This window comes from Triticum urartu, chromosome 6A (genome assembly GCF_056163025.1).
Source record: "Triticum urartu cultivar PI428250 chromosome 6A, HENAU_Tu73, whole genome shotgun sequence".
Taxonomy (NCBI): domain Eukaryota; kingdom Viridiplantae; phylum Streptophyta; class Magnoliopsida; order Poales; family Poaceae; genus Triticum; species Triticum urartu.
The window spans coordinates 591,257,558-591,308,075 of NC_141878.1; the positions used below are offsets into that span (position 1 = coordinate 591,257,558).

Sequence of the window (50,518 nt, forward strand, 5' to 3'; positions counted from 1 at the left end):
AAGTTAATCCTAACACTCTCCACACCGTCTGTACTTTTCTCTGCTTTGACTGTCCAAGTCGTTATAAGCTTTTGTGCCATAACACCAGTATTAGAACAGTCAGCATGAAAAGACCAAGACATGGACTAGCATTTCTTCTACACCATACAATGGGAGTGGTCGGTAACTGGTCGTGGCTAGTGTGACAAATCCTGATAATTTTTTTCCTAATACTATCCTTTTGATTTGTTTTACAGATTACGGAGCACTGAGAGCCACGATCTCACCAAATCATTTATTGCCAAAGAGAAGGCTGGGAAGGTCCCAACCCCGAGAATTACACACGGCCAAAAAACAAAACAAAACAAGAGCGACAGGTTTGCTCTTGACGTCCTGGTGAGCACAAAATAGATCAACTGTATGGGTGGCCTGAAACTAAATATTAGAATGAATACTCTATATCATCAGGTAGTACGTATTATGTTTCTTTTGTCCGAGAGATAGTAGGACATGGGAGCTAGCAGATCCAGTGTTCCTCCAAAGGAGTTCCCACCGGTTGCCTCCAATACCGATAAAGGCTTTTGCCCCGCTTATTTCCAACAGAAAGACACTGTTTCATCATGGTACCCTGCCTTCCAGATTATTATCAGACAGATACAGATTGGTGAGGCATTGCAAGCCACCCAGCTCTTATGGGATGAAGCCTGACAAATTGTTTGCCTGAAGGTCTAGGTGTTGTAACAGTCCAAGATTACCAAAAGAACTTGGAACTTGACCAACGAAATTGTTTAACGACATGCTCAACCAATCTAGCCCTGAAATATTGCCCAGTGACGCTGGGAGATGACCTTCAAAATTGTTATCCTCCAATGAGAGATATCGAAGATTCAGGAAGGCATCACCAAAGTAAGATGGCAGGGTTTTTCCAAGCATATTGGAACTTAAGTACAAAACTTGGAGAGAAGACTGATTGTATTTGTACAAGGTTTCTGGGATTCCACCTGATAGCCTATTTTCAGCAAGGTTTAATTCAGAAAGATTTGGGAGTTTTCCCAAATCATCAGGAATGGTTCCGGTGAGCTTATTATCATCAAGCAAGATGTATTCAAGCTGACTGCTGTTTTTTAGGCTTGGTGGGATTTCTCCAGTGAGATTATTTCCTCCAAGATTTAACCACACTAGATTAGATAGGCGGCCTATACCGCTGGGAACTTCTCCTATTAGTAAGTTGCTAGACAGGAATAGCCCGTATAGATTGGAGCAGTTTGTAAGAGTATCCGGGATGATCCCTCGCAGTGAGTTGCCTGACAAGTCAAGGTACTCCAATCTTTGGAGACGGTTGAAAGGAGGTATCTCGCCGGTGAAGCCATTACTGGACAGGTCCAGTCTCCTAAGGAATGTTAGATTCCCGAGGGATGGTGAAATCGTGCCTGACAACGATAGGAAGTGAAGGTTCAGCTCCATGACTCGCCCCGGGTGCTTCGGGCCGCTGCAGACGACGCCCTTCCATGTGCAAAGGGGGACACGGGCGCAGACGACGCCCTTCCATGTGCAAAGGGGGACACGGGCATGCCAAGATCTCAAGGCTTGCCTCGAGTTGTTGGTCATGGCCCGCTTGAAATCCAACAGCGAGATCATGTCTGTGCTATTGTCATGGACTGTCATCGTCGAGGAGCAGCGGACACTGCCGACTCCACAACAAATGAGCAGCAACGACAGTAACTTCAGGATGGTGGTGAGTCTCGCGGGTCGACTGGTACACGTAAGGCCTCCCGTACCTGCAAGTGTGAAGAATTAATAAAACATTAGAACCCATGCAAAGAAAGAGTTTGCTGGTAGCCGCTACGGCAATCATAGCACAGACCACAGAGGTTTGATTTTGTGAAATGCTTGATCGCAAACAGAAAACCGACGGGCAAGACGAAAGATGGATGTTTGGACACCTTTGGTTGGCCGGATCGGACGAAAGGCAGCCTTTCTTGCATGGCTTTGCTGCCGGGTGGTGAGATGAGGTGCGTGTGCCACTGGCAGCTATGAGTTGGAACGCTGGACAGGATGCTCAGCTGGTTTAAAAGGACTCTTCCAGGCTTGATTAGCCTTATTATGTGAAGCCTGGTCACCACCGGAGGGAAGACCTCAAGTCGTCCGTCAACCTCAAGACCTCAAGTCCACCACCGGTCAACTAAATACGTAGAAACTAGTTGGCGCTCGCGACGCGAGCCAGCCAGTCTCCGCACGGAGCGCTCCAAGGCGGGGCACGACTCGTGGGAGGGAGAGGGGCTCACCACGTGAGGTGAATGGAGGAGGAAAATCTGCTGCATGCGCATGTTGTGGTTGCCTCTGCGCGGGGTTTTTCCAGCTTTTTTTTTCTTTCCAACTTTTTTCGGTGTATTATTTTCAGTTATTTTTTCAAAAGTGCTCCCGAGCTCAAATGCTCAGTAAAATTAAAGCAAATATTTTTTAAAAAAAAACTGATTTTTTTGTGGTAAACTTTGGCAAGTGTTTCGTACGCTTGCACAATTTCAGCATGAAACGACATTCGTGAAAGGCATGAAAAGAAAACAAAATCAGCACTCAAAATATTTTTAAAAGTAGCATTTTTTGGAACATTGATTTTTTTTGCCACGATTTCCACAAATGTCATTTCGTGCTGAAATTTTGCAAGCATACAAAATATTTGTCAAAGTTTGCCCCAAAAAATTCAGATTTTTTGATTTTTTTTGTACTATTTTTCTGATTTTACTATTCATAAGGGAGCATTTGAGCTCAGGTGTAGATACTCCATGTTTATAGAAGACAAAATTGTAAGTGCAAGAAGACTAGCACCCGTTGTGCGAACAACGAGCATAGCACGGACATCACACCCAGACCCAGGCAAGTCCAAAGACAACCACCAATGACGAGACAAAACTACAAAGCAAAAGCAGTTGTCCTAACAACTAACAACACCGTGCCTCGACCAACGCTAGGCACCTCCATAGACCGCCATCTCCCACTGAACTTTGCTTGTCGACGCACCATCCACCCTGACTGCATAAGAGGAGGTGGCAAGTGAATGGCATGACTTGATCAGATCTGAGGAAGACACCATATTGGACACACCAGCGACGGCCGTACATAGCGCTACCGAGGATCAAAATAGGACCACAACAAAGACCAGAGGAGAGCAACCAAGAACCAAGCCGTGTCTCCAAACACGATGCTCCCAACAGAGGAGTGACATCAAGGACATCGCCATCGTGCCAATCCTACACCGAATCAAGGCTTTAGCTCGGAGACAACAACCAACTCCACACGAGCGAGGGAAATGTCAAACACACCTCGGCAACGCCTCCAAGGAGGAGGACGACACCCACGGGCGCCATCGCCGTCAGCCTAGCGAAAGCCGTGAAGACAACATCCCAGTAATCATGAAGGATCAAAAGCATGACTACACCTTCGTGATCTACAATCTACTAGTAATTCTTGATTTTTCAAGTAATATTTTGGTAGGACAAGTTCCAGAGGAGATAACTCTACTCATTGGACTTACTAGCCTGAACTTGTCAAATAATCAGTTCATAGGAACAATCCCAAACGAAGTTGGTGATTTAAAGCGGTTGGAGTCACTTGACCTATCCTACAATGAGTTTTCTGGTGCAATATCATCAAGTTTGTCAGCTTTAATTTATTTGAGCCACTTGAACTTGTCATACAACAATCTGTCTGATGCAATACCATGCGGACAACAGCTTCAAACTCTTACAACAAGATGTATATCTACATCGGTAACCCTGGTCTTTGTGGAGATCTTATCGGCAGGAACTGCTCAACACGTAATGCAGTGAAAAGTGGCCTCGAAGATATAGACCATATGTCATCGGTTTATCTTGCCATGAGCATGGGATTTGTGGTGGGTCTTTGGATAGTTTTCTACACGATGTCGACAAAGAGAGCCTGGAGGGCTGCCGTCTTCCAGTTTGTTGATATGATGTATGACATGGTTTATGTGCAAGTGACTGTAAGGTGGGCTCATGTGATGGAGATAACTCAAGACCGTGCACCATGAAGTGCCCAACTCCTGTGAAAGCGAGTTTGTATCTATATGCTATTTGTATGTTTGCACCATGCTCTATTTGTAGCTCTAAAGGGGCCTTGGCTGGACGTCTGCACTGTATTGTATTGATATTTGTGTATGTTTGTACTATAGCAAATGAACTCTATGTATAAGTTTTGCTGGATTATTTAAGCTGAAGAAAAATGCGCAACCCTGTAACGTCGCTCTGCCTTCTTGGTGTTGTTCAGTTTGCTCTGTACCATCTATTCCCAGAGAGTAATAATTCATCAGCATAGCAAAATAAAATGGTCCCTGTTGGCTAATATGCGAACAAACCTTTTTGTAAGATATATATCAAGAGGTAAGACCTGTTAAAACTTAAAAGGCTGTGTTCACCATCAGTGTGTGTAGGCTTGTTCATGTTAATTTGAAGGTGCCATTTGAGCTAACATTCCTTTGGTTGGGAAAACTGTACCGACTCGACCTTGCTCACCGAGGTGGGTTTGCGAGTGAAGGGGGAGATGCTCAAGGCTTACCAGTTCAAGTCCTCGGGGCAGGTGAACATGGAACCCTTCGTGTGTGCCTGTGCCTGCGTTACATGATCTCCAAGAAGCAGAGGTGAAATTAAGAAGAAAAGAAGTGTTTGTTTTATGTCTGGAGTCCGTTTCATGTCAGAACAAATGGTGACTTTTGCGCCCCGGAAATGAAGGCAATAAGGAATAGCAAGTGTATGTAACCAACGCCTGTAATCTTCAGCTGTTAAACATGTTTCAAGGGGAAATCTTCAGCTATTGATATTAAAAACAATACTCAAACTTTGTTTTTCCAGGGGAAAACCGAATGAGAAACAGCAGACATTTGTGGTCTTCAATCTCCTCAAAAAATGCACGAGTTTGCAAAAGAAAATCAACAAAAAAACATATATAATGTACACTTCTGCTTCGGTACACCCCCCCTAAACACAAGGACGGCTCAGATTAGCCCATACCTCTTCATAAGTAAGGGCATGATAGTCATAATTTATAAACTCTTCACATATATGCTGTTTTTTTTTGACAAACACTTTTACGCTGTACATGAACGGACGTGCACACCCTGCCGGGCTGGCCCATTCAGCCTTATTTTTTTTTATGAAACCGCAAAAAATCGTGCGTCCTGCGGGATTCAAACCTAGGTCCTCCAGGAATTAGCACACCCGCACTAACCAACTCGGCAACAGGACGTCACGTGTTGTGTATATTTTTTAATACTTAAAATAGGACACTGGAAAAGCGGAACATTTTCTGTTTGGTATTTTCTTTTTGTTTTTTGTTTCTTAAGTTTTTATTATTAGTGATTTTTTTTCGAAAATGACGACAAAATTTCAAATTCTTGAATTTTTCTTCCAAATCAGTGAACTTTTTCCCCCCAAATTGATCAGTTCTCTTCTCAAATTCGTGAACTATTTCGCAAATTGGCGATTTGTTTTTGAAAATTGTTGAACTTTTTTATAAAATTGACGAACTTTGTTTCTAAATCAATGTTTTTTTTCCAAATTTGCGATTTTTTCCCAAATCAATGAACTTTCCTTCAAAATTGATAAACTTATTTTGATTTTTTGATAAACTTTTTTCAAAATCAATAAAAGAAAAGAAAAACAAAATAATATAAAAACCCATGTAAAAATCGAAGAAAAAACGAGCCCGGTTGAAAAGGAAAACCAGAGTCTTTTTTTAGTGTTATATTTGATGCACTACAAAAGATGGAAAAAGAAAAAGTTATACCATGATCAACAAAGGTGTTCGAGTAGGCGAGATGGCTCCATATAAGAGCACGTCGTTTCCCGACATGCTTGAAATGGCCCATATTTTTTTGATGCCTTGTATGACAAATTCAAGGCACCATGCCAAGTTGTTTTGCTTTTCCGCAAGTTTTGCATTTTTCAGAGTTTTCTCGGTCAAAAACGCCCGATAAATGGGCGGACGTGTCACAACTTGCATACTGTGTCAGAAATCGTTCAAACCTGGCATGTATGACTACCATGGTCATGCCCACTAGGTTGAAAAGGTTAGGGTCATTTTAAGAATGTCCAAAAGTAGACGATGTTTAATGGAGGATGTTCGGGTTGGCTAGAAGACTCTACCTGAGGGTACATTGTTTCTCAACATCCTTCAAATGGCCTAATTTTTCCCACCTCCTTCTATGATTAAATCAAGGCACCATGTCAAGCTGTTTAAGTTTTCGATAATTCTTGCATTTTTTAGAGTTTTCTCGGTGAAAACTGGCTTATAAATGGCCGGACGTGACACAACATGCATATATTGTGGGAAATTCATTCAAACCTGACATGGATGCCTACCATGGGCATAGCGCTCTCTGTTCCACAAGCAACCAAGCAAAGCAGATATAATGCAAGGGTCTCTGTTTCAGCGAAGCAGATACAAGGATCAACAGGTTGCTTGAGATTAAGTCATTCTGGTGACATTGACATGGCACATGAACATAAATCAAGAACCACCTAGCGAACCAACACCAGCTCCTCAGGCTCAGTCCCAAACCAGCTCAGCAGAGAGATGCTCTGCTTTCACTAGTCATCTAGAAAGGGGATTCTGGACACCAACAGATATTACGTTAGCAGACACCTAGACATTTCAAAACATTTTTTTTGGTAACAAGAGACAAGCTTCAATGGTTACCTGCTGATCTCCACCCCAAATACAATTTGTCTCTATTAACAAATTCACATCGATCCAGCCTAGAAATTCAATCCAAATGTAGCTACATATTACTGGTACAGAAGAATATACATTCGCAAACACGTACGGAATATGTAATGAAGAATAAATGCTTTGAAGTGGTGCAAAATTTGATGTTGCGGTCTGGTTCTTGCCATACCATGCATGTGAGAAAAACAAAATCCATCCCATGGAAGTAACTGCCGGCCATATCAAGCGACTACACAAGCAATATCAAGCAAGCAAATCATTCCTTATCTCCGAAAAGACACTAACCATGTTTGGAGACCTTTGTCCTCGGCTGTTTCCTGGAGCACCAAACCTCTTGAGCACAAGGGGTGCTTTGCTTTGGGTCCTGTGTGGCATCACTTCTTTTCCCCTTCAGCTTGTGCTAGTCCCTAATCTCCTGCCTCCTTCTATAACCCCGTTACCTTCAGTATCCATGGGTCATATTATGGCAGATTATTTTGTACCATCCAATAGTCAACACTAACATCTGTAATCTTCAGCCATTAAATATCAAAAGATAGCATTTAAACTTCGTTTCCAGGGGGAAATCGGATGAACTGCAGCAGACATTTTGGTCTTCAGTCTCGCGCAGACTCGCACTGTTAGAACATCCAAGAAAGCAAGAGCCTGCAGAAGAAAACGAGCTGAAAAATGTGAGGGCAGCTTCCTATGGTAGTAAACAATGTTGAAAGTAGGCGCTTCCTGTTTCACAAGCAAACAAGCAAAAGTAGACATATCATATAAGGGTCTCTGTTCCAGCAAAGCACCTCCGAAGATCCGCAGAGTGCGCGAGGTTCGGCCAGTCTGGTGACATTGACATGGCACATGGACAGAAATCAAGAACCACCGGGTGCTCCCAAAGTGTATAGGTTGAACAAACATCAACGACTCGGATCAGCTCCTCAGGCATCAGTTCTAAATCAGCTTAGCAGAGAGATGCTCTGCTTTCACTCAGCATCTAGAAATGGGGATTCTGAATCGAAAAATTCAGGTTGTTTACTGAATAAGGTTGTTTACTGCACCAGTGCCACAAATTCATCTTGTTTGTGGAGACACAGCACTGACCAGGAGTGTCTTTCCAGACTTGTTGATGCCGAGATCCCATGACTCTGTAGCACGGCCGATGTTGCTCACAGTATCTACATGAGAAAATAACCATCGCTTAACCGCAAATTGACATATTGTGAAACAGGTGCATTATATGATACAGTAAAATTATGTTAGATATTTTAGTCTTCTTTCCCGCTTCATTTGTGCTAGTTCCTAATCTCATGTTTCCTTCTATAACCTTGTTACCTTGCTCTTCCTTCTCAAGCCTAGCCTAGCAGTCTGATCTAGGGACAACTACAAAAGCAACCACACCATGGGCTCACAGTGGGTACTCAAATCAAATCGAAAGCTATTTCTATTTTTTTTATCAAGATCGATTAACCGAATCTAATACATTTCTGTACTGCTCTTTTTTATTTATCAAGATCGATTAACTGAATCCACTAACAACAATGAGGTTGATCATTCAGGTCAAATATTCAAATAGCGTAGGGGATTTCTGTGTGCAATCTCTACAATCAAATCTGAAAGCAAAATGGTGCTATAGCACTAGCCGCAGGTGCATTTCTTGGATCTGTGAAAGGCCCGCAGAATGTACATTAGATACACAAGCAGCATCTCTGTAGTACTATTACAGCACAAATGATACCATATGAGAGAATCCGTACAGATTATATGGTGTCCATTGCCACCCTGCTATCTTCAACTAGGAAAGACAGTACAAAACCATTCTCAACTGTTTGGGCCTCGCACGTTTCCTTTTCCTGAAGATATCAAATACTACAAGAGACACATTCCGGTCAGTGTCTGTCTTTGCTCCCTCTGAAGAATTAGCTATTGAATTCATACACTCCCCCTCTAGGACGCAGAATCGTTTTATTTAATACTGCATTGGCAGGGTCTTGAATTCAAGACCTATTGGCTCTGATACCACATTGAATTCATGCTCCAGCCAACTCATTCAAAAGTCCGAATTGATGGAGGGAGGCCGGCAATATATTTCAACATTAGCAAGCCGCGTATTAAGGAGATGATATGAATCCATTGTCGGAAGTGATCGATCATATATTTCCATAGTTTTAAATAGCCGGCTATAGCTCCGCTATAGCTTTTTCAGCAGGGCGCCGCTAAATGGTCGCCTTCACAAATAGCCCGCCATTGCCCGCTATAGCTGATTTGGAGGCCTGCCGCTATTTTCCATAGCTCGCTATTTAAAACATTGATATTTCTGAGGAAAACCAACAATGATATGGTAAGGAAAGAAGTCTAGCTATCAACCGAGGCAACAGAAGATATCAAGCGCTAAACTAGTCATCTGTTCTTCCATCTCTCACGCGCTCAATCATGATCCCACCCACATCTAACTTTGCTCCTCCGATCCCCGGACGGAGGACGTCCCAAACCCAATCCACAAAAGGCCTTTCGCGTGCGCTAGGGGCGCGATCGTACACCACAGAAACCCTAGTAGTTTTGAGTTCTTGGAATAGCGAGGATGGAGAAGATGGCGGGGATGCTGGAGAACTTGAGGTTGTCGGAGGAAGAGAGTAAAGGGATGAAGATAAGGAGGGTTGAGAAGGGAAAGGGGAAGCAGACGGAGATCTGTGCGATTGGGAAGGTCATGGCGGAGAGGCTGGCGTACCCTGATGCGATCTGTAATTCTTTGGGAAGGATATGGAGCCCCATACATGGAGTAGATTGCAAGGACCTGGGTGAGAATAGATTCATGTTTTTCTTCAAGCAGGAGAGGGAGAAGAGGAAAGCTCTGGAGGATGGCCCCTGGATGTTCGACAACGCCTTGGTGGTGATGGAGGAGTTTATCCCAAGGAAGAGGATTGACGATTATGGGTTTAAGGAAATCCCGATCTGGATTAGAGTGTACGGATTGCCCCTGGGTTACATGGATGAGGGGACCAGAGAGATGATCGGGGACATGGTGGGGGAGTTTGTGGAAGTGGACACCGGGGCGGATGGCAGAACGATCGGAAAATATTTGCGGGTGAAGGCGAGACTCTAAATTGAAAAACCTTTGATGCGTGGGTTCAAGTTGGAAACTGAACAGGCAAAAGGGGCAGGCAAGGAGGAGGTAAACAGTAAGGGTGTGCAGATAGAAACCAATCAAAGCACGGAGAAGGAGGGGAAGGAGGAGGAACAGTGGTGTCGGTTTGAGTACGAATATCTGCCTGACTTCTGCTATATATGTGGAAGGCTAGGCCATGTCGATCGTGAATGCTTGATCAAACTGAAGAAGGGAGAGAGGGCCCAATTTGGTCGATGGTTGAAGGCAGACATGGGAACGAAGAGGAGTGGGGGACAGGAGAGAGCATGGAGGAGCTCGTCTCGTGGTAATAGCGGTAGCAGGGCCTACGGCTTTGGGAGGCAATCCGATCGATCGGGTAGTGACAGCCTGTCCTGGAGGAAAGATGGGAGCAGGTCAGGAGGAGGAGGGGTAGCAGTGGAGAAGGGACCATAAGTGACCAGCCCAAGCAAAGTGCAGAAGGAGAAGGGCAAGGAGGGGAACCCTAGGAGGATAGCATTCACTGAAAAACCTGTTGAGGCGGGTAGGGTTGAGGATGAACCAAATACACTGGTGATTAAGGAGAAAGGGGAGGCCGAAGCTGATGGAGGAGGCATGGAGGTAGAAGGGGAGGCATCATTGGAGGGAGGGGTAAACATTGGTAGCGGGAAGAAGGATGCCGGAGGGGTAGAAGTGAAGGGCGGCAAGGGAGGCAAAGGAAGGGAACCAGGAACGTTCAAGAGGAAAGCAAGAGTCAGGAAGGAGGGGGGACGGGCTACGCCTCATGTAGCAGTTGGGGGTAGCAGGAAGAGAGGTCATGCGGAGGAGGGGGGAGGAGGAGGTGGATGAGGCGGGGAGGGAGACGAAGAAGGATAGGAGGATGGAGGCACATATGGATGAGGGGAACTAGACCGTGGTCATCAGTAATACATCGGCCGGGCTGCAAGAGCAGCCCCGCCGGGAACCATGAAAATAATAAGTTGGAACTGTCGGGGACTTGGGAACGGCCCGGCAGTTCGTGCACTCCTAGACCTTGGGAGAATGGAGGATCCCGACATTTTGTTTTTGGCTGAAACTAGACTGACGGCGGATAAGATGGACTGGTTAAGGTGGAAGCTCGGGCTCGCGAGCATGGTGGCTTGGAATCCGGAGGGGATGATTAGAGGGGTGGCACTGTTTTGGGGGAGAGGGGTGGATGCAAACCTAAGATCAATGGGAAGGAGACATATAGACGCAGATGTGATGTCCGAGAAGGGGGTGTGGAGGCTAACGGGGGTGTATGGAGAATCGCAGTGGGAGAGGAAAGTGGAAACATGGAGGGTTTTGCGTACACTGAAGCAGCAACACCAGGATGGCAGGGCATGGCTATGTATAAGAGACTTCAACGAAATCTTGAGTAACGATGAGAAGGTGGGAGGGGTACCAAGAGGCCAAGCGTATATGGATCGGTTCAGGGAAGCACTTACTTTTTGTGATCTTCAAGATATAGGTTTCGAAGGAGACATGTTTACATGGAGAAACCACAGTGAGGAAAGCAGAACTTACATATGTGAGAGGCTGGAACGGGCGGTAGCAAATGACGAGTGGTGCTCACAATACCCCAATTTCCGAGTTATAAACGGAGATCCACGGCACTCAGACCACAAACCGATTGTGGTTCACACAGAGCAAGGGGACAATGAAGGGAGGGTTCGGGAGACAGGCTTTCGGTTTGAGGCCCAGTGGATGGAAGAGGAGGGCTATGATGAAGTAATAAAGAAGGCCTGGGAGGAGAGCTGGGTGGAAGGAGAAGGGGAGGTGTCTAGGGCGCTGGCAGGAGTGGCGAGGAGGTTGCCGAAGTGGAACAAAGAGGTTGTGGGAGAGCTGGGAGCGAGGTTGAAGAAGGCAAATTGTGAACTTGAGAAGTGGAGACGTAGAGACATCACGGAGAAGGTTAAAGAGGAGGCATGGTGGAGAGGGGAGGTAGCTAGGCTTGAAGAACTAATGCATATCAAGTGGAGGCAAAGATCCCATGTTTGGTGGCTCAAGGAGTGGGGGAGGAATACAAAGTTTCTGCACAAGTGCGCTACAGCAAGGAAGAAGAACAACAAAATAAAGGAGTTGAGAAGAGAAGATGGCTCGCTGGTGAAGGAGGGTCCCAAGATGGCTAATTACGTGTGCTCTTTTTTTAGGATTTATTTACAAATAAGCAAAGTATAAGGTTGGAGGAACTAACACAAAAAGTTCAGGCGCGGGTCACACCGCAAATGAACGAGTTCCTGGAGAGGGAGTTCACACGTGAGAAGGTCAAATCTGCCCTGGATCACATCGGCAACTTGAAGGCACCAGGGCCGGATGGCATGCCATCAGTGGTGTATAAGAAACATTGGTGCATGATGGGTGATAAAATTGCTGACGAGGTGCTGCACGTACTCAATGGTGGACCGATGCCGGAGGGCTGGAATGATACATATGTGGTCTTGATACCGAAGGTGAAAACCCCTAGCAGGATAAAGGATCTTAGGCCCATAAGCTTGTGCAATGTATTGTACAAACTTGTATCCAAGGTGCTGGCCAACAGGCTGAAACTTATCTTGCCCGAAGTGATTTCAGAGAACCAAAGCGCATTTGTCCCCGGACATTTGATCACAGATAATGTCCTTATTGCGTATGAGCTCTCACACATGTTGCTGCATAAGAAGAAGGGAAAGGAGGGCTATGCAGCGATCAAAGCGGATATGAGCAAACCTTATGATAGGGTGGAATGGGCCTTTCTCAAAGTCATGTTGGAGAGGTTGGGGTTCGCTGATACTTGGGTTGGACTACTAATGAAGTGTGTCACTACTGTACGTTATCATATAAAGGTCAATGGTGTGCTTACAGAGCAGTTTATGCCGACCCGGGGCTTAAGGCAAGGGGATCCTCTCTCGCCGTATCTTTTTGTCATTTATGCTGAGGGATTATCAGCACTGCTGCATGCTGCCGAGCGAGAGGGGAGGCTATCGGGTGTCCATGTGTGCCAAGGGTCACCAGCTATCACTCATATCTTCTTTGCGGATGACTCTGTACTAATGATCAAAGCTGATAGGAATGAAGCCAGCGAGCTCAAAAGAATTCTGGATCTCTATGAGGAATGCTCTGGTCAATGCATCAACACAGAGAAGAGTGCCATAATGTTTAGCGCCAACACCCGAGCAGAGCACAAGGAAATTGGGAAGCAAGAAACGGGTATTTCATGTGAGACATGGAACGAACGATACCTTGGGTTGCCGGTGTATGTGGGAAAATCACGCAAACAGGTTTTTGCTTACATCAAAGACGCCATTTGGCGACGTATGCAAGGTTGGAAGGAGAGGCTTCTTGACAAGGTTGGGAAGGAAGTGCTTGTTAAAACAGTAGCGCAAGCCATCCCGACATATGCCATGTCATGCTTCTATCTCACAAAGACTCTTTGCGAGGAGATAAGTTCACTCATTGCAAAATTTGGGTGGAGCCAGCAGGATAATGAGTCCAAGATCCACTGGATTGGGTGGCCAAAACTGACACAGTCTAAGGCGCTTGGAGGTCTAGGGTTTAGAGATATTCATTCCTTCAACATTGCGATGCTGTCGAGGCAGATATGGCGTCTCATCCAAAGGCCAGAGAGCCTATGCGCACAACTGCTTAAGGCTAAGTACTACCCCGACGGCAATATTCTGAACGCAACAGCGAAGGACGGCATCTCGTACACATGGAGGAGCTTACTTCATGGACTGGAGCCGGTGAAACAAGGTTACATTTGGCGCATTGGTGATGGGCAACAAGTTAACATATGGGAGGACCCCTGGCTGCCTCGAGCTTGGTCGCGACGAGTACAAACATGGAGGAACGGGGTCTTGCTGGACAAAGTACATGAGCTCATAAACCCGCTAACTGGGCAATGGGATGAGGACCTGGTGAGGGATATCTTCACCCCTCAAGATGCAAGATTGATCCTTGGGATCCCGCTGAGAGATGGCATGCAAGACTTCATCGCATGGCACTTCGTCGAGAGGGGTGTGCATTCAGTGAAACAGGTGTATAAACTCCATATCAAAATGCATGAGATCACAAATGAGCTGGAGGCAGGCAGGAGCGGAGATGTGCATGGGTCGCTGGATGCTTGCGAGAGCACGTTCTGGAGCCGAATTTGGAAGATGTCGTGCCAAAGCAAGATCAATATGTTGACATGGCGACTAGCACACAACTCACTTGCTCTGTGTACCAACCTTGCGGCGAGGGGGATGGAGATTGAGGATACTAGCTGTCTGCTATGTCACACGAACATCGAGGATGGTGGGCACCTGTTTGTACGATGCAAAGAAGTGAAGAGGGTGTGGCGTGCAATGGTCATGGAAGCTGTGAGAAGCGAGCTAGAAAGATACAATGCAGTTGGAGATGTCCTGGATCACCTATGGACGCTGAAAATGGAGGACAGAGTTCAGATCCTGCATTTCTGGTGGGAGTGGTGGAATGAGCGGAATAGAGCTAGGAAGAATGGGAAGAGAATGCAGCCAGAGGAGCTCGTGCATAGAACCAAACTCGCCACCACGGAATACTGGGATCTTGTGGGCAAGCAGAAACAAAAGAGCACAAAAGGGGCGGCCACATGGCGGCCACCAGAGGACGGGGCCCTTAAGTTCAATATCGATGGAGCGTATATGCCGGGGAGCGCCCACTCTGCCTGGGGGATCATCGCCCGAGACCACACCGGGGATGTGGTAGCATGCATGGCTGGGAAGAGTGAGCATGTCTATGATGCCTTCGCAGCTGAACTGCAAGCAGCCACGGCGGCGGTGGAGCTAGCCACACATCTCGGCGCGATCAGGATTTGCATAGAAACGGACTCACAGCTACTGCAGGGTGCACTCGTGCAGAAGGAGCCAAGCTTCACAGCGTACACATCGATCCTTGAAGATCTAAAGGTCCAAATGAGGCTATGGTTCTCAAAATGTGAAGTTCTTTCTTGTAGAAGAGACACCAACCGCACCGCGCATGAACTAGCTAAGCTTGGCTATGATTGTAATGTTAATGAACCCACTGTGTGGGAGGTTGATGTTCCGGCATCTGTGGCCGGGTCTGTTTTAGGCGATATGCCTAACATGGTTCACTAATAAAGCATTTGCTTTGACCCTAAAAAAAAGAAGATATCAAGCACATTGATGGTACTGTCTAAGATGTTTCTTTAACCAAATAAAATGACTGATATTTTTAAGCATAGAATCAACTAAATCCGCCTAAGTCGGTGATGTGGGACTAAAAAACTGCAGTGCAGGCTTTACCCACAAACGAAGCAGCTCCCAGCTCCAGCGACGACCGCGAGTCCCGCTTCCGCCTGCCGTCGCCAGTCGCCACATTCATCGCCGGCGTGGGGAGCGAGCTGTGCTCATCCTCCTCTTACGGTGGCCACCGGCGGTCGCCATCTCCTCTCGTCTGCTGCTCACTTGACTGACCTCGAGCGAATCGATCCCAAACTCTGCGGTGGCGCGGTGGAGTGCAGGGCGAGACCCATACGGCGGAGCGAGCAGAGTCAGTCGCCGGCGTCCAAGGCAGGTGGGCCCTGTTATACCGGCCCAGCCCATCAGGCCCTCTAAAATGGCGGCCCAGGTTGTGTGGAGGACAGACACGCACACACACGTCTCCGTTCACCTCTCCGCTGCCGTCGAGCTCTGCGGCTGCCAGCCTCGCCGCCGAGAATGGGGAGAGTTGGGGAGACATGCCGGTGGACAACGTTTGATCTGCAGATGCAGGCGAGCGGCCGCGGCAGCGCCGTCCGTGGTGGGGCGGATGGGGAGCAACACGCACCTCTAGGACGATCCCGACGACGCCTCCGCCGCGGCCCTCCTCAACCGCCTGCTTGGTTCGGAAATTGCCTTCCTCCCCTGGATCCGATCCTGGCAGCGCTCGGACTGATTTATGGTCAAGATTTGGCGGCATGGTCGCCCGAGAAGATCTTGTGTCTGTTTTTCATTTCTTCCTGCCTGTGATGGGTTGCTGCCTCATAAAATGCGGCTACAATTACTGCTTCGTCAGTTAAATTCATGTTGTGATCATTGCATAATAGGATCAAATGCAAAGTTATGATGCTTCAATTAAACCATGAATTTTCTGCCAGTGCATATTTGATATGTGAACGAAAACTTCTTGTGCCCGTTGTGGGCAGAGATCATGCTACTGCATAATTTTGAAGAATCTGTGGCTAGATTGAACTATATTTTAACCTCTGATTTTATCCCGTAAAGTGTTTGATGAATTGAGTATGTAGATTATATAGATGATGATGTGGTAGATTTGTAAATAGCAACAGAGCACCCAAAATTTAGATCTATTGACTATAGATAACCATTTTTTCTTATGTATTTGTGTGTGAGCCTTCTTTATATTTTAGAGTGGTCCCATCATGCGAAATACCCAATGGGAGAGCTGGCTAGAGGAGATAGTGACCCCGAGGCAGAGCATCCTCTGTTCCCTCGCATCACGGGGTGCCGGCTTCGATGACTCAGCGTCATCACCTCAAGAACTGACACACGGCGCTTCTGCGGTGGCTGGCGGCTAGGGCAGAGACGCTGTGGAAGAAACAGATGAACGCCGTAGCACAAGCAAGGAACCACCCATGACTTCTATAAATATCTGCGTGCGGTTGCCTGATTTTGTAATACCTGAGAGCTTCCTCACACTACTAGGGAAAACCTATACACAGAATTTTAGCAGCAGCACGGTCTAAAAAACAGGCGCTACTGCTAATTAGTAGTAGCGAGCTTCAGAAAAGAGCGCTACTAATGACTGAGTAGCAGTAGCGCTCTAGGTGAAAAGAGCGCTACTACTATAATTGCCACGGTGTTGCCCCCAGGCTAGATATAGTATTAGCGCGCTTCCCGTGGACGCGCTACTGCTAATGAACTTAGTAGCAGCGGTTTTCCTCAAAACTCGCTACTGCTAAGTATCACCGCAACTAATTAAGTTTAGTCCCATACTGCTAAACAAACAAGGTGTTTACCACCTTAAATATGTTGCTTCTCAACCTATCTCGAGCACTTGGTCTTCATTGAACTATATGTGTATGATTTGTGGTTGCAATATGAATCCTCGCCTGTACCTATACAGGTACAGTGAGGATTCATGTTGACTATTTAGATTATACACAAAAAGATCAATGATGACCAATGTATATTTTTGATGTTTTTACTAAACAAAAGAAATATCTGCTTCCATTAGTAGTAGCGGTTTTCTCTAAAGCGCGCTATAGATAAGTTAGCTATAGCGCGTTTTCCGTACGAGCGCTACTGCTAGTTCGAGTTAACCACCCCCGAATCAAAATTTTGCTAAGTCCTCCTCCCCCCTGGCCTGTTCCCCACTCCTGTCGCCGCCGCCCGAGCCCGAGCACGCCTGCCCTCACCGCCGCCGCCGCCGCCCGCCCTCAACCTCACCGCCGCCGCTCTCGACCACACTGTCGCCGCCCTCGACCTCACCGCCGCCGCCCTCGACCGAGCCCGCCGCCCAGGACCGCCGCCTCCCTATCCCGAGCCCGCCCTCGCTGTCCCTCCGCCGCTGAGCACCTCCCCGCCACCGTCTCTCCCTCTGTAAGCCCCCCACCCCTCCCCCACCCCCTCTCTCTTTGCTTAGTTAGTAGATGATTTTAGTAGTAGTAGATGTTAATTTAGGGTTCATAGATAATGATTTTTGAAAGTAGTGGATATTAATTACTAGTAGTGATGGTAAACTAGTTGTATAATTAGCAGTAGTAGATGTTAATTAGTAGTAGATGTAGTAGTTAGATGTTAATTAGTAGTAGATGTGCTAGTTTCTTTCTATTTATAGTAAGTTTATATTTATTTAGAACGAGTTGAATTAATAGAACTAGTTTAGTTTTAGTTGAACTAGTTAAGTTTTAGTTGAACTAGTATAGTAAGTAAATTAATAACTAGTTGAACTACTTCATTTTTAGAAAGAACTGGTTTCTTTCTATTTATAGTAAGTTTATATTTAGTAAGAACTAGTTGAATTAATAGAACTAGTTTAGTTTTAGTTGAACTAGTTAAGTTTTAGTTGAACTAGTATAGTAAGTAAATTAATAACTAGTTGAACTACTTCATTTTTAGAAAGAACTAGTTTTTTTCTTTTTATACTATGTTTATATTTAGTAAGAACTAGTTGAATTAATATAACTAGTTGAATTAATAGAACAAGTTGAAGATGCCATATTTGTTGTTATTTTTTAGTTTAAGCAATTATTTCATGTTTTGGTTACACCTCCGAGTGGCCTATGTTTTGCCGGAGTGTTGATTAATTTCCGTTCCGGCAAATTTCAGGCGCTCGATATGTCCTTTTTTAGCAAAGGTCATGCCGGATTTTTTCGTGAATTCTAGCATGACTTGTGCTAGAATATGTACAAGTTTAATCTTTGAATTATGAACGTAGGAAATGTCGTACTCGGATGACGACAGTCTCCCGGGGAAGTGCAGCTGGTGCCACGATGATCGAGGTATGTGCGACAGGTTCGTTGAGCTGGATGAAGATCGGCGCTTCAGCATTAAGCTCGAGGAGACCTTCGATGTTGAAACGGTACGCAACAACGACAAGTGTTTTTTTCGTAATTAAGCATGACTTCAACTATTTTAACGTCTAATTTTCATCTTTTACAATTCGACTAGCTTATCCCATGTCATGCAAGACGCTATGTCTTGGAGAGGATGTGTTTTGAAGACCATGAAAATTATGAAACAAAGAAAATACACCTAAGGACCCATCATGATATCGATTTTGAAGTAAATCTGTACAATTCTCAGAGCGTAACCCATTTTGGTTGCCAAAATTGGGAAGCACTTTGCAAAATGTATGGTTTTTATGAGGGTATGATTGTCACCATGGATCTTGGTAATCCTGACGTCGAGTAAGACAATATGGACATTTGGGTCCTTGTTGATACGCTTCCGATTCTACCGTAATGTGAGTTTCTCAAACATAGTTATTAACTAATTTATATTGTTTATTTCAAAATAGTTGACAGCTTATTTCCATTGACAGCTTATTTTGAATCTTCAAAGAATGTGTAGAAAATGGTAGACAAAACCCACTACACTGATGGCTTCGAATTAAATTATAAGGAGAAAAGTCATCTGATTGCTTATTGTACTTTTCTTAAGAATTACAATACCTATTATCGAACTCCTCCAGATTATGGTGAATACGTGCCACTAGTGCACGTGTTGAACCGCGGTAACTTCAATGGAGATACCCTGGTAAGATTTTTTACTATTACGACATCCGTGCATCTTTTGCATACTTCTAAAAACTAGTACATCATTGCTAACTACGAAGTTATTACTATGTTTTTCAACAGAAAATCCCGATGGATTGTGTGCCTCATCTGATGTATCAGAATGGTCGCCTTGCAATTATGAACCTACAGCCAGGTCATTCTAAGGAGCTCACCTGTGCATATCAGATTTCTAAAAGCGGTGAACACATGCTAATCAAAGAATGGAAAAAATGTTTAGACATTCGCAAGGAGGTTCTTAGAAGTAACATTAAGCGAAAGGCAAGAATTGGAGACAGGATAATCTCCATTCTCCATAATGGAGAGTCAGGGGCTATCTTGATTTTTGCTATTTTACCTTAGAGAATATAGTAGGTCCTAAGAGAATGTAGTAGGTCCTATGAGGTACAATATGTTTATTATGTGATACAATGTGTTAGAGTTGAAGATGTGAGGAGTACTTGTGATTACGACTAGTGACCAATGATATGATGATGATAAGTTGTTAATGATATGATGATGATGATGATATTTATTATATTATTGGGTGAAAGAACCGCGGATTAGTTCACACGGTTCTTTCACCCCGTGATGTAATAACTCATTATGATGTAAAAACAATTTTTAAATTCCTGTTATATGAAAACTTATGTAAAGGTGTACGAATACAACATGAAATAAAAAAGAAATAAAATACGAAATAATAGTAGCAGCGCGGGCAGGGAGAAGCGCTACTACTAATTACCAGTAGCGCTCCTCCTCGAACTCGCTACTACTAAGTCGATTTTGCAGTAGCGTGGGTGGAGGCACGCTACTGCTATTCGTTAGCTATAGCGCCTTATCAGTAGCGCATAACCCCGCGCTACTGATAGGTCTAAAACCCGCGCTGCTGCTAGGCTTTTCCCTAGTAGTGTCACCATCTGCCATTCTTGCCTCCTTTGGAAAAATCTCCAGTCAAACAAGCAAGCAAGAGTATCACAATGTGTATTCTCTCTTTTTGTTCCCAGTTTTTTTTCTTCTGCGGAGCAGCTTTATTTTATATACACTAATGCAATACTTTTTGCAGGATATTGAAAATTTACAAAGATGCCAAGCAGATTGCTAAATTTGCTCAAGCAGCCTGGCAGCGGATACAAAGAAGGTGAGTTCACTGTAAGTAATCCTACAGATCTTTTGATTCTCTTTTTTGTTTGTGATCCTGCTATCTGTATAGTAAACTGATTATGATTTTTCTTTGGGCTGAAGGAAACTGTGGAATCCCCAGAACTGAAGAAATGATAGACTAAAACAGCTCAAAAGCTATATACAAACAAAAGAATGCATCAGGGAATAGGATTCTTCTCAATTCCTTTATTTTTCTGAGGGAGTTCACATTCTTTTCTTCTCCCTGGTTCCTTTTCTTTTCCCTTTACAGGGAGAAAGATAGGAGATTCTTTTCTTGACCCTTGCCTGCTGGTAAAGCTAAAGCTAACGTGTGCTGTGCTGTGCGTATTATCACAACTAAGCAAGGTAGATGATCCCTTTCCATCTTGGTGGAGCATGGGTCGATCATACATATGACCATGCATGAGTTGGTAAATGCACCATTTCTGGCACTTGGTTGTGTTCACACCTCCTCCAGTTGGCATACTACAACTTGAGAGAGAAAAGTTTCGGCGAAGGCGAAGAACATGGCGCATGTAGCCGGTTTGCTCGCCTCAGCTGTGGTGTCAGCAGTGGGCAATAAGCTGGGTTCCGCAATTGGGGATGAGGTCACAATGTTGTGGAGCTTCAAGGACGACCTCCAGGACATGAAGGACACATTGGGGTACATGGAGGCGGTGCTCAAGGATGCTGAGAGGCGGTCTGTCACGGAGGAGTTGGTGCGGGTGTGGCTCAACCGGCTCAAGAACGCTGCCTATGACATCTCTTACATGCTCGATGAGTTGCATGCTGACAGTGAACCAGCCTCCAGAAAGGTATACATACACCGTCCATGCCTTATCTTGATCTATTTTTCAGTAATTAATTTTCCTAGCTACTACAGAGTTTGTTGCTTTGGTTAAATATAATTTGATTATTAATTATATTATTGTCCACAAAACCATGCTTGATCAGTGGTCCAGGATTAGTGAAATTACGGTGTTGGGGAGGGCCAGTTAGAGAAATCTGTTGTTCATGTGTTCATTAGGAACAAATCTATGGTATTAGGGAGGAGAGGGGGCACGGCCCCTTCTGCCCCCCTGGCTCCGCCACTGTGCTTGATCATCTGAACGTACTTTCCAATGTAAGCAACTCACTAGTTAATTGCAACGTTTAAAGCTTGAAATTTGTTGGTGCCCTTCTAAAAATTAAAGCCATGGGTGTACAAGAGGCTTTTAGCCTACTTAAATCTGGTGTACAAATCCCGGCCGTGAAACTAGGTATACTAGATGACGCCCCGCGCGTTGCTGCGGGAATACATGCTAAAAATAAAATCATCAATACTATATTTGAACATTTCTTCAAATATATGTTCAAATAGCAAAACATTCTTGAGGAAACATATGTTCGGGGAAAACTTGAAACACAAATATTGATATACCTTAAAATCATGGTAGTAGTAAAAGACTGGTACCACGTGACAACACAAAATGTAAACTGCCATAGATAATTAGATATATGGATAAACATTCGTTCGCCGGAAAAAATGTGGTATCAACAAATGGACATACTGTACATAGATCAAAACGCGACTCCACACAAAATATAAACTACGATTAATTTAACACATCCTAGTAACACAAAGAAGGGTTCAAATGTTAGCAATACAGTAGTCAACATGTTTGGGAAAAACCCCGCAAAAAAAACATGTTTGGGAAAAGTACGGTTTATTTTTCGTATGAGCACACTCGCTAAAATCTTGGAAGGAAATGATTCTCGTCGTCCCTCTTATCACCATGTCACTTAAGTACATATAGAAGCATGCTTCATATTACGAAGAAAGGTGCTAGACGCAAACAAACGTCAGCAAGAAGTGCGTATCTTTCTCAAACTATTAGCAAGAATCGTCTTAGCATAACAACCTTTTTATTCCTGATTCCTATTTTCCCCTGCATTATCAGACAAAAGGGAAGAACAAATATGTGGTAAAGATAAAGACTTTAGTGATCCTACATAAATAAATTTGACAGTAGTAAATGAAACATACAAATGAATTACAAATCAATGTTTTTGATCCTTTATGTAGAATTGTCTCCTCAATCGTCAATTCAGGTTGTACCGGACAAAAGTAAATCTACATAGAAGTACACAGGATGTAAGAATATATATATCATATACTTGTAATAACATGGAGACTTTAAGGAATATGCTACAAAACTATACATGCAAACTGAGCCAGGTTCAAAAAATAGCAAACAGAACATTTGAAGGCCAACAAAAAGGCATGAACGACCAGAACCTGATCCAAAAATACGCCAACAAAAATATTGACGGACAAAAAATAGCGCTGCCAATAATAATACTCAGCAACATCTAAAACTGAAATCAATTATCATCCCAAAAAATTATGTAATAACAATAGCATAATAGGCACAAAAATTTGAAGGTAAATCACATCAATGTTCTAATTAGGGGTAATTGGGTGCAGAGGAGGTGCAACAAATAACTAAGGGTAGCATGCAGGTCGCCATAAGAAAAAGGGGCACCTTCTGGTTGCCTGTGATGGCGGTTCAGATATCGATCTGCACTGGGGTAGCTGCTGCTCGATGCCACGGACGTTCTACAACTATCAAATCTACCACGGACGGATTGATCTGCGTTGATCGTGAATCAGCATACCCTTGCCCAATCCCACCCATGGGCCATGGCTCCCTGCTAACGTAACCAAATCAAATCAGTATACCTCAACTTCTACCAAATCGAACTACACGAATATGACTGGAATCAAAAATGGAAAATCTGAAGGTAGAAGGATGAGTAGCAGAGGCGTGGGGATCGTTGGTTGAAATACCTGGACGGCGTCTCCACCCACCTGTTTCAAGCCAGCACATGACTGTTATAAACCTGATCAGACTGGATACAAATACAACTGGAACCAACCTCCACCAGTTCCCAACCAACGCTGGAGATAGCTTCGCCGGAATAGAGAGAGGAGACGTAAGCCGCTGTCGACGATGCTACAGGGCACCATCGCAGTCTACACCGGGAACGGAACTACAACTGGCAGATGCGCCGAAGACCGACGGTCGTAACAGAGGACCAGACAACACGGCGAGATCGCTTCTTTCCTACTCGCAGAAAAAAAGATCGCTTCTTTCCTATGTAATGCCGCCCAACTGTATCGTTGCTCAGGGAAAGATTGGTTCTTTATTTATTCACAGGGAGAGAGAGAGAGACAGTTGGGCTTTTTAATGAGACGATTAGGCTTCTTTGTTCTGTTTGGGAATCGCAAGACCAGTGGGCTTCTGTGCGTCATTTAGTATACGTAAACAGAGGGACGACACCACACGTCTTAACGTTGACGGAACTGGTTAAAAAGGTTGCCTAAAAAAACTGGTTAAAAGGAAGGATAATTGATGATGTGGCAGGTGATGAGGTGGATAGCTTGCATGTCAAGAGAAATATGATAGTGGGGATGAACTATTTAGGTATTTAGATAAGAATAAAAAATTGTACTGCAAGGGAAGCTATGTTTTACATTCGTCCAAAAGTTTTACATTAAATTCTAACTGTGCAGGGATTTATATATCTACCATGCAGCATGTAGTTACCGGGTAGAGGGATCGAAAATACTACATCTTATTAAAGCCGGGTGTAATTGCTCCCAGGTTTTATATTATATCATAATCACTTGTTGAAATTCCTTATAGATGATTGGGAAGCTAGACTGTTTTGCTATTGCACCCAAGATTACCATGGCTTATAAGATGAAGAAGATGAGAGGTCAGCTGAGGAAGATCAAAGAGGATCACGAGAGTTTCAAATTCATACATGATAACTCCAGTCTAATTAGTGTGCACCAGTTTCTTGATCCACGGGAAACAACATCAGATGTGATTGAATCACTCATCATAGGGAGAGACAAAGACATGATGAATGTTCTTTCTTTGTTATCCACAAGCAGCAACAAAGAAGATATCACAATTCTTCCTATCTGTGGGCTTGGAGGCTTAGGAAAGACAACATTGGCACAACTGGTCTTCAATGATGCTCAGTTCAAAGAGTATGATCATCGGGTATGGGTCTATGTATCCCAGGTGTTTGACATGAAAAAAATAGGGAACTCCATAATTTCTCAAGTTGAAAAAGGAAGCCAGAATCAAGATACAAGGCAGTTGATAAACCAACATCTTAAACATCTACTTCAAGATAAGAAGACTCTAATTGTTTTGGATGACCTATGGGAGACAGATAACTTCCAACTGGATCAACTCAAGCTTATGTTGAATGTAAGCTCCAAGATGAAAGTCTTGGTCACAACACGCAGCATAGATATTGCAAGAAAAATCTGTACTGTTGAACCATACAAGCTAGATCCCTTGGACAACGACATGTGCTGGAGAATAATCAAGCAAAACAGTGACTTTGAATCTAGAGCTGATAAAGAGAAAGTTGAACCAGTTGGACAGGTGATTGCGAGGAAATGTGGAGGTTTGCCATTAGCAGCTCAAGCACTTGGATTCTTGCTATCTGGAATGGATCTTAGTGACTGGAAAGCAATGTGCAATAGTGATATTTGGGATGAACCATTTTCTGATAGTACAGTGTTACCATCCTTGAAGTTAAGTTACAATACTTTGACGCCATATTTGAGGTTATGCTTTGCATATTGTGGCATCTTTCCTAAAGGTCACAATATAAGTAAAGATGATCTTATCCAGCAATGGATTGCTCTGGGTTTCATCGATCCATCTAATAATTTTTCGGCCATACAACTTGGCGAGAAGTATGTTAGGCAATTCCTTGGGATGTCTTTCCTTCAGCATTCAAAATTGACCAAGGTGAGTTACTATGGCATACTACCTGTGCAGTATAGAATAAAGAATATTCTTTTTTATTCAATTATCAAATGGCATGCAACAGTTACAGTGCAAAAGCATACATGTTATATATGTTGACAGTTTGGTACATTAATCCATGTATATGTTTTGCCCTTAGCGGCAAATAAAGCACTCAGGATATTGGTGCACCAGTGTGGTGGGTATATGGACCTGCCTCAAGAAAAAAGAAAAGTGAATCCTCCATCCATCCTGATGTAGTTTACCCTTGTCAAAAAACAGCCATTTGGATCACTACACATACAGTTAATGCATAATATTGTATTTTGTTTGGCTTATCAAATCCAGTCTATTTTTGGCTCGACAATAATTTCCCCTAAAACAATGCAACACGTACATGATGGAATTACTTAATTAAGAGTCTTGAATATGTGTCGGTAAAGTGCACTGGTGCACCTTAGGACGTCCTTGGCTTAGAGAGTGGTAACGTAAATGGTAAGGGAATCATGCTGGCATTAGAGGTGTAACAGACAATTGCCTGTTTAGTTTGGTTCATGCGAGTAAGGGTAACAAGTAACATTACGGTGTTTGATTTTTGGCACAGGCATAGTGTTATGTGAATTCTTAACAAAGTTTTTGAGAAATTATATACACACTAGCAGACTGCCCATGCGTTGCCACGGGCCAACACATGGATTTACTGAAAACGCTCTCACCCGCTTATTATACATAATAAAGCAACAATCAACATGCACGCAACTGCAGACAACAACCTAATTTACTAAAATGCCCCCTTCCTTTAATTTCACATATGCAATACATGGCAGCATGCCTCCTCAAGTAGCTCTCGCCGGGTCTAGATTGCCTATGTTTCTTTACTAACTTATTTGTAAGAGAATTGTTCCATCCAAATGTAGGATGTACTCACTCTCTAAAGAAATATAAGATTTTTTATTGATAATATAATACAATATTAAAGTGGCCTCATACATTCTATGAATTTACATGTGTATCCTTTCTTCTACCTATTATTGAACATCCGACACAACAAGTCCTCATAAAGAAAGTTATAGTGATAATTATTCTGAATAGAGGGAGTATCTACAAAACATAATGCCTTTTTATGTAAGGCGTCTACTGTTGGGGAACGTAGTAATTTCAAAAAATTTCCTACGCACACGCAAGATCATGGTGATGCATAGCAACGAGAGGGGAGAGTGTTGTCTACATACCCTCGTAGACCGAAGCGGAAGCGTTGACGCAACGTAGATGAAGTAGTCGTACGTCTTCCCGGTCCAACCGATCCAAGCACCGTTACTCCGGCACCTCCGAGTTCTTGGCACACGTTCAGCTCGATGACGCTCCCCGGGCTCCGATCCAGCAAAGCTTCGGGGAGGAGTTCCGTCAGCACGACGGCGTGGTGACGATCTTGATGTTCAACCGTCGCAGGGCTTCGCCTAAGCACCGCTACAATATGACCGAGGTGTAATATCGTGGAGGGGGGCACCGCACACGGCTAAGGAGCGATCACGAAGATCAACTTGTGTGTCTATGTGGTGCCCCTGCCCCCGTATATAAAGGAGTGGAGGAGGGGAGGGTTGGCCCTCTCTATGGCGCGCCCTAGGGGAGTGTTACTCCCACCGGGAGTAGGATTCCCCCTTTCCTAGTCCAACTAGGAGTCCTTCCATGTAGTAGGAGTAGGAAACAAGGAAGGGGCGCAGCCCCTCCCCCTAGTCCAATTCGGACTAGGCCTTGGGGGGGGGGGGGGCGCAGCCTGCCCTAGGCAGCCCCTCTTTCTTTCTCGTATGGCCCAATAAGGCCCGATACTTCTCCCGGCGAATTCCCGTAACTCCCCGGTACTCCGAAAAATACCCGAATCACTCGGAACCTTTCCGAAGTCCCAATATAGTCGTCCAATATATCGATCTTTACGTCTCGACCATTTCGAGACTCCTCGTCATGTCCCCGATCTCATCCGGGACTCCGAACTCCTTCGGTACATCAAAGCTCATAATATAACTGTCATCGAAACCTTAAGCGTGCGGACCCTACGGTTCGAGAACAATGTAGACATGAACAAGACACGTCTCCGGTCAATAACCAATAGCGGGACCTGGATGCCCATATTGGCTCCTACATATTCTACGAAGATCTTTATCGGTCAGACCGCATAACAACATACGTTGTTCCCTTTGTCATCGGTATGTTACTTGCCCGAGATTCGATCGTCGGTATCCAATACCTAGTTCAATCTCGTTACCGGCAAGTCTCTTTACTCGTTCCGTAATACATCATCCCGCAACTAACTCATTAGTTGCAATGCTTGCAAGGCTTAAGTGATGTGCATTACCGAGAGGGCCCAGAGATACCTCTCCGACATTCGGAGTGACAAATCCTAATCTCGAAATACGCCAACCCAACATGTACCTTTGGAGACACCTGTAGAGCTCCTTTGTAATCACCCAGTTATGTTGTGACGTTTGGTAGCTGTAGGACCTTGAAGTAGATGTGTCTAGAGGGGGGTGATTAGACACTTCATGCTAAAGTTGCAATTTTTAAGCTTTTTCGGTTTAAGTGGAGTTTAGGCATAATTTCATCATTCACAATACATAACAAGCAAGTGTGCAAAGAGTGTATAGGAAGCGGAAAGTAAAGCATGCAACTTGCAAGAATGTAAAGGGAAGGGTTTGGAGAATTCAAACGCAATTGGAGACACGGATGTTTTCCCGTGGTTCGGATAGGTGGTGCTATCCTACATCCACGTTGATGGAGACTTCAACCCATGAAGGGTAACGGTTGCGCGAGTCCACGGAGGGCTCCACCCACGAAGGGTCCACGAAGAAGCAACCTTGTCTATCCCACCATGGCCATCGCCCACGAAGGACTTGCCTCACTAGCGGTAGATCTTCACAAAGTAGGCGATCTCCTTGCCCTTACAAACTCCTTGGTTCAACTCCACAATCTTGTCGGAGGCTCCCAAGTGACACCTAGCCAATCTAGGAGACACCACTCTCCAAGAAGTAACAAATGGTGTGTTGATGATGAACTCCTTGCTCTTGTGCTTCAAGTGATAGTCTCCCCAACACTCAACTCTCTCTCATAGGATTTGGATCTGGTGGAAAGAAGGTTTGAGTGGAAAGCAACTTGGGGAAGGCTAGAGATCAAGATTCATATGGTAGGAATGGAATATCTTGGTCTCAACACATGAGTAGGTGATTCTCTCTCAGAAATAGGATGCTGGAAGTGTAGGCTTAGTCTGATGGCTCTCACCCAAATGAAGAGGAGGTGGAGGGGTATATATAGCCTCCACACAAAATCCAACCGTTACACATGATTCACCAATCTCGGTGGGACCGAATCAACAAACTCGGTCGGACCGAAATAGGAAACCTAGTGACCGTTAGAGATTTTCGGTGGGACCGACTGGATCAACTCGGTGGGACCAATGTGCTAGGGTTAGGGTAAATCCAAAACTCGGTTTGACCGATTACTCAAACTCGGTGGGACCGATTTGGGTAATAAGTGAAACAGAGAGTTGGCCAAGCAAACTCGGTGGGGCCGATTGCATATCTCGGTGAAACGAGAGTATTGCAATAGGTAACAGAGAGTTTGCAGGCCCATCTCGGTGAGACCGAGATCCCATCGGTGAGACTGAACTCATTAGGGTTTGGCAGTGGCTTATGACATATGAAACTCGGTGGCGCCGGATAGATAGAATCGGTAGGACCGAGTTTGGCTTAGGGTTTAGGTCAAATGTGGATATGGGAAAGTAGTTGAGGGTTTTTGGAGCATATCATTAAGCACTTGAGCAAGAGGCTCATTAAGCAACACCTCATCCCTCCTTGATAGTATTGGCTTTTCCTAAAGACTCAATGTGATCTTGGATCACTAAAATATAAAATGAAGAGTATTGAGCTTTTGAGCTTGAGCCAATCCTTTGTCCTTAGCATCTTTGAGGACTTCCCACATTCTTTAGTCCATGCCACTCCATTGTTGAACTTATCTGAAACATACTAGATAGAAATGTTAGTCCAACAAGAGATATGTTGTCATCAATTATCAAAACCACCTAGGGAGCACTTGTGCTTTCAATCTCCCCCTTTTTGGTAATTGATGGCAACATACATCAAAGCTTTAGATTAAGATATAAAGAACAACGAGTAAAGCTTTGGAAGGACATGTAACAAACATAGACTCCCCCTACATGTATGCAATCATATGAATATAAAATATAGAAGCATGTGAGAGCATAATCATGACAGAGTAGGCAATGTGTTACATGTATCTTGGCCATATGCATCAGAGCAAAAGATTGTCAAGGAAAATACCTTCATGCTCATGAGTCCTTCTTGCAAACAGTATGTACACAAGCAAGAATTCCTCATACTCATGATTTTGATGCATACACTTACCTTGTAGTCTTTAGCTGGCTTAGGATGGAATGAACCTGCACAAACAAGGTTAGATAACACAGGTACCTCCACTAGCCAGAGCAAACCAAAGAAGCCACAAGAGAACCAAGACTGGGATGACATGTAGAGAGTGAGTACAAGGTACCACAATGGATTCAACATGTCCCCAAGAGTAAAGATATGCAATGAATTTGAGTGATTCTTTCCTTAGGTGTCTTGCTCCCCCTGAATCTTACATGGGATATTGGGAGAAGATAGGGAACATAAAATCAGAGCTGAAAGGTACATATGAACATGTCTTTCCCCCTAAAAAGACATGTGACATCTCTCCTCTTGAACATCAAGCATCTGGGATCCTTGAGTATTTTCTCTCCCCCTGGAAATCTCTTTCTCCCCCTTAATACTTTCTCTCTTGTAGGTTTGGTCCTTGAGACTTTTTCTCTCCCTTGAAGTGATCTCTCTCCTACAAGCTTTGATGCGATCTCTCTCTCTCCCCCTTTGACATCAATTTCCAAGAAGGGATTTCTGGAATCCGTCGTATAGGTTTGGTCCTTGAGACTCAGCACAAAGCAGTAGATAAAACTGTGATGCTTGTAGAGGACAAGATTCATTGAGTAGAGCTGGATCAGAAGAAATAAAGAACAAGTGGCAAACTGTTTTTAACTGTTGTGAAGTCGGTGGCACCGAGTGGCATGTTTTGGTGGTACCGAAAAGATTCGGTTGGACCGAAAATTACAAGTCGGTGAAACCGAGTTCACACAGAGAAAAACACTTGTCACCTCAGCTCACTAAACATGTAGGATCGCACAAAGATTTGCAATGAATTACCTGAAGGATCTACAAGGAATAGGATGCAGAAAATGCAGAACAAAAACAAAAAGAAAAGAAAAGAAACTGAAGGAACCAGATGAAGTTGAAAAAGAAAAAGAAAACATGCATGAGACAAATACAATAACACAAAAATAGCACAAGGGAACTTCATCTAGAGTTTGGGCGGTGACATAGTCACCTATGTTAGAGTATATTGACTTAGGAGTCAAGTGAGAACACTTGATCATAGGTCATACTCATCGTTTAAGATCAAAATGGGGTTACCATTTTTCGTTTAAGCATCTTGGTGTATTCACATCTTGTTAAGTTGCTTTGACTCATGTCTTGGTGTAAAGCTTCTCTAAGATGGAATAACATACCTTGGGTAGTGGTGTGGTTCATGTGCATGTAGTTGAACTTGTGTGGGTGCTCAAGGTTGATGTAGCTCATCAAGAGTTGGGAGCACCACTTGGAGTTTGAGTTCATCTACCTACATGGGTTAGTTCTTTGCAAGGAAGAGCACTTGTGTATCCAAAAGTGACAATCATGAAGCTCAACATAGAATTTGTCAAAGGATATGTGTGAATGGTTTTGTGCTTCCTTGTCTTCAACCACCATTGTGTAGAGACTTGGTGATGTAGAGATTGCTCAAGATGTGGGTGAGTCGCAATCTCATGGAATTAGATTCAACCAAGCACCTACATGGGTTAGACAAAATGCAAGATACAAATATATATCCAAGATATAAGATAGTCATCATAAGAGATATATCATGGATTAGTCATAAGCTCATGTCTTGCATGTATCCAATGGAGTTTCTACTCCAAGTTCGAAGCATCAATAATGTTAAATTCACCTCTCAACTCGCAAAACACTTTCTCATCAAGTGGCTTAGTAAATATATCCGCTAATTGCTTATCGGTGCGAACATGCTTAAGATTAATGTCACCCTTAGCAACATGATCTCGAATGAAATGATGACGAACTTCAATATGCTTAGTTCGAGAATGTTGTACAGGATTATGACCAATTTTAATAGAACTTTCATTGTCACAAAGCAGTGGAACATGTTTCACATAGATCCCATAATCTTTAAGAGTTTGGGTCATCCAAAGTAATTGAGCACAACATGAACCAGCGGCAATGTATTCCGCTTTGGCGGTGGATAAGGATACCGAGTTTTGTTTCTTGGAAGACCAAGACACAAGAGATCTACCAAGAAATTGACAAGTACCCGAAGTTGACTTTCTATCAACCTTGCCTCCGGCATAATCCGAGTCGGAATAGCCAACAAGATCAAAAGAAGATCTCTTAGGATACCAAATGCCAAAGTTTGGTGTATGAATTAAGTATCTTACTATCCTTTTCATGGCCTTAAGATGACATTCTTTAGGAGCAGCTTGATATCGTGCACACATGCACACACTTAGCATAATATCGGGACGTGAAGCACATAGATATAGCAATGAACCGATCATAGAGCGATAAACCTTTTGATCAACCGGTTCACCATCTTTGGTCAAATCATTATGTCCACTAGTAGGCATGGGTGTAGACATACCTTTGCATTCTTGCATATTGAACTTCTTGAATAAGTCCTTGGTGTACTTCGTTTGAGAGAAAAATGTACCTTCCATAGTTTGCTTGATTTGCAAACCGAGAAAGAATTTGAGTTCACTCATCATATACATCTCAAACTTCTCTGACATTAGCTTTCCAAACTTTTCACTAAAGAGAGGGTTAGTTGAACCAAATATGATATCATCAACATAAATTTGGCATACAAATAGTTCTCCATTAACCCTTTTAGTAAAAAGAGTAGAATCAATTTTACCAATTTCAAAACCACTTGCAATAAGGAACTTGGTCAAGCATTTATACCATGCTCTAGGAGCTTGTTTAAGACCATAAAGAGCTTTGTGAAGTTTGTAAACATGATTTGGTTTCTTAGGATTGATAAAGCCGGGAGGTTGTTTGACATAAACTTCCTCCTCTATTTCACCATTTAGAAAAGCACTTTTAATGTCCATTTGGTACAAGGTGATATTATGGTGATTAGCATAAGCAAGTAAGATGCGAATGGACTCAAGTCTAGCAACGGGAGCATATGTCTCACCATAGTCCATACCTTCGACTTGTGTGTACCCTTCGACTTGTCCATCTTCATCTTGCTTGTTGCGAAACACCCATTTTTGGTACCAATGATGTTGTGGTTGTTGTCGGGCTTCTCAACCAATGTCCAAACTTGGTTTCTCTCAAAGTTGTGTAGCTCTTCATGCATAGCGTTTATCCAATCCGGATCTTCCAATGCTTCTTCGACCTTCATAGGTTCAATGCTAGAGATGAATGAATAGTTTTCACAAAAGTTAGCTAAGCGAGTTTTTGAGCGAGTAATTCTCCCGGTTTGTATGTCATTGAAGATTTGCTCGACGGGATGATCTTTGGCGATTCTTGCTCGAACTCGTGAGAGCTTTTGCTTGGGTCTTCGTTGAACATCTTCTTCATCTTGTTCTTCTTCTTGGCCTTCTTCATTGTTGACGTTGTCGTTCTCTTGTCGTGGTGGAGAAGGAGGTTATTGATGTTCGTCTTGATGCACTTCTTTGTCTTCTTCATCTTGGTGTGTTCCACTTGTGGATGCTTCCGTATCAATTCTTGGTTCACCTTGTTGTGAAGTAGAAGCTTCCACTTGGACGGATGAAGTACTCTCCTTCACCTCCGTTGGACGAACTTTGCCTATGGACAAGTCTTGGATTGCTTCTGAAGGGTCTTTGTCTCCTACATCAATTGGCAATTGCTCTACTTGCAAGCCATTAGATTCGTCAAACTTCACATCTACCGTCTCTTCAACCTTTCGGGTGAAATTGTTGTAGACACGGTAAGTGTGAGAGTTTGAGCCATAACCAAGTAGGAAACCTTCATGAGATTTAGGAGCAAACTTTGAACGACGATGCTTATCAAGAATGTAGCACTTTGAGCCAAATACTCGAAAGTATCCAACTTGGGGTTTGTTACCAGTGAGGAGCTCGTATGCCATCTTGCCGAGTAGCTTGTGAAGGTACAAGCGATTTGTTGCGTGACAAGCTGTCTCAACCGCTTCTGCCCAAAAGTGCTTCGGCGTCTTGTATTCATCAAGCATTGTTCTTGCCATTTCGATGAGCGTCCGGTTCTTCCTTTCAACAACTCCATTTTGTTGAGGTGTGTACGTAGCCGAGAACTCGTGTGAAATCCCTTCTTCGTCAAGAAAGGTGTCCACATTTGCGTTCTTGAACTCCGTTCCATTGTCACTCCGAACCTTCTTGATCTTCACGTCAAACTGATTTTGGGCCTTCCTAGCGAAGTTTTTGAAGATCTTCTGGACTTGCGACTTGTCATTAAGAAAGAACACCCACGTAAATCTTGAAAAATCATCAACTATAACTAGACCAAAAGAATTTCCACTGAGACTCTTGTAGGCGTTGGGACCAAAAAGATCCATATGAAGTAGCTCGAGTGGTCTCCTTGTGGTCATGATGTTCTTCACGGGATGCCTTCCTCCAACCTGTTTACCTGCTTGACAAGCACTGCAAAGTCTATCCTTATCAAATATGACATCGTTAACTCCAAGGATATGATTTCCTTTAATAAGCTTGTCAAGGTTTCTCATGCCAACGTGACCTAGTTGTCTATGCCACAACCAACCTTTTGAGGATTTAGCAATAAAGCAAGTTTTAGGTTGTGCCTTTTTAGAGAAATCGACAATGTAAAGATCACCTCTACGCATACCGGTAAAGACCATTTTATGATTGTCTCGACGAAATACTTGGCAATCTACCTTAGTAAATAGGACATTCAAACCAAAATCAGCAAGTCTAGATACTGAAAGTAAGTTATAGCCGAGAGATTCAACGATAGTCATAGGACACAATTGTGTAGAGACTTGTGCTTTCAGTAGCCTTCAACCACCATTGTGTAGATACTTGTGCTTTTAGTAGCACACAAAGTGTTCCTCCGGCAAACGGGAGTTGCATAATCTCATAGTCATAGGAACATGTATAAGTCATGAAGAAAGCAATAGCAACATACTAAACGATCGGGTGCTAAGCTAATGGAATGGGTCATGTCAATCAGATCATTCAACTAATGATGTGATCCCGTTAATCAAATAATAACTCTTTGTCCATGGTTAGGAAACATAACCATCTTTGATTAACGAGCTAGTCAAGTAGAGGCATACTAGTGACACTCTGTTTGTCTATGTATTCACACATGTATTATGTTTCTGTTGGGGAACGTAGCAGAAAACAAAAATTTTCCTACGGTTTCACCAAGATCCATCTATGAGTTCATCTAGCAACGAGTCATCGGATGCATCTACATACCTTTGTAGATCGCGAGCGGAAGCGTTCAAAGAACGGGGATGAGGTAATCGAACACGACGTGATCCAAATCACCGATGACCAAGCGCCGAACGGACGGCACCTCCGCATTCAACACACGTACGGGACGGGAGACATCTCCTCCTTCTTGATCCAGCAAGGGGAAGGAGAGGTTGATGATGATCCAGCAGCACGACGGCGTGGTGGTGGATGCAGGGCGTCACAGTAGCAGGGCTTCGCCTATACTACGAGAGAGAGACGTAACGGGGAGAGAGGGAGGCACCAAAGGCTGTGGTATGAAGTCCCTCCTCTCCCCCACTACATATAGGGGTGCCTAGGGGGGCGCCGGCCCTAGGAGATGGGATCTCCTAGGGGGGGCGGCGGCCTAGGGGTGGGGGGCTTGCTCCCCAAGCAAGGGGGCGCCCCCTTTAGGGTTTCCCCTCAACCCTAGCCGCATGGGCCCTAGGGGAGTGGCGCCCCAGCCCACTTTGGGCTGGGTCCCTTCCCACTTCAGCCCATGGGGCCCAACAGGATAGGTGGCCCCACCCGGTGGACCCCCGGGACCCTTCCGGTGGTCCCGGTACAATACCGGTGACCCCGAAACTTGTCCCGATGGCCGAAATAGCACTTCCTATATATAATTCTTTACCTCCGGACCATTCCGGAACTCCTCGTGACGTCCGGGATCTCATCCGGGACTCCGAACAACATTCGGGTTACTGCATATACATATCTTCACAACCCTAGCATTACCGAACCTTAAGTGTGTAGACCCTACGAGTTCGGGAGACATGTAGACATGACCGAGACGATTCTCCGGTCAATAACCAACAGCGGGATCTGGATACCCATGTTGGCTCCCACATGCTCCACGATGATCTCATCGGATGAACCACGATGTCGAGGATTCAATCAACCCCGTATGCAATTCCCTTTGTCAATCGATATGTTACTTGCCCGAGATTCGATCGTCGGTATCCCAATACCTCGTTCAATCTCGTTACCGGCAAGTCACTTTACTCGTACCGTAATGCATGATCCCATGACCAGACACTTGGTCACTTTGAGCTCATTATGATGATGCATTACCGAGTGGGCCCGGTGATACCTCTCCGTCATACGAAGTGACAAATCCCAGTCTTGATCCGTGTCAACCCAACAGACACTTTCGGAGATACCCGTAGTCTACCTTTATAGTCACCCAGTTATGTTGTGACGTTTGGTATACCCAAAGCACTCCTACGGTATCCGGGAGTTACACGACCTCATGGTCTAAGGAAAGGATACTTGACATTGGAAAACTCTAGCAAACGAACTACACGATCTTTATGCTATGTTTAGGATTGGGTCTTGTCCATCACATCATTCTCCTAATGATGTGATCTCGTTATCAATGACATCCAATGTCCATAGTTTAGGAAACCATGACTATCTGTTGATCAACGAGCTAGTCAACTAGAGGCTTACTAGGGACATGTTGGTGTCTGTTATTCACACATGTATTACGATTTCCGGATAACACAATTATAGCATGAATAAAGACAATTATCATGAACAAGGAAATATAATAATAATGCTTTTATTATTGCCTCTAGGGCATATTTCCAACAGTCTCCCACTTGCACTAGAGTCAATAATGTAATTACATTGTGATGAATCGAACACCCATGGAATTCTGGTGTTGATCATGTTTTGCCCTAGGGAGAGGTTTAGTCAACGGATCTGCTACATTCAGGTCCGTATGTACTTTACAAATATCTATGTCTCCATCTTGAACATTTTCACGAATGGAGTTGAAGCGACGCTTGATGTGCCTTGTCTTCTTGTGAAACCTGGGCTCCTTGGCAAGTGCAATGGCTCCAGTGTTGTCACAGAAGAGTTTGATTGGCCCCGACGCATTGGGTATGACTCCGAGGTCGGTGATGAACTCCTTCACCCATATTGCTTCATGTGCTGCCTCCGAGGCTGCCATGTACTCCGCTTCACATGTAGATCCCGCCACGACGCTCTGCTTGCAACTGCACCAGCTTACTGCCCCACCATTCAAAATATACACGTATCCGGTTTGTGACTTTGAGTCATCCAGATCTGTGTCGAAGCTAGCGTCGACGTAACCCTTTACGACGAGCTCTTCGTCACTTCCATAAACGAGAAACATTTCCTTAGTCCTTTTCAGGTACTTCAGGATATTCTTGACCGCTGTCCAGTGTTCCTTGCCGGGATTACTTTGGTACCTTCCTACCAAACTTACGGCAAGGTTTACATCAGGTCTGGTACACAGCATGGCATACATAATAGATCCTATGGCTGAGGCATAGGGGATGACACTCATCTCTTCTATATCTTCTGCCGTGGTCGGACATTGAGCAGAGCTCAATTTCATACCTTGTAACACAGGGAAGAACCCCTTCTTAGACTGATCCATATTGAACTTCTTCAATATCTTATCAAGGTATGTGCTTTGTGAAAGACCTATGAGGCGTCTTGATCTATCTCTATAGATCTTGATGCCTAATATATAAGCAGCTTCTCCAAGGTCCTTCATTGAAAAACTCTTATTCAAGTAGGCCTTGATGCTGTCCAAGAGTTCTATATCATTTCCCATCAAAAGTATGCCATCTACATATAGTATGAGAAATGCTACAGAGCTTCCACTCACTTTCTTGTAAACGCAGGCTTCTCCATAAGTCCGCGTAAACCCAAACGCTTTGATCATCTCATCAAAGCGAATGTTCCAACTCCGAGATGCTGGCACCAGCCCATAAATCGAGCGTTGGAGCTTGCACACCTTGTCAGCATTCTTAGGATCGACAAAACCTTCCGGCTGCATCATATACAATTCTTCCTTAAGGAAACCATTAAGGAATGCCGTTTTGACGTCCATTTGCCATATTTCATAATCGTAGAATGCGGCAATTGCTAACATGATTCAGACGGACTTTAGCTTCGCTACCGGTGAGAAAGTCTCATCGTAGTCAACCCCTTGAACTTGTCGATAACCCTTAGCGACAAGCCGAGCTTTATAGATGGTCACATTACCATCCGCGTCTGTCTTCTTCTTAAAGATCCATTTATTTTCTATGGCTCGCCGTTCAACGGGCAAGTCAGTCAAAGTCCATACTTCGTTTTCATACATGGATCCTATCTCGGATTTCATGGCTTCTAGCCATTTGTCGGAATCCGGGCCCGCCATCGCTTCTTCATAGTTCGAAGGTTCACCGTTGTCTAACAACATGATTTCCAAGACAGGGTTGCCGTACCACTCTGGTGCGGAACGTGTCCTTGTGGACCTTTGAATTTCAGTAGGAGCTTGATCAGAAGTATCTTGATCATCATCAATAACTTCCTCTCTAGTCGGTGCAGGCACCTCAGGAACATTTTCTTGAGTTGCGCCATTTTCCGGTTCAAGAGGTAACACTTCATCAAGTTCTACTTTCCTCCCACTTACTTCTTTCGAGAGAAACTCTTTCTCTAGAAAGGACCCATTCTTGGCAACAAAGATCTTGCCTTCGGATCTGAGGTAGAAGGTATACCCAATAGTTTCTTTTGGGTATCCTATGAAGACGCATTTTTCCGACTTGGGTTCGAGCTTTTCAGGTTGAAGTTTCTTGACATAAGCATCGCATCCCCAAACTTTTAGAAACGACAGCTTAGGTTTCTTCCCAAACCATAATTCATACGGTGTCGTCTCAACGGATTTCGACGGAGCCCTATTTAAAGTGAATGCGGCAGTCTCTAAAGCATAGCCCCAAAAAGATAGCGGTAAATCGGTAAGAGACATCATAGATCGCACCATATCTAATAGAGTGCGATTACGATGTTCGGACACACCATTACGCTGAGGTGTTCCAGGCGGTGTGAGTTGTGAAACTATTCCACATTTTCTTAAGTGTGTGCCAAATTCATGACTCAAGTATTCTCCTCCACGATCTGATCGTAGAAACTTGATTTTCCTGTAACGTTGATTCTCAACCTCACTCTGAAATTCCTTGAACTTTTCAAAGGTTTCAGACTTGTGTTTCATTAAGTAGATATACCCATATCTACTCAAGTCATCAGTGAGGGTGAGAACATAACGATAGCCACCGCGAGCCTCAACACTCATTGGATCGCACACATCAGTATGTATGATTTCCAATAAGTTGGTTGCTCGCTCCATTGTTCCTGAGAACGGAGTCTTGGTCATTTTACCCATAAGGCATGGTTCGCACGTGTCAAATGATTCATAATCAAGAGACTCTAAAAGTCCATCTTCGTGGAGCTTCTTCATGCGTTTGACACCTATGTGACCAAGGCGGCAGTGCCACAAGTATGTGGGACTATCATTATCATCTTTACATCTTTTGGTACTCACATTATGAACATGTGTAGCATTACGTTCGAGATTCATAAAGAATAAACCATTCACCATAGGAGCATGACCATAAAACATATCTCTCATATAAATAGAACAACCATTATTCTCGGATTTAAATGAGTAGCCATCTCGAATTAAACGAGATCCCGATACAATGTTCATGCTCAAAGCTGGCACTAAATAACAATTATTGAGGTTTAAAACTAATCCCGAAGGTAAATGTAGAGGTAGCGTGCCGACGGCGATCACATTGACCTTGGAACCATTCCCGAGGCGCATCGTCACCTCATCCTTTGCCAGTTTCCGCTTATTCCGCAGCCCCTGCTTTGAGTTACAAATGTGAGCAACTGCACCGGTATCAAATACCCAGGAGCTACTACGGACACTAGTAAGGTACACATCAATTACATGTATATCACATATACCTTTTGTCTTGCCTGCTTCTTGTCTGCTAAGTATTTAGGGCAGTTCCGCTTCCAGTGACCGCTTCCCTTGCAATAAAAGCACTCAGTCTCGGGCTTGGGTCCATTCTTTGGCTTCTTCCCGGCAGCTTGCTTGCCGGGCGCGACAACTTCCTTGCCGTCCTTCTTGAAGGCTTTCTTACCCTTGCCCTTCTTGAACTTAGTGGTTTTATTGACCATCAACACTTGATGTTCCTTCTTGACTTCTACCTTTGCTGATTTCAGCATTGCAAATACCTCAGGGATGGTCTTTTGCATCCCCTGCATATTGAAGTTCATCACAAAGCTCTTGTAGCTTGGTGGAAGCGACTGGAGGATTCTGTCAATGACCGCATCATCCGGGAGATTAACTCCCAGCTGAGACAAGCGGTTATGTAACCCAGACATAGTGAGTATGTGCTCACTGACAGAACTATTTTCCTCCATCTTACAGCTGAAGAACTTATCGGAGACTTCATATCTCTCGATCCGGGCATGAGCTTGAAAAACCATTTTCAGCTCTTCGAACATCTCATATGCTCCATGTCTCTCAAAACGCTTTTGGAGCCCCGGCTCTAAGCTGTAAAGCATGCCGCACTGAACGAGGGAGTAGTCGTCAACACGTGTCTGCCAAGCGTTCATAACGTCTTGGTTCTGTGGGACGGGAGCTTCACCTAGCGGTGCTTGTAGGACATAATCTTTCTTGGCAGCTATGAGGATGATCCTCAGGTTCCGGACCCAATCCGTATAGTTGCTGCCATCGTCTTTCAGCTTGGTTTTCTCTAGGAACGCGTTGAAGTTGAGGACTACGTGGGCCATTTGATCTACAAGACATATTGTAAAATATTTTAGACTAAGTTCATGATAATTAAGTTCATCTAATCAAATTATACAATGAACTCCCACTTAGATAGACATCCCTCCAGTCATCTAAGTATAACATGATCCGAGTTGACTAGGCCGTGTCCGATCATCACGTGAGACGGTCTAGTCAACATCGGTGAACATCTTCATGTTGATCATATCTTCTATACGACACATGCTCGACCTTTCGGTCTTCTGTGTTCCGAGGCCATGTCTGTACATGCTAGGCTCGTCAAGTCAACCTAAGTGTTTGCATGTGTAAATCTGTCTTACACCCGTTGTATGTGAACGTCTGAATAAAACACCCGATCATCACGTGGTGTTTTGAAACAGCGAACTGTCGCAACGGTGCACAGTTAGGGGGAACACTTCTTGAAATTAATATGAGGGATCATCTTATTTACTACCGTCGTTCTAAGTAAACAAGATGCAAAACATGATAAACATCACATGCAATCAAATAATAAACGTGACATGATATGGCCAATATCACATAGCTCCTCTGATCTCCATCTTGGGGCTCCATGATCATCTTGTCACCGGCTTGACACCATGATCTTCATCATCATGATCTCCATCATCGTGTCTCCATGAAGTTGCTCGCCAACTATTACTTCTACTACTATGGCTAACACGTTTAGCAATAAAGTAAAGTAATTTACATGGCGTTTCTTAATGACACGCAGGTCATACAAAAAATAAAGACAACTCCTATGGCTCCTGCCGGTTGTCATACTCATCGACATGCAAGTCGTGATTCCTATTACAATAGCATGAAAATCTCATACATCACATATAGATCATTCATCATTCATCACAACTTTGTCCATATCATATCACAAACCACTTGCTGCAAAAACAAGTTAGACGTCCTCTAATTGTTGTTGCAAGTTTTACGTGGCTGATTTAGGGTTCTAGCAAGAACGTCTTCTTACCTACGTGAAAGCCACAACGTGATTTGTCAACTTCTATTTACCCTTCATAAGGACCCTGTTCATCGAATCCGCTCCAACTAAAGTGGGAGAGACAGACACCCGCCAGCCACCTTATGCAACTAGTGCATGTTAGTCGGTGGAACCGATCTTACGTAAGCGTACGTGTAAGGTTGGTCCGGGCCGCTTCATCCCACAATACCGCTAAAGCAAGATAAGACTAGTAGCGGCAAGAAAGTTGACAAATCTACGCCCACAACAAATTGTGTTCTACTCACGCAAGAAGAACTACGCATAGACCTAGCTCATGATGCCACTGTTGGGGAACGTAGCAGAAAACAAAAAATTTCCTACGGTTTCACCAAGATCCATCTATGAGTTCATCTAGCAACGAGTCATCGGATGCATCTACATACCTTTGTAGATCACGAGCGGAAGCGTTCAAAGAACGGGGATGAGGTAGTCGAACACGACGTGATCCAAATCACCGATGACAAAGCGCCGAACGGACGGCACCTCCGCGTTCAACACACGTACGGGACGGGAGACGTCTCCTCCTTCTTGATCCAGCAAGGGGAAGGAGAGGTTGATGATGATCCAGCAGCACGACAGCGTGGTGGTGGATGCAGGGCGTCACAGTAGCAGGGCTTCGCCTATACTACGAGAGAGAGACGTAACGGGGAGAGAGGGAGGCACCAAAGGCTGTGGTATGAAGTCCCTCCTCTCCCCCACTATATATAGGGGTGCCTAGGGGGGGCGCCGGCCCTAGGAGATGCGATCTCCTAGGGGGGGCGGCGGCCTAGGGGTGGGCGGCTTGCCCCCCAAGCAAGGGGGCGCCCCCTTTAGGGTTTCCCCTCAACCCTAGCCGCATGGGCCCTAGGGGAGTGGCACCCTAGCCCACTTTGGGCTGGGTCCCTTCCCACTTCAGCCCATGGGGCCCCCCGGGATAGGTGGCCCCACCCGGTGGACCCCCGGGACCCTTTCGGTGGTCCTGGTACAATACCGGTGACCCCGAAACTTGTCCCGATGGCCGAAATAGCACTTCCTATATATAATTCTTTACCTCCGGACCATTCCGGAACTCCTCGTGACGTCCGGGATCTCATCCGGGACTCCGAACAACATTCGGGTTACTGCATATACATATCTTCACAACCCTAGCGTTACCGAACCTTAAGTGTGTAGACCCTACGGGTTCGGGAGACATGTAGACATGACCGAGACGACTCTCCGGTCAATAACCAACAGCGGGATCTGGATACCAATGTTGGCTCCCACATGCTCCACGATGATCTCATCGGATGAACCACGATGTCGAGGATTCAATCAACCCCATATGCAATTCCCTTTGTCAATCGATATGTTACTTGCCCGAGATTCGATCGTCGGTATCCCAATACCTCGTTCAATCTCGTTACCGGCAAGTCACTTTACTCGTACCGTAATGCATGATCCCGTGACCAGACACTTGGTCACTTTGAGCTCATTATGATGATGCATTACCGAGTGGGCCCGGTGATACCTCTCCATCATACGGAGTGACAAATCCCAGTCTTGATCCGTGTCAACCCATCAGACACTTTCGGAGATACCCGTAGTCTACCTTTATAGTCACCCAGTTACGTTGTGACGTTTGGTATACCCAAAGCACTCCTACGGTATCCGGGAGTTACATGACCTCATGGTCTAAGGAAAGGATACTTGACATTGGAAAACTCTAGCAAACGAACTACACGATCTTTATGCTATGTTTAGGATTGGGTCTTGTCCATCACATCATTCTCCTAATGATGTGATCTCGTTATCAATGACATCCAATGTCCATAGTTTAGGAAACCATGACTATCTGTTGATCAACGAGCTAGTCAACTAGAGGCTTACTAGGGACATGTTGGTGTCTGTTATTCACACATGTATTACGATTTCCGGATAACACAATTATAGCATGAATAAAGACAATTATCATGAACAAGGAAATATAATAATAATGCTTTTATTATTGCCTCTAGGGCATATTTCCTTCAGTCTCCCACTTGCACTAGAGTCAATAATCTAGATCACATCGCCATGTGATTTAACATCAATAGTTCACATCTTTATGTGATTGGTTCACATCTCCATGTGACTAACACCCAAAGGGTTTACTAGATTCAATAATCTAGTTCACATCACTATGTGATTAAGACCCAAAAAGTGATCATGTTTTGCTTGTGAGAGAAGTTTAGTCAACGGGTCTGCCACATTTAGATCCGCATGTATTTTGCAAATTTCTATGTCAATAATGCTCTGCATGGAGCTACTCTAGCTAATTGCTCCCACTTTCAATATGTATCCAGATTGAGACTTAGAGTCATCTGGATCAGTGTCAAAACTTGCATCGACGTAACCATTTACGACGAACCTTTTGTCACCTCCGTAATTGAGAAACATATCCTTATTCCAGTAAGGATAATTTTGACCGCTGTCCATTGATCTACTCCTAGATCACTATTGTACTCCCTCTCTTCACACAATATATGGTATACAATAGATCTGGTACACAGCATGGCATACTTTATAGAACCTATGACTGAGGCATAGGGAATGACTTTCATTCTCTTTCTATCCTCTGCCGTGGTCGGGCTTTGAGTCTTACTCAACTTCACACCTTGTAACACAGGCAAGAAACTTTTTCTTTGACTGTTCCATTTTGAACTACTTCAAAATCTTGTCAAGGTATGTACTCATTGAAAAACTTATCAAGCGTCTTGATCTATCTCTATAGATCTTGATACTCAATATGTAAGCAGCTTTACCGAGGTCTTTCTTTGAAAAACTCCTTTCAAACACTCCTTTATGCTTTGCAGAATAATTCTACATTATTTCCGATCAACAATATGTCATACACATATACTTATCAGAAATGCTGTAGTGCTCCCACTCACTTTCTTGTAAATACAGGCTTCACCGCAAGTCTGTATAAAACTATATGCTTTGATCAACTTATCAAAGCGTATATTCCAACTCCGAGATTTTTGCACCAGTCCATAGATGGATCGCTGGAGCTTGCGTATTTAGTTAACACCTTTAGGATCGACAAAACCTTCTAGTTGCATCGTATACAACTCTTCTTTAGTAAATCCATTAAGAAATGCAGTTTTGTTTATCCATTTGCCAGATTTCATAAAATGCGGCAATTGCTAACATGATTCGGACAGACTTAAGCATAGATACGAGTGAGAAAATCTCGTTGTAGTCAACACCTTGAACTTGTCGAAAATCTTTTGCGACAATTCTAGCTTTGTAGATAGTAACACTACTATCAGCGTCCGTCTTCCTCTTGAAGATTCATTTATTTTCTATGGCTTGCCGATCATCGGGCAAATCCATCAAAGTCCATACTTTGTTCTCATACATGGATCATATCTCAGATTTCATGGCCTCAAACCATTTCACGGAATCCGGGCTCATCATCGCTTCCTCATAGTTCGCAAGTTCGTCATGGTCTAGTAACATGACTTCCAGAACAGGATTACCGTACCACTCTGGTGCGGATCTCACTCTGGTTTACCTACGAGATTTGGTAGTAACTTGATCTGAAGTTACATGATCATCATCATTAGCTTCCTTACTAATTGGTGTAGTAGTCACAGAAACAGATTTCTGTGATGAACTACTTTCCAATAAGGGAGCAGGTACAGTTACCTCATCAAGTTCTATTTTCCTCCCACTCACTTCTTTCGAGAGAAACTCCTTCTCTAGAAAAACTCCAAATTTAGCAACAAAAGTCTTGCCTTCGGATTTGTGATAGAAGGTGTACCCAACAGTCTCCTTTGGGTATCCTATGAAGACATATTTCTCCGATTTGGGTTTGAGCTTATTATGATAAAACTTTTTCATATAAGCATCACAACCCCCAACTTTAAGAAACGACAACTTTGGTTTCTTGCCAAACCACAGTTCAGATTGTGTCGTCTCAACGGACTTAGATGGTGCCCTATTTAACGTGAATGCAGCTGTCTCTAATGCATAACCCCAAAACAATAGTGGTAGATCAGTAAGAGACATCATAGATCGCACCATATCTAATAAAGTACGGTTATGACATTCGGACACACCATTATGCTGTGGTGTTCCAGGTGGCATGAGTTTGTGAAACTATTCCACATTGTTTTAATTGAAGACCAAACTCTTAACTCAAATATTTTACTTCTGCGATCATATCGTAGAAACTTTCATTTTTGTTACGATGATTCTCCACTTCACTCTGAAATTCTTTGAATTTTTCAACTGTTTCAGACTTGTGTTTCATTAAGTAGATATACCCATATCTGCTCAAATCATCTGTGAAGATCAGAAAATAATGATACTTGTCGCGAGCCTCAATATTCATCGGACCACATACATCAGTATGTATGATTTCCAACAAATCTGTTGCTCGCTCCATTGTTCCGAAGAACAGAGTCTTAGTCATCTTGCCCATGAGGCATAGTTCGCAAGCATCAACCGATTCATAATCAAGTGATTCTAAAAGCCCATCAGCATGGAGTTTCTTCATGCGCTTTACACCAATATGACCTAAACGGCAGTGCCAAATAAGTTGCACTATCATTATTAACTTTGCATCTTTTGGTTCAATATTATGATTATGTGTATCACTATGATCGAGATCCAATGAACTATTTTCATTGGGTGTGTAACCATATAAGGTTTTATTCATGTAATCAGAACAACAATTTATTCTCTTACTTAAATGAATAACCGTATTACAATAAACATGATCAAATCATATTCATGCTCAATGCAAACACCAAATAACACTTATTTAGGTTCAACACTAATCCCGAAATTATAGGGAGTGTGCGATGATGATCATATCAATCTTGCAACCACTTCCAACACACATCGTCACTTCACCCTTAACTAGTCTCTGTTTATTCTGCAACTCCTGTTTCGAGTTACTACTCTTAGCAACTGAACTAGTATCAAATGCCGAGGGGTTGCTATAAACACTAGTAAAGTACACATCAATAACACGTATATCCAATATACCTTTGTTTACCTTGCCATCCTTCTTATCCGCCAAATACTTGGGGTAGTTCCACTTCCAGTGACCAGTCCCTTTGCAGTAAAAGCACTTAGTCTCAGGCTTAGGATCAGACTTGGGCTTCTTCGCTTGAGCAGCAACTTGCTTGCCGTTCTTCTTGAAGTTCCCCTTCTTCCCTTCGCCCTTTTCTTGAAACTAGTGGTCTTGTCAACCATCAACACTTGATGTTTTTCTTGATTTCTACCTTCGTTGATTTCAGCATCACGAAGAGCTTGGGAGTTGTTTCCGTTATCCCTTGCATATTATAGTTCATCACGAAGTTTTACTAACTTGGTGATGGTGACTAGAGAATTCTGTCAATCACTATCTTATCTGGAAGATTAACTCCCGCTTGATTCAAGCGATTGTAGTACCCAGACAATCTGAGCACATGCTCACTAGTTGAGCGATTCTCCTCCATCTTTTAGCTAAAGAACTTGTTGGAGACTTCATATTTCTCAACTCGGGTATTTGCTTGAAATATTAACTTCAACTCCTGGAACATCTCATATGGTCCATGACGTTCAAAACGTCTTTGAAGTCCCGATTCTAAGCCATTAAGCATGGTGCACTAAACTATCAAGTAGTCATCATATTGAGCTAGCCAAACGTTCATAACATCTGCATCTGCTCCTGCAATAGGTCTGTCACCTAGCGGTGCATCAAGGACACAATTCTTCTGTGCAGCAATGAGGATAAACCTCAGATCACGGATCCAATCCGCATCATTGCTACTAACATCTTTCAACACAATTTTCTCCAGGAACATATCAAAATAAACACAGGGAAGCAACAACGCGAGCTATTGATCTACAACATAATTTGCAAAATACTACCAGGACTAAGTTCATGATAAATTTAAGTTCAATTAATCATATTATTTAAGAACTTCCACTTAGATAGACATCCCTCTAATCCTCTAAGTGATCACGTGATCCAAATCAACTAAACCATAACCGATCATCACGTGAAATGGAGTAGCTTTCAATGGTGAACATCACTATGTTGATCATATCTACTATATAATTCACGCTCGACCTTTCGGTCTCAGTATTCCGAGGCCATATCTGCATATGCTAGGCTCGTCAAGTTTAACCTGAGTATTCTGCATGTGCAAAACTGGCTTGCACCCGTTGTAGATGGACGTAGAGCTTATCACACCCGATCATCACGTGGTGTCTGGGCACGACGAACTTTGGCAACGGTGCATACTTAGGGAGAACACTTTTTATCTTGAAATTTAGTGAGAGATCATCTTATAAAGCTACCGTCGAATCAAGCAAAATAAGATGTATAAAAGATAAACATCACATGCAATCAAAATATGTGACATGATATGGCCATGATCATCTTGCGCCTTTGATCTCCATCTCCAAAGCATCGTCATGATTTCCATCGTCACCCGGCATGACACCATGATCTCCATCATCTTGATCTATATCAATGTGTCGTCACATGGTCGTCTCGCCAACAATTGCTCTTGCAACTATTACTATTGCATAGCGATAAAGTAAAGCAATTATTTGGCGCTTGCATCTTATGCAATAGAGAGACATCCATAAGGCTTTTGCCAGTTGCCGATAACTTCAACAAAACATGATCATCTCATACAACAACTTATATCTCATCACGTTTTGACCATATCACATCACAACATGCCCTGCAAAAACAAGTTAGACGTCCTCTACTTTGTTGTTGCAAGTTTTACGTGGCTGCTACGGGCTTAGCAAGAACCAGTCTTACCTACGCATCAAAACCATAACGATAGTTTGTCAAGTTGGTGCTGTTTTAACCTTCGCAGAAAGTTTCAGAGTTAAAACAACATAATTTACAAAGCATTTTACATGCATCATGTACAAAGATATCTCTTAACAAAACTGAACCACGCTTCAAATAAATAGAATGCCGGAACTTAGCCAATTCTAGGGTCTTGCAAATCAACTCCCCATCAGGCTTGCATATTTCTCGCATCTGCGACACCATTGTCTTGCATAGAAATCTCCTTTTCCATTAACTTTGCCTATCTTGCTCATCTGCCAATAAACAAGAGTCAAATAAGGCATACAGGTGCAGAATTAGCACTCTGGTTACCGTGAAAGTCACAATTAAGACTACCTAATTAACAGTCACACTTCCTAAACTTTACACTCGAGTCAACAAAATCAGAATCCTAAAAAGAACTGACTCAGGCCTTTCACGTTTCACAATGATGCCATGCCAGACTATTGCAAATTGAACCGCACCGTACAACCAGGCAAGTACAATCAAATTTTGGTGCTGCTGTTATGAAGATAACTAAAACCATTTGTCTATACAGAAATACCCAAAGGAAGATACTTCAGTGTGGATAAATCAGCTTGGATTGTTGAATACTGTTTGTCTATACAGAAATACCCAATGCAATGCTCTTCTTATTTAAGTTGGGGCGGCGGCGGTTTCTTTCAAAAAAATAAAAATAAAAATACCCAATGCAGACGGCTGTAGAAGCACGGGCAGGGATGGCGGAGAAGCCCATACCGTGGCCGCGGGCAGCGCAGAGTCGTGACTGGGGACGGCGACTGGCGGTGGGGGATAAATGGGGGACACGTGGCGGCTGGCATCCGGTAACCCTAAACAGAGAGACGGGGGATCGAGCGTGGTAGTGACTACTGTTGACACGGTTCGATTCCACCACTATACCTTGAGCAGGGGATCGGCGGCCACCGCTACTGCTCGCACGGCGCTGTTGCTGCTGCTCCCATGGCGTGTTGTTCATGGAGGAAGCCGATGGGGAGATTGGGCTCCACCGCCACCGCCGGCGCTGCGACTATACAGAGAAGATCGGGTACGGAGATGGTCGAGGACAGAGAGGGTTTTCTCGAGTTCTCCGTTTGCTCCGGTAACGCAACCTGTTTACGGCTGGGGTGGGGCGGAATCGGAGTTGAGTCGGGTTGTAATCCGTTTGCGCGGTATGCGTTACCGGGCCGAGCTAACCAAACAGGTCTAAGGGTATCAGGTAACGCTGTAATTCCCCTAAAAAAAAGGTAACGCTTTAATCAGATGACGGCAAAAATTGATCTAACCACATACGTCCTTAAAGTTATGCCATTCCCTCGGAGAGAATTTGAATTTCAGTTTCCCAGTTCTCTAAACACGTCCGGATTTGCACCACAGCCACTTTCGCCACTTACGGCCTGCTGAGTTGAGCATATCAATCTTTTTCTAAAAGGATCATGTCACGTCATTTATATAGATAATATTATTCTCTTGACAACTTTTGTGGAGAAATTAATGCTACTTTTTTGTTTCAGAGATTTGCAAGTTTCACCATGCACGATCTGGTGCATGATCTCGCAAGATCAGTCATTACTAAAGAGTTGGTTGTCTTTGATGCTGAAAAAGCGAGCGATGCTAGAAGAAAAGAATACTGCCGCTATGTGTCTGTTACAAATTGCAATATTTCAGATTACATCAAGGCGAGGAAGATGTCAACTATTTTCCCACCTAAGTTAAGGGCGATGCATTTTACAGATTGTGAATTCCATGGTGGTACATTTTCATTTCCAAAGTGCTTGCGTGTCTTGGATCTATCTGGATGCTCCATCACAGAGTTTCCAAGCGCTCTAGGAAAACTGAAGCAACTGGAGGTTCTTATTGCTTCGAAGCTGCAAGATTGGCAATTTCCCGAGAGTATCACTCAGCTCTCGAAATTACGTTACCTGAACCTCAATGGATCAGATAAAATTTCTGCAATACCAAGCTCGGTTGGCAAACTTGGGAGTCTAGCGCATCTTAATTTATCTTATTGTACCAGTGTCGAAGTCATACCAGAGACTCTTGGAAGCCTCAAAAACCTTCGAACACTCTGATCTCAAATGTTGTCCTAATCTAGAGTCCCTTCCAGAGAGCCTTGGAAGCCTCAAAAACCTTAAAACACTCAACCTCTCACGCTGCTGGAAACTAGAGTCCCTTCCAGAGAGCCTTGGAAGCCTAAAAAACCTTCAAACACTCGACCTCTCCGACTGCTGGAAACTAGAGTCCATTACAGAGAGCCTTGGAAGTCTCAAAAACCTTCAAACACTCGACCTCTTATGGTGTCAGAAACTAAAGTCCCTTCCGGAGAGCCTTGGAAGCCTACAAAACCTTCAAACACTCGACCTGACAAACTATAGGAAACTAGAGTCCCTTCCGGAGAGCCTTGGAGGCCTACAAAACCTTCAAACACTCGACCTGTCAAACTGCTGGAAACTAGAGTCCCTTCCGGAGAGCCTTGCAGGCCTACAAAACCT

The 50,518-nt window shown here is 43.9% G+C and overlaps 2 protein-coding genes, 1 long non-coding RNA gene and 1 pseudogene across 3 annotated transcripts; 2 read left to right on the forward strand and 2 right to left on the reverse strand.

Annotated features, from left to right (window-relative positions):
- Nucleotides 1-597: 597 nt before the first annotated feature.
- Nucleotides 598-1,964, reverse strand: LOC147966806 (uncharacterized; annotated as a pseudogene).
- A 7,316-nt stretch (nt 1,965-9,280) lies between these two features.
- On the forward strand, nt 9,281-9,802 carry LOC147966807 (uncharacterized). The gene has a single exon (XM_087530967.1). The coding sequence runs from the start codon at nt 9,281-9,283 to the stop codon at nt 9,800-9,802; it is 522 nt and encodes a 173-aa protein (XP_087387093.1).
- Nucleotides 9,803-20,725: 10,923 nt separating this feature from the next.
- LOC147966808 (putative disease resistance protein RGA3) lies at nt 20,726-50,237 on the forward strand. Its single transcript, XM_087529109.1, has 3 exons — nt 20,726-21,013; nt 23,888-25,018; nt 49,541-50,237. Exons 1-3 carry the CDS (start codon nt 20,726-20,728, stop codon nt 50,096-50,098), a joined length of 1,977 nt encoding a protein of 658 aa, XP_087385235.1. The 3' UTR covers nt 50,099-50,237.
- Nucleotides 21,828-23,365, reverse strand: LOC125547664 (uncharacterized). Its single transcript, XR_007300721.2, has 4 exons — nt 23,118-23,365; nt 22,724-23,049; nt 22,225-22,311; nt 21,828-22,126 (listed from the first exon to the last, which is right to left on the reverse strand). It is a non-coding gene; the product is annotated as an uncharacterized LOC125547664 (long non-coding RNA).
- Nucleotides 50,238-50,518: the final 281 nt, after the last annotated feature.

What these genes read in the sequence shown, in the direction of transcription:
- LOC147966807 (XM_087530967.1), top strand. Translation starts at nt 9,281, where the DNA reads ATGGAGAAGATGGCGGGGATGCTGGAGAACTTGAGGTTGTCGGAGGAA.
- LOC147966808 (XM_087529109.1), top strand. Translation starts at nt 20,726, where the DNA reads ATGGCGCATGTAGCCGGTTTGCTCGCCTCAGCTGTGGTGTCAGCAGTG. An exon ending in GTGAACCAGCCTCCAGAAAG is followed by an intron (nt 21,014 to 23,887) that starts GTATACATACAC and finishes AATTCCTTATAG; the next exon opens with ATGATTGGGAAGCTAGACTG. An exon ending in AGCATTCAAAATTGACCAAG is followed by an intron (nt 25,019 to 49,540) that starts GTGAGTTACTAT and finishes TTTTTGTTTCAG; the next exon opens with AGATTTGCAAGTTTCACCAT.